General features: G+C 39.5%; 2 protein-coding genes and 1 long non-coding RNA gene across 5 annotated transcripts in view; 2 read left to right on the top strand and 1 right to left on the bottom strand.

Annotated features, from left to right (window-relative positions):
• The window catches only part of EIF3A (eukaryotic translation initiation factor 3 subunit A), a 32,798-nt gene extending 31,882 nt beyond the window's left edge, over positions 1 to 916 (top strand). For both annotated transcript variants that reach the window (XM_039356346.1, XM_039355516.1), the window contains one exon: positions 1 to 916. This exon is cut by the window's left edge and continues 298 nt beyond it. The gene's annotated coding sequence lies outside the window, so the exon portion shown is untranslated.
• Positions 917 to 7,960: 7,044 nt separating this feature from the next.
• Positions 7,961 to 9,590, bottom strand: NANOS1 (nanos C2HC-type zinc finger 1). The gene has a single exon (XM_039352175.1). The coding sequence runs from the start codon at positions 9,408 to 9,410 to the stop codon at positions 8,586 to 8,588; it is 825 nt and encodes a 274-aa protein (XP_039208109.1). The 5' UTR covers positions 9,411 to 9,590; the 3' UTR covers positions 7,961 to 8,585.
• An 18,939-nt stretch (positions 9,591 to 28,529) lies between these two features.
• On the top strand, positions 28,530 to 70,647 carry LOC120312734. 2 transcript variants are annotated; one of them, XR_005558064.1, is made up of 4 exons: positions 28,530 to 29,026; positions 29,192 to 29,388; positions 49,898 to 49,947; positions 50,242 to 50,652. It is a non-coding gene; the product is annotated as an uncharacterized LOC120312734 (long non-coding RNA). The 2 variants fall into 2 exon arrangements; XR_005557992.1 differs by lacking the exons at positions 49,898 to 49,947; positions 50,242 to 50,652 and adding an exon at positions 70,392 to 70,647.
• The last annotated feature ends 1,442 nt before the right edge of the window (positions 70,648 to 72,089 follow it).

Here is a 72,089-nt window from a genome sequence, read left to right as displayed (position 1 = left end):
AGTCTGGATTTGAATTCTTTAACAAAGTTTTCTAGAAATATGAAAGCATGAAACTCTTAACTTGTATGCAAACTGATCATGCACAGAACTTACAACTAATAGTTGGAAATTAAATACTGGTTATCTAAAATTTCAATTGTATGTCACAGATCACTTGGTGGTAAGAATAAAAAAATAAATTCTATAGGTATCTTTGAGTGGCATGTACATCTCAGTCAAAAATAAATCTGTTTTTTATGTTAAATAACCTTATACCTTAAAATGGATATGGCCTGCAAAGCATATGTTTAAAACAATATTTCTGGTTCCATAAACAAATGACTTTGTAACGCTGTACAGTCTAAAATTGGTATTTGATGGCAGAGGCTATTGCTGGTAGTATTACTAGATTCAGTATGTTTTAATTTGATTTATATAGAATAAATGTCATGGGTCTTTTAGCTAGGCTGGAAATTTTTCTTTTGTTTATTTTTGGTAGATTCTACTTGAATGCACAGTCTTATCAAGCCATTTGCAGTCTTTACTTTCACAATGAGTGCCACAGTAGTATTGAAAAAACAGGCTTTTAAAATTGAAAGTATTTGAGTAATCTTTTTGCTGAGCATTTTTGTTCCTTGCTGTGTATAGACACTGCTCTTTCTGGTATTGGTAATCTCTGCCTTTTGAAACATTTATATAGTGTCATTTCATATACATGATCTGTGGAGGAATCACTTAGTCCTCCTTTCCTTCTGAATTTCTTGTCTTCAGGGTAAGTGCTTTACCTTTAAACCAAGTGCTTTGTAGTAAGAGTGGGTTGACTTCAATTTGGGGCTGAAATAGCAATGTTAGTGATTGTTTTTAATTGAAGCCAACACAGAACTTGCTGCTATGTGTTAACTTCAATGATAAATAAACTTAAAAATCTAACCTGGTATTTTGTTGTGACTGTTTAATTGATGTTTCAGATTTTCATAATATTTCTTCTAACATATTTGAGGAAATAGCCTGATGTAGGAACTTACATATCTATTCTTTTTCCAGCAGTCTTTTACCCAGTGAATAAATATCTTTTTAAATAGTTGTCTGTTAGAAAGTGCAGATAAATTCAAATACAAACAAGAATTCAGTTAAAAATGAATGGAAATATATTTTGCATATTCTTAATTTCATTGGATATGGATTTCTTAGTTGTCCATAGTTTATCTCATCAAAGTATTATGTTTTGAGACAGGAATGCAACTTTGCATTGTTAAATATTTTATGTAGTTACGATAGGTATCAAGAAAGGGCTTTTTTTCTATTTCCAGTGTTCTCCTGCATTTGTGGGGGGAAAAAAGGGTGAAAGACTCAGTAATGAAAACTGTTCACTGAAAAATAAACATCAATCATTCAAAGTACATAATTAACAGCATTTGTCAGAAAAAAATCAAAGTATCTTAGATCTTGAACATAGATTGTAAACTAATAAAATAGGATACTTGCACAGCTTCTCCAGCATGATGAGTGGAGAATCCACCAATGGGTTTTGCTTGTCTTCTGCCCATATAGACTAAGTCAGCCAAATAGCCACGCCCCTCTCCCTGGGGCCATTCCCCAGTCTAGACTTAGTCTTTCGCCCGAGAGGACTCGCTTCTTGGCTCTAGAATCCAATTCATCAGATCCGGTCATATCAATTTAATTTCTTGACTTGGAGGTCCGGAGGGGTAGTAGGCAGCAGCAGTTCGCTCGCTGCCGCTTCTGCCGCATGGAGTGGCTCCAAAGGGCTTCCTGAAGCCACAGCTGATCGTCGGCCACTAACAAAGAGCCGATCGCCATTTTAATCTCCGTGTGGTCTTAGAACCGGAGGGGGAATCTTCCCCTCCCGGGTGATAGGATTTCAATTTAGCCATCGTTGAGCCTCTGGATTAATTCTCCTTCACTCCACAGCCATAGGGAGCAAATTTTAAAGCGTTAATTCATAGTCGCGTCTAGCGGCTGCCATTGTTGAAGCCGCGAATTTTAAAAAGGGAACCGGCTTGCCTGCTCTCTTTAAGAATCGCTCAGGGGGCATCACCTGTTTCCCCAGTTACAGCGCCGGTAAGGCGCAGCAGGCACAGCATATATTTTTAGCCCCAGGCCTCCCAATTAATCTGGAAAATAGCTTCTATTTAATCGGGGACAGGCACAAGCACCAGAAGGGAGAAGGGGAGTGTGTGGGCACCCCCCCACCTTTTCCTCGCTAGCAATTGGCAGGTCTTGCAAACAGAGCCTCATTCCCCCGTCGCTAGCAGACTAGCAGGTCTCACAGACTGAGTTACCGACAGGCTGGAATTTAAATAATAATAATAATAATAATGGAGGAGGATTTAAGCAATATCTGAGATTATCTGAACTGTCTGCCCATCAACTGAGTGCCGGTCGGATCACTAAATTGGTCTTGCCGCCACCAGCAACACGAAGGAGTGTTGGACATTAAGTGAGGCACAGAGGTGTGACTGTGATATTGAATGCATTCAACGCCTGGACTATTTTTCCAGTCACTACCAGATTGCTCAGTGACCTGAGCTGACCTCTCTTGGCTCCTTATCATGACATTACTCTCAGTCACCACACTGAGATATCTCCTGTGGCAATGGCAGACATCAACGTTGCTCAAGCAGCACAGGATTCCTCCATCAGTCCCCCTGGATGTAAGGTCAAGATCATCCAATCAGGAAGCAGCGGGAAGGATCAAGGCCAAGGTAATTTCTGGCAAAAAAGTCCTCCAAGGCTGCTGACAAAACGCCGCCACCAGGCTCTGGAAAAACAATTCTCTAGAGCCGAAAAGAGGCAAAACACAGCAGGAGGCAGTCTAGTTCCACCTGCTTACACAGAGGAGGAAATATTTGGCCCGCTGCAGCCTAGTCAGGAACCTCTGGAAACAGAGGCTGACGCAGACCAGGCAGAGAGATCCCCCCCCCTAAGCGAGGGGCCTGAGCCCTGGGGCACCCGACGCACACTCAGCAGCAGCAGGGCTTCGTCCCTCAGACAATCAGGGAACCCTATCATCAGAACATTTACAATCCCTGATATCTCAGGCCGTCGCTCAGGCCGTGGCCTCTTTGAGGCACCATAGGTCCAGAGCCGGGTCTGTGGCTTCACGATCCTATCTCTCCCAAGAGGAAGCTTCAGTATACAGGGATCAATTTCTGCATCTCGTTCCTCTAGAACAGTGGTTCTCAACCTTTCTAATGCCGTGACCCCATAATGCAGTTTCCCATGTTGTGGTGACCCCCAACCACTTATACATCACCGGATGCCAGGGGCGTGGCCAAAGAAAAGGGAAAAAAAATGGCGGACAGCCTTGTTTGGCGACCCCCGTGAAAAGGTCGTTCGACCCCAAATGGGGTCCCGACCCACAGGTTGAGAACCATTGCTCTAGAAGCAGGAAGTCCCCTGTGGAGGACTACGAGCAAACAGATCAGGGGCTGTCGGAGGACGATGATATATCTCCAGATCCTCCACCATTCGTAGGCCTCTTCAACCCGACTCTATTCAAATCCCTGCTCCATAAGGCCAGCAGCACCGCAAAGGTTAAGAGGCCAAGGCTCCCCCAAGAGGGACCCTCAACATGTCAGGACACAAACAGCAGGGTGTTTTCGCAGCCCACCTACACCCAACAATATATCCCCTGCCCCCCTCTCTTCTTTGATACAATTCAGAATAATTTGGGGGCACTGGGGTCTTTCCCTCCAATGGGGGGGGGGCTGACAGACAAGAAGCTGTTCAACATAGATCCAGCCTTATCAGAGGTAATAGAGGTCCCAGCAGTAGATGAGCCTCTAGCAGCTCTTTTTTCATCATCCACGATATCCGGGGATGCGGCGGAGGCCCTGAAGTCAGAGGACAAGAAGGCGGAACTCACCTTCTGCAGGACACACCAGTCTCCCAGATCTAACCATGTCCCCAAATTTGACTGCACTCTGTCAGTGCTTCGAACAAAACCAAGTATGAAGATAGATCAATTTTTTTGTCAAATTCTTTCTGCCTGTACTTTGCCTTAAGACAATTTAATTTATTTCATTTGTACAGCTCAGGGCTACAGATTCCCAATAATTTCTTTTACTAATGCTATAACAATTTTAAGGGGATAATGCCTATTAAACTTATATAGAATTTATTTTAAGAAGACTTGTAGAATCTGACAGTACGTTCCTAAACAATTTTTCATTTCCCATGTTCTAAATATTTACAAACTTTCTTAAAAGTGCTCCACATCTTTCAATATTTTATTATTGAAGGGCAAATATTCATAGCAAGCCTGTAACAGGAATACTATTGAGGAGCCTACAGGTGCCTTCATTGAAAATTTATTCTAAAAAGACTTAAAAAATTATATGTGAGGAGGCAAATAAGGCAGCAAAGATTTGAAACGTATTTAAAACAAAGGTTACATGGTCCATTTTCATTTTCCAAGGAAATACCCAAAGCCTTCTCCATCCTCGAAGTTTGATTGTATGCCATCTATAGGCCTCCATGAAAACAAAAACAGTGGAAAACAAACAGAATAATCCTTGTCTGTAAATAATGCAGCTGAACTCAAAGATGCTCATTCACTTAAAAGATCCCCAGTTTTATAAACATGCAACTGTATTCACACAACTTGCCAAGTCATTATTAAATGAGCCAGATTGGCTGGATTTACACGTGCTAACTCACAAATTATATTTAACCTTAGATTTTTCTGAGAGCCTATCCTCAATTTGCTTTATTTTAAAGAAGCATTATTTCAATAAACTTCCCAATTGGGTGCTTTCATGTATGGCTTATAATTCTCAGAATTCTCAACCATCCACACATGTAGAGGGCACCAAAGTGTAATTTTTTTAGTTGTTAATTTCCTGTTTTAAAGTAACTGAAGATAATGAGAATTGTAGGATATGTAGTTGGGGAAAGCTTGCCAAATTGTTCTAGAAGTTGCTACATAGGATAACAGAGCGTTTGTCTTCAGGACTGCTTTATCCTGTATGAGTGAACTCCCTACTCTGAAATGGTTAGCACGAGATTTCCAGAGGAAGAATGGTAGATTGAAAATGGCTCCGTGAAAAGCAGAGCCAACAACTGTGACTAAGAATGAAGAACTGGCAAGTAGACTGGCTCTTCTAACCTCTCCAAATAAAGGAGAGATCTAGAGCAGGGGTCTCCAACTCCCAGTCGGGCCGCGGCATCGGGCCGCGGCATGCCAGAAACCGGTCCGTGTAAACAAGCAAACCCCATCTGTGGTACGCAGACAGTACATGAAACCACGCCATCTCCGGTCCGCAGAAAAACCTCTCTCCACGGGACTGGTCCCTGGTGCCCAAAAGGTTGGGGACCTCTGGTCTAGAGATCATCCAAAAGTGCCCTAGACAATTGCTCCTTCATGAGGAGACCACAAGACATTGGTCTCTGGTGGGATTTGAGAACTGGGAGACAAGGAAATAGCCATCTTGCTCAAATTGTAGTCAGTACTTTTAAAAGGATACTAAATTTACATACTTTCATAATCACATTTGGAAATTGCTTATTAACTACTTTTCACCAATTGGAAACCTTTGAAAGTGAAAACTCTGAAAAAGAGTGATTATAACTACGAGCTTATAAATTTATTTATTTATTTAAAAAAAATCAATGTCCAGATTAACTTTAAATAAGATTTTGGAATTATAAAGAATCCTTCCTATGGGGAAATGCTTTTGTTTTGAATTGAATTTTTTTAAAAAATAAGATTTTAAAAATTGGACTCTAGACTGGCAGTGTTTCCAAAACTTGACAATTTTAAGGCATGGGGACTTCAACTCAGCAATGCTGGCTGTGGAATTCTGGGAGTTGAAGTCCCCATGCCTTAAAATTGTCAAGTTTGGGAAACACTGCTCTAGAGGAACGAAAGATTTCAATTAAAGGAGAAAAACACAAATGACAATATGATGCCAGATCGTCTTAACACTGGAAATATTGAATATTTTCAAAAAAATTGAATTAGAAATTGATATTAATAACATCTGCCTCTGTGGATAGTCTGTCAAAAAGATGTTATGAAAGTTTTACCTGACAAGACCGAAACAGTTGAAATGACAGACTAATAATGATATGGAAAAACATGCTTCAATTAATATACAAAAGAAACTTGCTGTTGTTTTAATAATTAAAGAGACATACAAACAATAAACCAAGAGAGTGACCTGGATAATTTTTCTATTTTGGATTGATAAAACAGATTTGTTGAAGTTTTGAAGAGTTTCATGAGAAGGGGCAAAGAGGAAATAAAATCAAGTTCTACGATATTGTTTGAATGGATGAAAGATTGACTGTAAAATGAATATAAACTTGGTTAATTTGATCAAGGTTAAATAGTAATTATACATAACAGATGTGATATGGAGATTATTTCTTGCCATTTAAGAGAATGTAAAAAGTTACTAAAATTGCTTATACTTGTGATGCAGGTTGGGAGTCACTTCTTTATGTATCTTTTTTTTTCTTTATTCTTTGCATTTTTTCTATTTTTTCCCCTTTGTACCTTTTATTCCTTTCTATTTTTCTTTTTTTTAATTTTTACTGTTATCTTTAACAAAATTACTTGAAAAAAATGAAATGGTTAGCACAGAAAACAGATGTGCCTTTGGTGCTCTTTAGTCACATTCTCTGTAGTTTGGAACGCATAGGGATTTCAGATAGCACTTTTTACACACTTGCTAAAAATATTTTTGGAGTGTAGCAATCACCTACTAGGTTCTCTGTGTGTGATTATATAGGTGTAAAGCAGTGTTTCTCAACCTTGACAATTTTAAGGCATGTGGACTTCCAACTCCCAGAATTCCACAGCCAGCATTGCTGGCTGTGGAATTCTGGGAGTTGAAGTCCACATGCCTTAAAATTGTCAAGGTTGAGAAACACTGGTGTAAAGAAAGCAATATATAATTTGTTTGAATAAATAACAAGTGCTGTTAGTTTTACAATGCTAGTTTCAATCTTACTAACAGCATGTATCTTGTTAAAAATGGCAGCTACTCATATTGTATGTGAAAAATATAATTGGCAGACATTAACTCTATACTTGCTGTGGGGAAAAAATCTTAGATCATGTTGAAACTAACACTGGCTTTCATGCTGGAAACCAATATCAAACAGTACTTACCGGTGGTATACTGAGTGGGAAAACAAAAATATAAAGTTTGGAGCAATAAATCATAACCAGCTTGTGGATTTATATCCATTTCTTAAGCTGAACATACATATTTCCTTTTTGCTATTTAGTTTTAAAGACACTGCATAGGAAGAGAAAACTCATTTGCCTTTGTTTTTGAATTATACAGAGATGTTTTTTTCCGTTCCCTTGTTTTTATGGTATACTTCGATTTTTGCATCAACTTAATTTGAAGTAAGCTGCCATTCTGATACTACTCTGCTTACATTGTAGGATGAAAACTGTATGTGGCATGCAGTCCATAAAAGTTTATTACCTTTTAATAAAAATTGTTAGAAAAGGCACTACCATCATCTGGCATTAAAAGGCATAACTTATTGGACTGATTTACAACTTCAAATTTACAAAACAAATCCACTTTACAGCCTCCATGCCAGCTACACAAATAGTAGTCTAATACATATTTTGGGAGGTGGGTGGGAATGATGGCACAGCAGGACAGGCAAAATCAGTCTTGGTTGGGGAAGCAAAAAAAATATATTGAGGTGATAGAGAAAATTCAGGGGAAAAAAACAGGTTTTTCTAAAGTGTCACAAAGATCAACCAGGTGGTCTCAACTGGACCAGCTGGAGGTAACTAGAATTTGGAGAAAGGAGGCAATGGTGAAATCTCAAAACAGGCAGGTGCTTGAAATGGAACTTAATAGCTGTGAGGAAAAAAAAGGTTAAGAGGTGAATTTGAAACTATAAGACTTCCATGCATAAAGTGCAGCCCCCCCCTTTTTTAGTAATCAAAATATTGCTTGAAGACAATGAAGACAGCAAAGGAAGCAAATGCCAATTCAACACATTTAATCTTTCCAACCTTGCTTTATAACCATTGCAGGACCAGCCAAACATCTCCTTAAAAATTATTTGATTCATACATATTACTTGTATTAGGCTGCCTCGTTTAAAGACAGTATTTTCTTTATTCAAAAGTGCTCCCTTTCCAGCCAAGAATATTAAACAAAGCTACAGCAAATGGAGCATATGCCTAAGAGATATCTTTAGTCCCATTTAAAAATCTGGTAAGTTTCACAATAAACAAATACAGTATCTCTAAACGGTATGTTATCATTCTTAAGAGTTAATTCAGAGGCCAGGCTCCCTGGCTACTACATATACAAACTAGAAACTATACTCAATTATTTGATACATAAATCAAGAACATCTCTCTGTACATTCTACGTCTTCATATTTAAATATATTAAGAAACATTTGATTACAGTGTTTAAAAAAAAAAAACCAAAAAGGAAATGCCTTTTTTTTAATATCCCTGTAGAGGGCACACGCGCGCAAGAGAACAGAAAAAAGAATGAATCGCAGTGGGTTTTGTTTTCCTTGATCCAATCAATGTCTTTTGATCCGCAGTCCTGTCTCCACAAACACTGACGCGGCCAAGGGTCGAGAAGCGCCCCCTAGCGGAGCTTCTTGCCCAGGATGTGCCGGGCGTTTTTAAGCGGTTGTTTGGGGGCGCTACCGTGCATTTTAGACAAGGGGCAATACTTGATCGTGTGCGCATTGTCCCCACTGGCTCCACAGAGAGGGCACGTATATCGCCTCAGCACCGGGCATAAGACTCTGCCGTCGGGTCCCTTAAGGATGTGCGTGGTGTAGAGGGCCACGGCTTCCTTATTATTCCGGCAGAAAACACAAACTTGCAATTCCGGCTTCAGCAGCCTGGAGGCGCTTTTCGGGGCAGCTTGTAGCCGGCCATCTACCAGCAGGCGGCCGCCCCAAGCGTGAGGCGAGCGATCTCTTTCCAGATGGTCAGGGGAGCAATTGAAGACCACCGACGCCGGGCTGGATCTGCCCGAGAAGGGGCTAAAATCGGCGAAACGCTCCTCCAGCAGGCTTTCGGTAGGGTTAAGGTGGTGATGGCCGCACAAGTCAAAATCGTGCAAATCCAGGGAGTTTTCGAAATAAGGGGCTCCCACTTCGTCGTCGTCGTCATCTTCTTCCTCCTCGTCCTCCTCTTCTTCCTCGCCTTCCTCGGTCGCCGGGACCTGCTGCACGGTCGCCGCCACAACCACGGAAGAGGATCCGGTCCGAAAGCCCTTTTCCTGGCTCACTGCCTTGGTGATCAGAGTGGCCAAGCCCAGGTAATCATTCCAAGAGTTAAACGCGTTCCCGTAGGCGCTGTGGCTCTTAGTCGCGTACCTGCCGCCTCCTGGCAAAAACTCCACCGGCTGATGGTGATGGTGATGGTGCTTCTCCAGCTTGCTCGGGTGGAAAGCCTCCATCAGAAAGCGACCCCAAACCGCTTGCGCGTCCCAAAAACAAAAAAGCCCGCTCGCTTTTCGCAGGCGAACGCGGCACAAGCCCCGCGAAGATCAGCGAGCGAGCGAGCGAGCGAGCCAGCCGCTCACCAAAACAACAGCTGAAAACTCCTCCTTCTCTTCTGCGAAGCTTTTAGCGCTTGCAGCTGCTGAAATAGAGGGGAGGGGAGCTGGCGGGACAGAGGAGGCGCAATCCTGATGCTGCGCTCTAATTGGCCAGCGGCCAAAGCTGTCCCACTTTCGCTGCCTATTATTGGCTGATGTGCTTTAGTGCCCCTTTCATCTCTTCCAACGGGGCGTAGATGTTAGTCTGCCTTCTGCTCGCTACTTTTAACTCGGAGCAGGTAGGTGACTCGCAGAGGTTGGACGCCGACCAATGGAGGCTCTCTTTCTTTTCCCGTAGTAAATGTTGGAATTAACCCTGGAGTCCGTTTTCGCGGTGAAAGCTCATTCAGTAATTTTCAGAACTAAGTCTTTTTTTTTTTTTTTTTCTGCGCGGGCAGACTCCAGGTGTAGCGAATTAAAACAACCCAACGTGATAAACCAAGTTGGCTTCAGTTGCGGGAGCTTCCGAAGTCTGCCCTAACGTTTCCAAAAGGAAGGGGAGAAAATATTGCCATGTTGGGCATGCATACAAAGATGCACAAGACCGAGATCTTTATGCAACGCAGAACCCCCGTTTCCTTGTGTATCTGGCAAACGGGCAGAAATGGAATCGCTCTGTGTTGTAAAGAAGACTTGCATGGTTTGAAGGAGCTCGTGACTTTGCACTTGGAAATACTGTTTACAGAACTTTATTTCTTATTATCGCACTGCCATCTTACCATATGCCAAGCCACAAGAACAGTGTTACACTTTCATTGACTTTGTCTTGCCTTCTAATCGGTCTCGTTCCTTTCCTTACACAACTATATATGTATTAGAGTTGTGAAAACCAGAAAGGTGCTGGCCATCTGGTCTGGAGAACCGGGTGAACTCAGAATTGATTGAACTGCCTCCATGTATCTTTTCTTCTCTGGCAGCACCTCACTGTCTTTGAAGGTACAAGCCAGATGGCCACATCAAAGTGTTTTCCTCCAGTTTGTGAACTGGCAGGACAACATGGCAGTATGATTACGGATGCCTTGCCCATAATGCACTTATTGATGAACAAATGGGCAACCTACCGCTGGCAGAACTGGGTTTTCTTCCTGATTCAAGCGAGTTCTGTGCAGGATTCGTTGTCTGGTGATTTCTCAAAAGCATGTTAAATGTTTTGGAAAGCCAGCTGTGAATTCTTCCAAAATAGTCCTAAATGCCAGGTATAAAAGGGCTTGCATGAGACTTGAGAAACATGATAAAATATCCCACTCAGGCATAATACAGGGAAGATATTTCTGTGGAAGCCACTGAGGTTTGGTCTACCTGTCACACAGAGTAGTTCCATAGGTAGTAAACTACAGAAGCCTAAAATGACTAATATAATCAGGCAGATCCCATCAGCCACACCAGTAAAATGTGCTATCGCAACCATGACAAACCTTGCATCGGGAGCAGAGAGAAAACACTATTGTAGACAGCTGAAGATACTGAGCTGACTCAGCTGTGGCCTGAGCTGAGAAGAAGACATGAGAACACATGACAATAATTATGGGTGTTTGTGCTGTGCTTAGGGGGTGTGGTTAACCCACAACTAGGTTCACTTATTATACTAAGCCAGGACTTCAAACTGCTGATCAGGCTCCACCCAAACAGATGACTGGTCAGCATGTTAGTCAGGCTTGTCATTTTCAGTATTTTAAATCTCAGGGACTATTGTGTTCATGCATAAATTCATTGGAGTATGAAAATGACTGTCCCAAGACATTTGTCTTTTGTTTGGTTTTCCCTTTGTATGGTGTGCAGATTCAGGGATTGTGGTTTATAAGCCATGATTTATTGCAAGGGTAACTGACAATTTTTGGTCTCCAGAGACCTGGCTTGTAATGTGTCGCTAGGGGACATTGCCTTTTGATACTAGGGTAAAAGGGAGATGCATTGTTAAGAATCTGTTTTACCTCATTTTTTTTTATTTAAATGCTAGTGGTTCAGTTGTGGTTGTAAGTCAAGGACTAGCCGTATTGCACTATTTTTAAATTTCTTTAATCACAATATTCTAATTATAGCCTGGTGGGGTTATATATCTAGGTTCAAGTACAGGTAATCCTTGACTTCATGACCACAATTGATCCCAAAATTTATGCTGCTAAATGAAATATTTCTTAAGTGAATTTTGCCCCATTTTACGACTTTTCTTGCCACAGTTGTTAAGTGAATCATTGCAGTTGTTGGACTATTGACATGGTTGTTAATGGAATCTTGCTACCCCATTGAGTTTGCTTGTCAGAAGGTGATCATGTGACCCTGGGACGCTGCAACCATCATAAATGTGAGTCAGTTGCCAAGCTTCTGAATTTTGATCGCATGACCATGGAGATGCTGCAGTGGTTGTTAAGTGCGAAAAACTGTCATAAGTTACTTTTTTCAGTGTCGTCGTAACTTTGAAGTTGGTCATGCTGATTGGATATTCCAGAGAACGCCCAAGAAAGAGTTGTTATCATCTTCTCTATAGTAGAAATGTAGACAGAAGAGAAACTTATATATATAATGTGAGTTTTCCCTACTGTAGTACTGTTGTACTACAGATCGTATTCTTGTACTATCTGTATCACACTAAGCCAAAATAAGCGACATTATGATTCTGTTTACAGAACACATTGAGGCAGAAAATTGCCAACCTCATTTCATCTACAATGTTGGATGAATCTATATTAGTTCAATGTGCTCTGCAAACTCAGAAAGCTGAAGTAAATTAAATTTAAAGCTACTAAAGGTATGTTGCAGAAAACTATATGAGCCCTAGATGGCATCTAAAAGAGATGGAAAATCACTCTTGGTTGACACAGTGGTTGTTTTTTTCAGCTCATTTTACAGATTTTTACAGCCCATTGTTTTTTCTTTCTTTCTTTGTATAAAAGAAAAAGAAAAAATAAATGAAAAAGGAAAAATCCATGCCTAAAAAGAAAAATAGGAAAGGGAAAGTAGAACGAGGTATGCAACTTATAACAAAACTCACCATTTTTAAACACTGCATTGAACAATAGAGATGACACAGTCTACAGTTCCATTTGGCCAATAGACCACTAGTTCAGAAGTTGAAACTGAACACATCAGTCCAAGAGTATAGATTTCATTTAGTACAGTCACAATAGAATAACCTTTTGCTTTGCGCAGTGCTTGATAAAGCCACAGTTCTTTATATATTTATCAATGCCCAATTTGGGGTACATACAGCATAACTGCATTTTAAACTTGATTATTTTGTTCCAAACTATATTAATAAATATAGTTTGTTGATAATCTTTCTTGGGCATTCTGTGGAACATCCAGTCAGCATGAAAAACTTTTGCGGAATTAGCCTCAACTTAGGTTCATAAGAAAGGTACTAAATATGTGGTAACCCTACCAAATGTCATGTAATGAACGAATCCAAATCAGTGTGTCCTTTCTAGTATAAAGTATGTGCTTTAAAGGAATTGCTTACAAGTTGTCTACACTCAGATGGGGGCAGGGAAATCACTGAACAGAGAGCCCTTGAAGTTTGAAATATTGGAAGTGTGGTCACTGTAATGGCTGGGAAATACCTGCAAAAATTAAAGGTAATCACTATAGTTGACTTTTTAACCTTATTGGCATGTTATTTTAAAACCTCTAATAGCTGATTAGTGTCAAAAATCCAAATGTAAAATTACAAGTTTAAATATAAATAAAATCTCACCATTGTTGAAGAAGCGTTTTTTTTAAAAAAATATCAAACTACTTTATACATCCCAAACAAGGCAAAGGGTTTATTTTAATGTGGGATTTAGCTGAATTCATCCAGGGGGTTCTTATTAGCAAAGGTATATAGCAATAGCATTTAGTCTTATATACCACCCCATAGTGTTTTACAGCAAGGGTGCCCAAGCCCCGGTCCATGGAGGGGCACTGGTTTGCGGCATACCAGAAACTGCCACACACAAACAAGTGAAACCCCATCCACAAGATGCAGGCAACGCATGAAACCACACCCTTCCAATCCGCGGACAAACCTCTCTCCATGGAACCAGTCCCTGGTGCCCAAAAGATTGAGGGCCGCTACTTTAAAATGTCAGCATATTGTCCCCAACAATCAGGATCCTCATTTTACCAACCTCGGAAGGATGAAAAGTTGAGTCAACCTTGAACCCCCTCAGCATCGAACTCCAGGCTGTTTGCAGAGTTTGCCTGCAATACTTCATTTTAACCACTCTGCCACCAGGGCTTCTACATGGTGGTTACAGGAGTGAGGAGACAAGCACAAGTCCAGATCCACAAATCTTCATAGTGTAATATTGGACAGTTCCCACTTGTTTCACAGCTCAGCAAAAAACTTCCCGTCCTGTAATCAAAGAACATCTATTTTGAAACCATTGGTGGGAGCAGGAATAACAATGCTCCAGAAAGGACAGGGGAATACAGATATTTGGAATATCCCATCAGGAGGACTTTCCCATCCAGTAGCTACTATTAGTAAGAGCTTTGCTAGGCTGTGGCTCTCAGTAGATAATATGAAGGCGAGGAAAAATGCCATATGCTGTTCGTTTAAGCCGTGCTATAAGTCAAGGTGTTTTTTTCCTTCCATTAATCCCATCCCTTTGCCTATCCATCCATGAAAGTCATACTTGCTTTTTTTCCTATGAAGGCAGTGAGGAAAGTATTTGCATCTTTATTTGCAGATCAGGCTAAGATTAATTCTAGCCCTGGGACAGCCAGTCTTGTAATATTTTTTTCAGAGTCACTCCCAGCATGGCACTCAAAGGACAACTTTAGCTGTCAACCCAGAAATAGTTGCCTGATAAACAAGTTGTTTCAGCCAGCTATACAGTAAATCTGGTTCAAAGTGTATATTCCTAATATCTTAGAGGCATGTTCTACAATTTCTTTCAATGTCCTCTGCACTAAGGCATCATTCAGATCTGTATGCATTGTGATCAGATTTTTCAAGATATGCTTTCTGTATTTTTATGAATTCTTTTAGAATTCCTCATTTGTCATGGCCATATACAACGTTGAAAAAGTAACAATAGGACTGAAAAAAATAATCTCTTAACAAATCAAGAACATGGTATGATAGGAGGTGCATTATCTGGAGATTTGACATCAGAAACTCAGAAAAACATCATTGCTGCATTTTATCAACTGTTCTCACTATATAAAAGTGTCTTCTAAATCAATTGGCCAGCTCATCTTGGACAGGCAAATGGACTCCATTTCCATTTTTCAGTTGTGCGTGTGTTTTACTGTTGCCAGGACAACCTTGATTTCTAGCTGTGATACAAGTGGCCTTTATAATTAAATACAGATTACCTTGCATTATTGGCCTTAATCAGCTGGAATATCAAACTATGTCAAAAAAGGAAGCCTACCTAGGCCAGAGGAAATAAAGGCAAAAAGACTTTTGCAGTGAAATTAGGAACAGAATAGTAATTCAGCTTTTCTTCAACTAAGGTTGGAAATGCTAGAAGTTTTATTCCAACACATCTGGAGGGAAAGGCTGTGCTAACTCTTACTACCTGAGAAGTGTCAGTTCAATGGATATCATGTGCACTCTTAATTGATGGGTGGGTTCAATTAACAAGCTACTTTTTTAGTACTGGCCTCTCTCTCATCAGTTACAGGCAATCCTCAACTTACGACCACAGTTGAGCCCAAAATTTCTGTTGCTAAGCGAGACAGCTATTAAGTGAGTTTTGCCCCATTTCATGAGCTTTCAAGCCACAGTTGTTAAGTGAATCATAACCGTTGTTAAGTTAGCAATATGGTTGTTAAATGAATCTGGCTTCCCCATTTGACTTTGCTTCTCAGAAGATCACAAAAGGTGAATCGCAGTGACCTCAGGACACTGCAACCATCCTAAATATGAACCAGTTTCCAAGCATTTGAATTTTGATTATGTGACCATGGGGATTCTGTAATGGTTGTCAGTATGAAAAACGGACATAAGTCTCTGTTTTCAGTGCTGTTGTAACTTTGAATGGTCACTAAATAAACTGTTGTAAATCGAGGTCTACCTGTATGGCATTAAAGTGTAGATCAGTATTTTCCTCAGTACTGGCTGGGGAATTCTGGGAATTGAAGTCCACACATCTTAAAGTTGCCAATTTTGAAAAACACTGCTGTGGATAGTTTAGTTCTGGTTTAGTTCTGGATGTAAATTTTACTTTCTGGCTTAGCACATACTGTAGATTCCCAGCCAATTTTTGCTTTCTAGTTGAGTGTGATGGGTGAATGCAGTTGATCAGTTGTCCAATTTTGAGACAGAAGGACTCCACAAGAACAATTGTAAACTGGAATAAGATAATGAAGCATAACTTTCTTATCGCTTACTGTATTCATCTACATATTTTTTTTCTGCCACTATGGAGAACTTTTAATTTGTGATAGGTTACCTTTCTACAAAACTTAACAGTATCTCCTTCTTTGTCTTCTAAGATATAATCCTGATGAGAAAAGGCTTGATTTTGATGGAGTGAAAGTCAAGGTTCTCTTTTCTGAGACTAGGAATCTGCCTTTCCCATTATATATAACAAATTAACTTGGTGTGTGCATGTGTGTGTGTGTCTAAATTTATGTTTCCAAATTTAGAGAGGTAGAGATGTTTCTTTTTTCAGTATTCCCAAGGTTAAAGGTGATAATCCCTTGCAAATTGCACTTTTGTCAATGTAAACAGAAGCTGCTCCAAGTGCTTTCTATTCTTTTGTGAACATGGGATGAATCACAACTGCATTTTTTCTCACTGTTCCCCATTTACACAGGTATTGAATTACAGTCCTTTTGGCGAAGCGAATGAACTTAGGCAGAAGTTGGAAAAGAAAGACCTGCCAGTGGCTTCTTGTCAATAAATAGAGAGCAGGGCAAAGAATACAAAGCAGCATACAGCCATCACTGTGATGGGTGATACGTTTTTGAAATATAGATAAGGGAGTGCCGATGTCCAAAGGCAATATGGTTCGAAGTAGTTAAATTATTGTTTTGCTGCAATCTTTTGGGGGGTTCTTGCACTTTAAGAGGTAGTGAATGAGACTGGAGCAAAATACTCACAAGGCAGCAGTTTTGGCAGCTGGATTGGAGGACCTGTCTGGAGATGGAGGTCTTCCAACAAAATAAAATGAAGGAAAGGAGGGAAAGTGAACAGTGAGTGATGATCCTCAGTAACTTTTGGCTCCATTGAGAATGCTCAGTCGGTCCACTTAAAGGAGAAAGTGGAGAATCCTAAATCTCGTCCTGTTACTTGTTAAATAACTTGTTAATATGATTGTGGCAATGTGGAATGACGTGATTTGAGCTCCTATGGGATCCAAAGGCTTCTTTCAACAATATTGCTGCACCCTCTCTACAGGCACTGGGACTTTCCACTTACTCTGACTTTCATACTCAGGAAAGAGAAAGCATTTGCTAAAAACAAAAGTAAAATTGAGACTGCCCTTCCCATTGTAAGAGTCAGACGGAAGGAGAGAAAGACACATTATGACTGGAGTCTAAGCATTTGCTTTTCCGTGGCTTCATTTTTCTCTGCCCTGGAGCAGGGGTAGGCAACCTTGGCTCTTTTATGACTCGTGGACTTCAACTCCCAGAATTCCTGAGCCATGCTGGCTCAGGAATTCTGGGAGTTGAAGTCCACGAGTCATAAAAGAGCCAAGATTGACTACCCCTGCTTTAAGTCTTGTCCTTTCGTCTGTTGGCTCACAAGGTCCCTTTGGGGTATTTTATGGAGTCTGTGCTGTGTGATTTTAGAAATTCTTATCTCACTTCCCCAGACTTCTTCCAGCATATCTTACCTTTGATCTTGCACATCAGTTTTGGATATGTAAAGATCAACAGTGTTCTTGATCTAGTTGGCAAATTTAATCTAATTAGATTTTGTATTAATCTGGAAATGTCTTCTAAATCGTGGGGAGATAGTATGAATCATAGAGAAATATAAGGAGAAAAAGATAAGAACATAATAAGAGCTAATATTAGGTAACACCACACTCCTTTCTAGTTTAAAATCTTACTTTCAGTCCTGGCAAATTGAATGCCTTTGAAAGACCCACAAGCAAATCCGGAGGGGACTTTTGTTGTTCCTTAGAAACTTTTGTAACAGTGTCTCTTACCCTGGAGTCAGAATTAATCTTCTATCTTTGGTACTTTTATCCTTCATGAAATCTATGTACCGTATATTCTGGCGTATAAGATGACTTTTGAGAGCGTTGAAACAGCGTCTGAACTCGGGGGTCGTCTTATACGCCGAGTCTTCTTATACGCCAGAAATAAGGTCGTTTCTGGCGTATAAGATGACTTTCTAGGCATGCGACTCGGCGTCGATTGTCTTATATGCTGGAAATAACGTAGTTTCCGGCGTATAAGACGACTTTCTAGGCATGCGACTCGGTTTTGATGGTCTTGTGACTTGGTGTTGATCGTCTTGCGACCTGGCGTCGAACTAGGGGGTCGTCTTATACGCCAGGTTGCCCTATATGCCGGAATATATGGTAGATACTTTTTAAAACTATAGTATCTGCAGTACTATAACATGGCTGCAATCAAATTTCATTTTTTATACATCTGCGCTCTAAAAACAATTACTGAGGACAGATACATTCATTTGAATAAGTACAAAAACATATATGTTGGTTTTTAAAACATATAAAAATGAAAGTAACTGCTTCTTGATAACTTAATCTAAATATTCTGATTGTTTATGCTGTACAAATGAGAAAATGAATGCAAATACATTCAATATGTACAGATATTTTCCTTAAGGAAAAAAAAAAAACATTCAAAACAGCTGTGCAAACCTTTTAGGGTTTGTGCTACTTGATATCTAAGTTAAGTCAGCCCAATAATATATTTTGGGTGCAGTTAAAACATGATAAGTAGGCCACAACAATTCCAGTCTTGCTCTTTCTTGCTTGACTCTTGTTCTCGGGCAAAACAAAGTTAGGTTGCAGAAACATAACCAACTTCACCTTTAACAACTCTTCTAAGTCATAATGCATTAGTGCTAGTGAGATGCCCCACATACCTTTTCTACAGCAAATAATTAGAAGCAAGAAACTCCTTTTTCGGGGGGAGATGTTCAAAAAAAGTCAAGATGATGGTTGCTGTAGTGTGATCACTACATGCGTGCACATTCAAAGAGGTGTTGCTTTGAGTACACTGCCACAGGCTCCATGTTGAGTGTTGACTTAGTGGATACCACTGAACTCAATCCTGATCCATCACAGTTCTACAGGTACAGACATCATATAGATACTGTAAGTTGAAGACTTAAAGCAGGTCAGTTCCAAATATTTGCTGAATCTCTTTTAGATTGGGATATTTTGCTTTAGTTACAACTGAATTTCTGAAACATTTGATGACTAAGACTGTGTATATTCATATAACATATTAAGTTCTGGTCAGGTGTAGTAAGATGCTCCAAACTTCACTGTGAATTAAAGTGTATTAATCTGCCATAGTTTATTTGTTTGTCCAGTCGTGTCAGACTCTAAGAGGTGGTGCTCATCTCCATTTCTTAGCTGAGGGAGACAGCATTGTCCAAAGACACTTTCATGGTCATGTGGCCAGCATGACTCTATGCTGAGGTGCACAGAACGCTGTTACTAGGAGCATGAGGGGGCTGGCCAGCAGAATGGGATGGATGCCATCGGGGTCTGGACTTAGGGGGATGTAGGCACAATGGCTGAGAACCCCAGCTACGCCAGAGGCAGTGCTTGCCCCAAAGGGACTTGGATACCCATCCCCATGCTGGGTGGGGAAGTGCCCGGACACAGGGGGCAGGTCACTCTCACAGCTGTCATGACCCATCAGAGCCTGAATCTCCTGAGGAAAATGAGCTGGAACTGGAGCTTATGGAGGTTGAGAGAGAGGTGTCTGTGGCTTCAGAGGAATGTGGGGAAGAGCATGCTGAGGCAGGCCAGGCCTTTCAGGATTGGGACAGGATGAACATGAGAGACAGAGCTCAGGCAATGAGCAAGGGCCACCCCCTCCTGGTCCTAGAGCATGGACAGTGGAGAGAAGGAGGGAACAACGCAGGCAGGCTCAACTACTCGGGAGGAGAGCGCCCCACCCCTCTCCACAAGGCACACCTGGAGACTGAAACCTACGGAGACGCTGTGGGGGGGCATTTGTCAGGAACAAACACTGAAGTCTTGGAGGTTTGTGTGCCGTTGCTGATCTTGGAAACAATTCTCTGATCTCTTGTTCTGTATTATGATTTCTGCTTGGAAACCCTGAAACTTTGACTATTGGACTGGCTGAAAAACTTGATTTGGTGTTCAAAGACCTCGGATTGAATTTTGGCTTCTCTTCTGAAACTGCTCAGGCAAGCTTATATTTCTACAGACTCGTTAGATTTTGGATGTATGTTTCTTTCCTTGTTATCTAAGACGTGACCTTGAGTAAATTATTCTTCTAATCTAACTGTGTGTGAGTCGAAACCTGAAGGAGGATGGCTTATTCCACACACACACTTTCCTTGCCTGAAGAGTTAAAAACTTGTGAAACTACTTGCAGCCAGAGGCTGCTGAAGGTGTGTGTGTCTTACTTTGTTCTACGGCTTGCCAGAAACGTGGGAGCATTTGGGGAAAATTTGGAGCAAATAAAGGGCGGTTTGAACTGCCAGTTGACTATTTTGCCTCTGTGCCGTGCCCTGGGTCATCACACAACGATTGAACTGTCGATGCGTAGCCCCGGGAGGAATCTGGGGCCGCAAGTGCATTCGAAGGGTTGATGATCAATATGTCCTGCAATTCACATTAATTATTGCAGTTAACTACAGTCTTCATTGACGCACGAGCTAAGTGAACCACCAGTAAGAGTTGTCACTGTCGGAAGCCATGGTGGGTCGTGCCCGCTCATACCAAGGAGGAGGCCGTGCCCCCACAAATGAAAAGACAGACTTGGGCACAGCTGGGTTTCAACGGGTTCAGAAATGGGCACTCGGTTCAGCCCGGGAACCCTCCGCTTGGGAGGCCCCAGGGCCACCAGGAGGAATGTGGTGAGTTGAGGTGGAGCTTGAACCCAGGCTGCCAGCTTTACAGCTGACAAGCTCAGCATCTTTAACTGCTGAGCCATTGCGCCCTTTTCAAGGCCCTTAGAGTAATTCTAAATCCGTGGACATAAGACTTGAGATGGCATTCAAATAGGAATCAAGTGAAGGTTATCTGCTGCTCCCTTGTTCTGCTGCTGTGCTCCATAGAGCAGATTCATATTGGAATTGGTTTTTCAATAAGGTAACCAGAAGAGAGGGGAAGAGAGAATTGGAAGGATGTTTCTGTCAAGCCCCCAAAGGCTTGCCATACGAACAGGGACGGGGGAGCACGGATAACGACCTACCAGCCTGAGAAGCAGCTGAGCAGTACCCCGCCACGCCCCACGGCTGCACCAACCGAATTTCAACTGTGTGGACGTCTCCACAAGCTACACAACAGACGCCAGCAAAACCCAAGGGACGCCCGTTGCCGACAGGGCCGGAGGTCCACGAATGCCAACTGCAGTCTGCGGAAGGGAGAGCGGCGGCCGGGCCATCTGGGGGCGGGAGGACTGCACTCCGGCGGCCAGACCCAGCAAAGGGGAGTGGGGGGCTGTCCCTTAGCAACCAGGACGTTAGGCAGGGCAAGTTTGGCGGCGGGCAACTGACGCGCGGATCGGGCGCACGGACAATGGGGAGTGGGGGCGGAGTTCCGTCGGGGAAAGGGAAAGCACAGGGAAAGGGTGGAGCATTTATTCATTTTGAACGGATGGTGGTTTGGAACCGGGGGCGGACCCACAGGGTGGAGCACGCCGATATATGGCGGTGGGAGGAAACTAACCCCAGTGCTGACTTTGTCTCACTTGCATAATAAAGTGCTTGTTGGGTGTCAGTGTGTGCCGGTCTTCTTTGCCTTCGCGCTACGGACGACAGCGGATATCCTGACATAAAGTCAGCACTCATCTAACGTTTCTCCAGCCTCCAGCTCCCACGTGCGGTGGAAGGCTAAGGTATGGCGGAGGGAACGCAGGGCCCCGCCCTGGCCGAGGGAGAGGTGGCGACCGACGGGGCTGCGGACGCGGTCCCAGCGTCGGAGGCGGCGGCAGCCCAGCCGGTGGTGCGGCCGAAACTGCTACTGCCTGCAATCCCGGGACTCGACGTGGGGGAGGCAGGGGCCGCTAAGCCACAGGAGGAGTGGTGGCAAAGCCCGGCGGTGACGGGATTGCAAACCGAACAACTACTAACACCTAAGCCGAAGCCCAGTCATTCGGGGTGGAGGGAGAGACGCGCCACCAAGGAGGACGATGAAGACTGGAGCTACTCTACGGCCCCGGGCCAAGAGACCATGGATATATTGCGCCATCGGTTTGGCGAAGCAGGTTATAGGGGTGCCGCCGATATTTGGCAATCGGAAGGGGATGCTGCGGGCCGCACCCCCTCATCTAGGTTCCGCCTGAGTAGTCCGCGGCTGCGGTTGCCTAATCCCACGGGTGGGTTGGGAACCCTGGGTCTCCCTTCGAGCAGGCCGCCGGGTCAGGCGCACTCAGCTCAGCCGGGTGGCCCCAAGGATGTGGTAAGAGGTCCAGCGAGGCCAGGGGGTGTGGAGCAGCAGGGCTTCGCGGCCGGGTATCCGAACCTCGTGCCAGGCCAACCCCAGGGGCCGTGGGGGCCAGGCTATCCATGGGGGGTTCCTCCTATTCCGGTCACCTTTGATGGGAACCCCGACCACCTGGCAATGTTCTTGGGCCAGGCCATAAGCCACCTGGACCAGTTTGCACAGCTATATGTCTCCCAATGGGCTATGGTCGGCGCCATTACCGCCGCCTTACGTGGAGAGGCGGCTGCATGGGCAGCCGACCTGTACAGTGACCATGCCCGAGAGTTGGGGAATGCGGGGCTGTTCTTGGACGCTCTGCATGGGAGATTTGAGGATCCTACCCGGGCGCAGAGGGCCGAGGCAGACCTGCTGGCGCTCCACCAGGGGAACCGCCCAGCCGTCGAATACGTGCGGGAGTTCCGGAAGTTAGCCGGCCGGTTGCAGTCTTCATGGCCGGAGCGGATGTTGGTACATCAATTCAGAGCAGGCCTAGAGTATGACCTATGGCAAGCCTGCGTGTACCGGGGTGTGCCCAACAGATTGAGAGACTGGTTTAGGGTGGTGGTCGAACTCGAGGCAGGCCTTAAGGCTGTATATCGAGGGATCGGGGACGTCCCGCGACCGCGGCGTCCCGGAGAGAGGCCTCGCGAGGGAAGCCAGGACCAACAGCGGATAACGCCAAAACCACCCGGGGCGTCAAAAGAAGCCGGCTTCCGATGTTTCCGCTGCGACCAACCGGGCCATCGAGCAGCCGACTGCCCAGCACCCAGCCCCCGTAAGGCCGCAACAATTGGTAGAGCCACGCCCGTAAAGAAAGCTACGGAGAGTTCGAGGGCGACTATTCAAGAGCCAACCCCAGGGGCGAACAAGGGGTCTCCGGTCATGGCGGAGTCTACGGCCATGGCACGATACCAGCTGGGAGACGAGGAGGACGGCCCTGACGACGAATTGGCCGATCCAATGGTGAGTGACCCTATTAATCCATTCATCCTCCCTATAGTCCTCACGAGTCCGGTAACAGGGGTACAGAAGGCATGTCAGGCCTTGATCGATACGGGGTGCACGCGATGTCTGATGAGTAGGAAGGTAGCGGTGGATAATGGGTTCCGGATACATCCATTGCCGCAACCAATACAGTTCGAACAAGTGGATGGGTCCCTGTTGGGAGGAGTCCCCGCAACCCACGTGACGGAACGGGTACGCATGGACCTAGGAGATCATTGGGAGGTGTTGCGGTTCATTGTGGTGCCCATTTTGGCTGAGACTGTCATATTAGGGTTGTCCTGGCTGGACAAATGGACCCCAACCATTTGGTGGGAAGGAGGGTACCGTAAGGTGCGTCTGGGGAGGGGCCCAATGCCAGAGACTGGCAGTAATGGAGGCCAGTTTCCTGAGGCCCCGGAGGTAACGGCGCGACTCCAGGAGGAGGGGGGGGAAGTGACGTACCCTGAGGAATACAGGGATTTAGCAATGGTCTTCAGCGAGGAGGAGTGTAATCACCTGCCCCCTCACCGGTCAACGGATTGCGCCATAGAGCTATTGCCGGGGGTTAAACTCCCGAAACCCCGGATGTACGCTATGACATCACCAGAGGTGCAGGAACTCCGTAGATACATTGACCAGAATTTGGCGCGGGGATTCATCCAGCCTGCTAGGTCCCGAATAGCGGCTCCCGTACTTTTCAAGGAAAAGAAGGATGGGTCGTTGCGCTTATGTGTCGACTTCCGAGGGTTAAACGCAGTATGTGTCGAGCATGTATACCCCCTCCCCCTAATGAAGGACTTGTTAGCGCATTTGGGAACGGGACGCATATTTACCAAATTGGACCTACGGGAGGCTTACTATAGAGTACGAATTAAGGCTGGCGACGAGTGGAAAACAGCATTTAAGTGTCCGTTGGGTAGCTTCCAGTTTCGCGTCATGCCGTTCGGGTTACGGGGGGCCCCGGCGGTGTTCATGCAGTTGATCAATCAGGTATTGCATGAACACCTATACCGCGGGGTACTCGTGTACCTAGATGATATTCTAATATATACCGCAACAAGGGAGGAGCATGTCAGTCTGGTGAGGCAGGTGCTGCGGAAGTTACTGGAGGCACAGCTTTATGTGAAGTTGTCTAAGTGCGAGTTCCATCGGGAGCGACTAGATTACCTGGGCTACCGTATATCGGGGAGCGGGGTGGAAATGGATCTGAGCAAGGTGCAAGCAGTACAGGAATGGCAAGCGCCCCAGACGAGACGCCAGCTGCAAAGTTTTCTCGGCTTCGCGAATTTTTACCGCCAGTTCATTCCGTCATTTGCCACCGTGGTGCATCCCCTCACGGAACTGCTGCGGACAAGACACCTGGCGGCGAGACCTCGCCCGAGCCAACGAATAGAGTGGACTATGAGTTGCCAAAAGGCATTTGAGACACTGAAAACGTTATTTGCCAAAGAGCCCGTATTGCGCCACCCGGACCAGAGTGCCCCATTCGTGGTACAGGTGGACGCAAGCGATGTGGCAGTGGGGGCGGTGCTGTTGCAGAAGAACAGTGGAGGAGCGTTGCAGCCATGTGCCTATACCTCGCGGAAATTCACGATGGCCGAGCGTAGCTGGACCGTCTGGGAGAAGGAGGCCTTCGCGATCCGCTGGGCTCTGGCAACATGGAGGCATTTGTTAGAAGGGGCCAAGCAGCCGTTTGAGGTGTGGACAGACCATAAGAATTTGGAGGCGCTACAGACCCCGAGGCGCTTAGCCCCCAAACATGTCCGGTGGGCCCAATATTTCAACCGGTTTCGGTTCACACTGAGGTATGTGCCGGGAGGGAAAAACTTTCTGGCCGACGCATTGTCGCGGATGCCGCAGTACCATAGCAAATGGGAGGAGGTCATACAGGCACTAATGCCGCCTCCGCGGCATGAGACCACTAAGACTGTAAGTCACAGGTCTCAGGTAAGTGACCTAGAGGCCATTAGGACTGCCCTGCTGACGGATACGTGGGCGAATGAGCATTCAGGGTGGTTGACTACTCGGGACGGTGTGGCATGGAAAGGCGATAAGATATATGTGCCCGAGAGCCTACGCCTAGCCGTGCTCCGACAATGCCATGACGTGAAACAAGCGGGCCATTTTGGGTTTTTAAAGACCCTACATCTGTTACGACGACAATTCTGGTGGCCCAAACTGAAGGTAGATGTGGAACGGTATGTCAGAGGGTGCCACGTATGCGCCAGTGCCAAACCCCAGGTAGGGAAGCCCATAGGGTTATTACAACCAGTGGCTGATCCATCCCGGCCGTGGGAAGAGATCGCCATGGATTTTATTGTAGAACTGCCTGACAACCGGGGCTACAGCGTGATATGGACCGTGATAGATCTCTTCTCCAAACAGGCGCATTTTATCCCATGCAAGGGCCTGCCATCAGCGCGGCGGTTGTCACGGTTGTTTATTCAACACATTTACCGGCTCCATGGCATACCCAGGAGAATTGTATCGGATAGAGGGGTGCAATTTACCGCGAAGTTCTGGAGGGAGTTCGTACACTAGGGTCCTCGCAGGCGTTGAGTTCAGCGTATCACCCGAGCACCAACGGGGCGGCAGAAAGGGCAAATGCCATGGTGGAAAGATACCTCCGGAGTTATGTGTCATTTCAGCAGACGGACTGGGTGGACCTCTTGCCGTTTGCTGAAGTGGCATATAATAACACCGTCCACAACAGTACGGGGTATACCCCGTTTAAGATAGTGTATGGGATGGAGTTTAACCCCATTCCCGACCTGTCACCAGAGGTAGCTAGCGGCCAGACCCCTCAAACATGGTACTCCCAGATCACAGGGTTGTGGGACCGGGTGAAGGCAGCACGGAGGAAGGCCGAGGCCGCTGCCAAACTCCAAGCCGACAAAAGACGAGCAGAGCACAAACCGTTCCAGGTGGGAGACTGGGTATATTTAGCCACCAAGTATTTACGCTTGCAAGTGTCATGCAAAAAACTGGGCCCGAAATATGTGGGCCCCTTCCAGATCCTCAAAGTGGTCAACCCGGTGACGGTTCAATTACGGCTACCCGCCTCTCTAGGCAAGGTTCATCCCGTGTTCCATAGTAGCCTGCTCAAACCTGCACATAAAAGTCCCTACGCTGACGGGGCACCAGGGCCGATCTCGGGGTCTCATTATGAGGTGCAGGAAGTCTTAGACTCACGTAGGCGTTATGGTAAGACCCAATACCTCCTTCGGTGGAAAGGATACCCGTTGTCGGACGCAACCTGGGTGGGAGAGGAGGATATAAACGCACCTAACCTAATCCGAACGTTTCACCGTAAGTGCCCGGGGAAGCCAGGGCGGGACAGATGCAACGTGGTGTATTCAACCCCTTCCCTTTCCTTTCCAGGGGGACACGTGGTAGAGGGGGCCGCATGTCAAGCCCCCAAAGGCTTGCCATACGAACAGGGACGGGGGAGCATGGATAACGACCTACCAGCTCGAGAAGCAGCTGAGCAGTACCCCGCCACGCCCCACGGCTGCACCAACCGAATTTCAACTGTGCGGACATCTCCATAAGCTACACAACAGACGCCAGCAAAACCCAAGGGACGCCCGTTGCCGACAGGGCCGGAGGTCCACGAATGCCAACTGCGGTCTGCGGAAGGGAGAGCGGCGGCCGGGCCATCTGGGGGCGGGAGGACTGCACTCCGGCGGCCAGACCCAGCAAAGGGGAGTGGGGGGCTGTCCCTTAGCAACCAGGACATTAGGCAGGGCAAGTTTGGCGGCGGGCAACTGACGCGCGGATCGGGCGCACGGACAATGGGGAGTGGGGGCGGAGTTCCGTCGGGGAAAGGGAAAGCACAGGGAAAGGGTGGAGCATTTATTCATTTTGAACGGATGGTGGTTTGGAACCGGGGGCGGACCCACAGGGTGGAGCACGCCGATATATGGTGGTGGGAGGAAACTAACCCCAGTGCTGACTTTGTCTCACTTGCATAATAAAGTGCTTGTTGGGTGTCAGTGTGTGCCGGTCTTCTTTGCCTTCGCGCTACGGACGACAGCGGATATCCTGACAGTTTCTGTGGGGAAGTAGAAGGAGCAGGTCTGGCTTGCAGGTATTATATAGAAGAGAGGAAAGGTGGGGGAGACACCTGCTGTCCAGACATTGTGGATGTGAGGAAAATAGTGTGGTTACACTTAGGGTGCCATGGGAGGTAATGATATGTTCCTTGCAAATTTCATTTTGTTTCAGAGTTGAATTCAGTTAAAGTTGATCGCTTTCTAAACACAGTTCATCTCTTGGGCCATTGCTTCCCCATCAATGAATTGCACAGTGGGAAGACTCGGGGCACCCTCTGTCCTTGAGAATGGAGAGGTAGCCACTTTTAGCTTGCAATTCTCATTATGTTTTCTTGTTAGTGTATCCCATGTCATCTTATAGGTCTCTGCTAAGGAGGTATGTGCCGAATTATCATTTGATCCACTTGTTGCCTAATTCAGATAATATCCTTTATGGAAGTCTATCCCCACTGAATATAGCTCATTGAACATATGCCCCACCCACTTCAGAAGGTAGTGTATCTTTCACTTCAAAGAGCTTAGCAAGACAGCCCTCACTTTGTTCCAAGGATTATCCTATTAATTCTGCTGAATAAGCATCTGGACCCCTGCCCTCAAAAGTCCTGCTCTTAAATATACCACTATAGCAATGCATGTCATAAGGAACTTCTCCTACTGCTATGCACCTTTAGCAGTCATCTGCTTTTTTTTGATATTATAGTGTTGCATGACCACTCTTAAAACTTTTATTCCAATAGGACCATTGTTTATCATCATGTCCATTTGGAATATAATGTTTTATAATTTTAAAGTTGGATTGAAAATGAAAAATGTTCTTATTGTCATACTAGTTTTCATATGAATTTTATATAATATTAAAGAGGCTGCTTGTAAGTAAAAGTAATGTTATATTAGGAATTCAGAAATACAATAATTTTAAGTGTATTATTGCTAGCATTTATTCTATAGTGCATAGGGCTTTTTTTTAAAAAAAAAAAATGAAAGACACCGCACAGGTTTTGAAAGGGTAATAGAATTTCATCTTATCAGTTGGCGCTGCAATGCTATAAAATGATTGCAACCCAAAAGTTAATGCTTGTCATGAAAATACTTTCTTTTTTAAAAAAATAAGACAACAGAAGATATTATAACTCAGATAGCTTTGAGGTTGAATGAAAGAGGCATAGATATTCATACATTCTGTGTAGATGAAAACCAAGCAGCCTTTTAAAAATTGAAATTCCAAAGGTGCCTTTTATTTAAGAGAAGCTACCGTGAATTTATTTTGCAAATATAGCAGAAGAGTAGCAACGTGACTTTTTTTTAATAAGGATGCCAGCCTTAAATTTTCCTTTTACAAGAGAAAATAGAAGTCCATTTGGCCTGCAGTAGACTTTGCTTGAAGATTTGTGCTTTGTTTTTGTTGTTATATTTCTCTATTCTTGTGAAGGCTTTCAGCCTGTCTAAATCATGAAATTTCTCATTACCCATTTCCCCCTCATTTTTACTTTAGGTCAAGAAATGATGATGGGTTGACCATAGATGATAACCAGATATAAGAAGAATATTCCAGCACTAAAGCTGAAGTTTTCCAACATTGTCTCTAATGTTACAAAACCTGTGTAATCCCAATGCTTTGTAGACCTTAAAGCAAGAGGGTGAAAATGAAAGTAAGGAAGAAGTCACATTTGCTGTTCTTCTTATTCCTTAATTAAAGAATCCTCCTGTCATGAATTTGAAAGAATAAATTTTCATGATGCAAGGGATGAGTGGAACGAACACCAGCAAGACAGTAGAAAAGTTCTTACTATCTTGGAACTTGTAGTCAACAGATACTATTTTGTTTATAAGCAGAGATGGACATGGAAATCATTGTGGGGAAAGGAAGCACCAGAAGAAGACTAAACAGGTGATAAAAAGTTTAAGAATGCATCATATTTGATGAAAAGATTGCTAGGAGTCTGGAGCCAGCATATAGAATATATTAACTTTTAATTGGTTTGTTTTGATTGTTATATACTATATATACATATTATGTATTTTCCTTTGTTCTTTTGTTCCTTATTGTTTGTAGAAGAGAATACACCTCTGCTGTACTGACTTCGGTCTGCTTCCTTGAGTCTCCAGGTCAAATGAACTCCAATAACAGATCTAGGCTATGTGCGAGAAGTCTGGAAATCTGTTCAGTCTGGATTTGATCCTAACAACAGCATTTGAGACCGTGTTCACCAACAGCATTTGAGGATACCTAGCATCCTTGGAATTACTTGGGTCAGTTAATCCCTTCTTAGTGTTCTCATACCTTACTAGGCCTCACCACTTTGATTTAGTTAAGCGTATTGTGGGACCATGGCTTTAGTGCAGAAAAGCTGATTAAAGAGAAAGAAGCAAATCTACAAGATTCAGGACAAGTTCTTGTGTTAGAAATGTCTTCTTGTCATATTGTTCTTTTCTTTCTGTCTCACATACTTGATCTCTGCACTCTTAATTATTGCTACTAAATATCAGAATGTTACTAAATGAAGTAAAGTATATAAGCCTAAGCATATAATAAATAAATAGGAATGCTAGCAAATGAAATTATTTGTAGCCCAAAATATCTTGTGATTGATTACAATTCATAAAGATATTTTCTTTGAAAGGGATTCCTTGTGACTTGGTTTGATAGGCGTATTGTAATCCAACTGTGTAGGAAAGGCCAGGGGCTATACAGTGGTAAGCAATGACATTTTGCTCAGAGTTTGAGATTGTTTTTAGGACTATATCGGATATTGCAATTCTAGATCTCAAAGATTAACAGAAATGAGCATCCTTGCAATTTTCTCCAATCAAAATTTGTATCCTTTAGCTTTGTCGGCCTAGACAGCTCTATGAACATTTAGGCTTATTTTCAGGTCTGTTGAGACAATTGTACATATTCTCTAAGGGTCATATAACAATTAAAGCCATATAGTATTTGTAAGAAACTAGAAAGGCAAAAGATATCAATAATCCTGAAGACTTAGAATTATGTTTGAAAGAACAACATTGTCCTGAACCTTGTTTATAATTCTTAATTGATGGGATGAAGGTACAGGATATAGGATTGCAAGGCTGCCTTTTAATTAGAGATCCTGGCTTGCATAGAATATTATGGCAATACTTGAGGTAAAATTGGGCTTCAGTTGTACTAATAATATATTGCCCCCAATATATGTCAAAATTGATTGTGCCTTTACTATGAACAAGGTATACTGAAATATAACATGGATATGACAAAGGTTCTTAACCTAATCTATTCTTTATCAAATTAAAATGATATGTGAATGCTTGGGTTGATTAAAATTTCAATGTGTAATAAGAGTCAAACTATCTTGCCTTGTCTGGTCATGATCAGGCCACGTGAAAGATTGAAACTTGGAAAGTAAGAGGAATACACCCCTTTGAGCCAGCTCCATTTGAGTTGGGGATTGAGGTCATCATTTTATAGTGGTTCTTTTCGTTTCTCTGGGGCTGGTTCCAATCAATGTTGGTTGGTGGGGAAAGATTACTCCCTAGCCCCCTTCTTTCTGTAGTTCTATTCTCTTTTCCAGGGCTTTTTTTGTCATAGAACGCCCAGAACGGAGTTCTGGCACCTTTTTTGGATGGAACTTTGTAGGATAGGCAAGGCGGGTTGTATAATGAGTGTGAGTTCCGGCACCTTTTTTTTTTTTTACAAAAACACTGCTCTTTTCTATCCTTTTCAACATCTACATGAAACTGCTGGGTGAGGTTATCCACTGGTTTTGGGATTTGGTGTCATCATGCTGATAATATAAAAACATGGCTTTTAAATCCAGTCTGGCCAAGTGAGGTTTGTCAGGGTTCTGTGCCTAGAGACTGTGCACATTTGAATGGGGTGGAACTGTCTTTAACTCATCCTATTAAGACTAAGCTGTGTGTGTTTGGGCTACACAGATCTGAGATTATTCCAGCTTAGGCCTTGGATAGGTTCTACTTCCCTGTTCAAGAATGGCATGCAATTTGGGGATCTCCTTGGACTCATAGTTTCTTCTTTATGAACAACTGGCAGGTGTGGTGAGGAAGGTTTTTGCCCAGCTTCATCTGGTGCACCAGTTGCACCTTTTTCCTAGGCTGAGGGGACTTTCAGTCAGTCACTCATGCCCTAGTCAATTAATTGTTTGATTCTATATGGGGCTACCCTTGAAGACCACCTGAAATCTTCATTAGGTCCAGAATGCGGCTGTGGGGACAGTGATGGGCCTGCCTCAGTATGCCCTGTAATGGCTCTGCTTTGCAAGCTGCACTGGTTGCCAGTTTTCCTCCAGACCTGCTAGTCACTACATGTAAAGCCCTATGGCATAGGGCCTGATTACTTGCGTATCTGCCTTGTTGATGCAATCTGGTAGGATTGGTGTGCTTCAGGTATCATTGATTATATAGTGCTTTCTGTCAGGACCCCAGAAATATGTCTTCTCTGTTGCAATATCTGCACCATTGATTTATGTCCCCCCTGAATGTTTTGATTGTTCTTTGTTTTTAACTGCTTTTAACAATTGTAAAATGCTAAGCCATTGGGAGTCAGGCAGCATATACATTTAATTCATTACTATTATGATTAATAATAATAAAAGAAAAATAGTATCCATGTGTGCGAAACATAGAGAAAGGGGAAGGATAAAATGGATCTGAATATAAAGGGCAAAAATGTTTGTCAGGAAGAATGAATTTGAGAACTATAGGGTGTCATCATAGGCATGCAGGAATTTGTAGATTACTGATATTATTTGTTATGCTGCAGTGAACCATACTAACACAAAAACCAGGGATGAAGTTTGAGAATAATTATACTAAACCCTGAATGAATTGAGAGTGCAAGTAAATACCTGCTTAGAAAATGGTCAGCATATTTCAGATATGTTGTCTAAACATGAATAACTCATGTATAAAGTAGATACCTTGAATTATATAGATTTTTGTAGGACTAGGGAATTGAAGATTGGTTTCTGAATATGATAGGAATAGTATATGATGGAAGTTAAGGTGAGAAAATAAATGGAATTAAGCAGGGTTTAAGATAAGGAAGTACAGCATTGCCTTGGGTGTTCAGCATAAATAATATTTGTATAACATTAGAAGTCTGTTGATGGGAACATGAGTATTTTGTATGGAAATGATTCTTCTGAATAACCTAAAATTTTAAAGTAATGTAGTCCTATCATGATAATAATTTCATCAGTTCTCAGATCTATTAATTTGTATTTGCTTTACTGCATTAAAGTTCTAGTTCATCTTGTTTATTTTCCATATTCTGACCCTTAAGATAAAAATTTGAAAGTCATAAATACATATAGATAAATATACAATTTCAATTTATCTTGCTCAAATACATTTATCCCAGTCTTTGTTGGGTGCTATCCATTGTGTGCCAACAGTACGTGATCCAAACAACTCAGACCATGTTCCCAGAAATAAAATCTTACCATCAACAGAAATGATGTGTCATTCATTTGCAGTATTTCTCTTTCACTTTTTCCTCTTTCATAGATAAGTAAGAAGAGAATGCTTCTGGTGTTCCTAGGTCAGGGGTAGGCAACCTTGGCTCTTTTAGGACTCTTTTATAACTCGTGGACTTCAATTCCTGGCTCAGGAATTCTGGGAGTTGGTCCACGAGTCATAAAAGAGCCAAGGTTGCCTACCCCTGTCTTAGATTGTTCAGGTTCTTTCCACGAACTTCAAAGCTCAAGGTGAAACAGTTGCAGCAGCAACTGGTGATATTACCTGTCCCCAGGTGACCAGAAAGAGATAGCTATCAGTAGTCATGATGAATCTTGATACTTTCTCTGTCATATTCCTGGACTCTAGCTAGTTCTGGGAGTTTTTATTTTTTATGAACCAGTACATTTGGCCAACAAGTTTTTATTCCTTCTTCCTCCCTTGTTGGATTAGCGAGATACACCAGACTACTTTTCCCTCTCTTTGAATTTATTCCCTGAAAAAAAATGTCTGCCTTATATTCTTTCTACAACCTGTACTATACAGCCTCCTCTTACTGAAAATTTTTATTTTTTTAAAACATACAATCATTTATAAAAATACAATAAAATTTTAAAATAGAGAACCCCCCCCCCCTTACCCTCCCTCCCACCCCCACCCCCCCTCCCTTCACTTCCCAGAGCAGAATACAGGGTTAAGAAAAAAAAAGAAAAAGAAAATTATAATAATTAAAAAAAAGAAAAAAAAAGAGAAAGAAAAAAAATATCATAATTAACCTTTAACTCCATAACTTATAAAACAATTCTCTATAATATTTGATATTCATTCATAAAATAAATAAAACTTTTTAATTCCATATTTTTTCTGAATATAATCTATCCACCTTCCCCATACAGTAATATATCTTTCTTGTGTATGATCCTTTAAATAAGCAGAAATTTTTGCCATTTCTGCAAAACTAGATACTTTAAATATCCATTCTTCTAAAGTAGGCAAAGAATCTTTCTTCCAATATAGACCTACTAGTAACCTTGCTGCAGTTAATAAATTCAACATCAAAGTAGTTTCTTTTTCATATACAGCCTCCTCTTACATGGCAGGCAGCAATCACTCAATCACATAATAATGGGAAATCAGCAACTTCAGGGCCCTCTTTACAATCAACAGTTACCCTTTGTACGTCATAGATCTGACAGTCCCTTACTCAGAATATATAGCCTTTTTCTATTTAGTCTCCTCTCTATTGTTGAACTCCACTGACATATTCCTGTTACCTTCCCTGTTCACTATTAATTATCTTTGAAATAAATCATACGGATGAAACTCTTGACCTTACTGACTAGCACCTCTAATTATGAGGATGTGCTGTAAGATTGTAACTATGAATATTAGAGCATACAAAGGATAATATAAAATCAAACTTCATGGTACAATATATTTCTGTTTGTATATGGCAGGGATATTTCATGTCTTTTTAAATTGAAGAATCTGAAAATTACAAATTATTTCCACATATCCACTCGTGTTTTTATCTCCTTTAATCATAAAGTAGAACAGTGGTTCTCAACCTTTCTAATGCCGCGACCCCATAATACAGCTCCCCATGTTGTGGTGACCCCCAACCACTTATACATCATCGGGTACCAGGGGCATGGCCAAAGAAAAGGGGAAAAAAATGGCGGACAGCCTTGTTTGGCGACCCCCATGAAATGGTCGTTCAACCCCAAATGGGGTCCCGACCCACCGGTTGAGAACCACTGAAGTAGAACCAGAATCAGTTAAGACAGTATTGCCTTTACCATGTTAACTGGACCCAATAGGAGCTGAAGCCCCATCATTCAGAAATATTATGGTCTCTGATTGTGCTGAAGAGCCTCATAAACATACAATGTTCTATTAGAAATATACCTTCTTCTGTATTTCAGCAGATAAGACCCCAAATATATAAGTATGAATTTTCAGATTCAAATTCTCTCAGTGTTATGTTATCCATAAGCATGCTATCCATAATATAGAACTGTAATGTATAGTGACATATAGTGGAGAAGAGATGAAGAAAAGGCAAGATAGTGAGTGAGGTGTCACAATAGAAGCTCCTGTTCTATCTGTATGTGGTGTTGCCACATGAACAAAAACAACTGATCTTGCATTGAAATGCTGCATCTTGCCTTTTTTACCTGTCTCCCACTTCACAGGCATCACTGATAATCGAGTTTCTACAACAGACTATAGGTAGTGAAGTTAGTTTATTGAGACACAATAAAGTCAATGAAAATTTACTAATAAGGTACAATGTTTTGCTCATTAACTTTAATGAATGCCTGGACCATTATTATAGAGGGTTTTGTATTATTATAGACCTAGATTGTATTTTTAATCCCCATTTTCTTTTAATATTTAGACTATTTAGATTTTTGATTTTTATGCAATATTTATTTTTATTTCTGTATTTTATATTTTTTTGTATTTTAATTTTTTTGCATCACATCTTTCTTACTCTGATCTTTGACCATAATAAATGGATGGATTGACTGATGCAGCAATCATAAAGTCAGCCTAGGCCTGGAGAACAAATATCCATGATTCAGGAAACTTCACAGAATCATCTTGAGTCAGCTATTATCTTTCATTCTTACCTCACATTAGCTGTGAAATTAAAGGGAAGTATAGAAAAAAAAAATTGTATATCAGCTCAAGTTCCTTAGAAGACATGTAGTATGTTAACAGAATAAATAAATATTCTTTCCATGGATTATAGCATGTTGACTGAATTGGGAAAGCAGGCCTAGATAGACATACTATTGGACTGAAAAAAACCTTAGGGATTTCTGTTGAATCTGTAGAATTTAATTATAATTTATTGTGGAAGGCCCTGTCCTGTCTTTGAAATGCATAAAACTATTACAATACAATGATATTTACAATGTAGTTACACTAAAACCATTTAATGCTATATAAGTATGTATGTACAGAAACACACACACACACACACAAACACAAACCAAACAAATCAGAGAAAAAAAGCTTTTAACATATTAACAAACCAGAGCCTTAAGAACTTTATAAAAGGCAGTTTATAAATTTTAAACAACTTTTTTTTAATTAGAGGAATTATACAGACATACCTGTAACCTGCTTTCATCCCTGATTTTGTAAACATTTTAGCAGATAGACAAATCATATATGACAATTTCTGGATTCTCTGCAAAAATAGCAATAGCACCTAGACTTATATACTGTTTCCTAAGTGGTTTACAGAATCAGCCTATTGCCCCCAACAATCTCGGTCCTCATTTTACTGATCTTGGAAGGATGGAAGGCTGAGTCAACCTTGAGCCCCATCAAGATCAAACTCCAAGCTGTGGACAAAATTTGCCTACAATATTGCATTCTAACCACTGCACCATCATATAAAATTGTTTTGGTATAATGATTCAAAGCTTTGAGCAAATGTCTTTAAAATATGACTGTGTCACCCACATACAAGATAATTTATATTGCCTTTCTATTCTGAACTTCTAGATATTTGGGATATTTCCCACAATCCCTGCAAGTAAGGGTATCTGCCATGTTGATTATTATGTAGACTGGAGTACAACATATGTGCAAGACCCCAAGTTGGGACATTACTTTGAAGAATGAAACATTATCACAATAGCATATTTAAAAGATCTATAAAAGACATTTGAGAGAAAGCTATTATTGTTCTTAAGGTGATGGCTGAAAATAGAAAAGCAAACCTCACCAATACATTCCATGATTTCTGAAGCTTTTATCCATATAAAATTCAAACTCCAAAATGAAGTGCATTTCAAATTCTACAGGGACATTTGTCAAATAGGTTAAGTTTAAAAAGAAGAAGAAGAAAAAAGAAATTGAACTGACCCACATTTAGAGTAAAAGAAAAATTGTCCTGAGGTTAAGTTGAATGAAATAGAATTGAGTAGCTTGGCTGCTGAAACAGGTGCATGGCAGATTTCTCAAAGAAAATGTAATTTAGGTCACCATTTACCATAATAAAATGAAAATCTATACATACTGAGGATGGATACTTTTCTTAAAGCTTTCACCCAAAAGCAAAGTAGACAGAATCCCTTTAGCTTGCTTCTCCTACAAAGTCATAAAGCTTGCTAGGTCAGCTTTTTCAAATCATTCCTGAATAGCTAAAAAATAATAGGTCAGTTCCAATACACAGAGCTAGCTGAAGCTGTAAAAATGCTGCCTTGCTGCTTACTATGCATTGAGTGCTTACCTTGTAATAGCTAGTCATTATATTTGCTGGAAATGTTTTTTTACTCTATTCTTTAAATGAAATGGCTTCTAACTAGTTACTGGATCAGCAGTAATAGACTGAAGACTCAGTTGTATACGGGAAAGAAATTTGTTTATTTATTCCCTCAAACTTCTAGGCTGCTTAGGTCCAAAATGACTAGACACATTTAGAAGATTAAAAATGCAGTAAAAATATCTGTAAAAAGAACACATATTATGTAAGAGTGCATCAGTTGTCCAAGGGAACAAATAACACACATGCACATCACCCAAATGAAATACAAGGAAAAAGTGTGTGCATGGGGGCAGTGGCAAATAATATTCATACTCACTGTAAACTTATAGCAGGGGTCTTCAAACTTGGCCCTTTTATGACTTATGGACTTCAACTCCCAGAATTCCTCAGCCAGGCACGCTGGCTGAGGAATTCTGGGTGTTGAAGTCCATAAGTCATAAAAGGACCAAGCTTGAAGACCCCTGACTATAGAGTAAAAGCATAGTACTTAATCATTACAAACTGCCTTTCTGGTCTAGAAAAAGCATCTAAATCAAGCTTTAAAGCTGTTCTTTTTGTCTATTCCATACTACCCTGCTGTATTTTAAAGTTTGAAGCAGTAATTCAGCTGAAGTTTTCTTTCCCTTTACAGTACAAATTTGCTACTGTCAATTTTAGAACACACATAGTAAGTCTAAAGATTTACTTGTTTATTTACAGGATTTCCACACTGCTCCAAACACACACAATTCTGAATAGTGTATAAATTCCCTACAATTATATATGTGTATGTGTATATGTATATGTATATGTGTATATATGTATGTGTATGTGTGTGTGTGTGTGTGTAGGTCTTTGGTTATTCGGGTTTTCTCCCGCGTAAAATTGGAAGTGTCTTTCGGCTTTGCGCTTCTAGGAGTGCTCCTAGAAGCACGAAGCCGAAAGCACCAGCCTGAAGATGACGAATGGGACTTCGTCGAAACATCGCCAAGACACTTCCAATTTTATGCGGGAGAAAACCTGAATAACCAAAGACCTACATACAAACACCCGCGAAAACCTCAGAAAACAAATACACACACACACACACACACACACACACACACACACACATTTTTGCATTTAGTATCTATTTTTCTCTCTCAACAGTCTAAAGAGGTCTCCTAAAAGGATAAAAAGAGTTGCAAACATCTGCTAGGCTACAGCAAATACTCTGTACTGTCCAGCCATAACACAGGGTTCCTTTGCTTTGGAAACAGTTGCATAGAAAGCTCCTCTTTGACTCTTAAGTCTAATCCTCAGACTGTGACATATTTCAAGCTGCTTATGAAAACGGGGAAAAAAAGTCAGGCAAAGAAAATCCACACTGATTCTTTGTTCTCTAGGAAAGCAGAGTGAGCGAAGGGGAGAAAAAGCTACTGAATGAGAAACTATGTAAGAAGGATGCCCAAATATTATATCCCTTGTAAGAGCAGCTGCCAAATGTATCTCTGTGTGTATCTAAGAGGAAGGCCCACAAATTGCTTGGGTTAATTTCAGTATATGCAAAAGCGGGACATGAGTTTGCATTATTATTCTGGGTCATTCACTGAAGTAATTCTTTTGGGTAAGCCTGTTTCCCCCCCCTCAGTAAATCATTGTCCCCAGAGAACCTTCCAGATGTAGATTATTTTTTCCTTCTTTTCCCAGTTACAGTATAACCCTTTAAGCCAGGAGTCCCCAACCTTGGCAATTTTAAAACCTGTAGACTTTAACTCCCAGAATTCCCCAGCCAACTATGCTGGCTGGGGATTTCTGGGAGTTGAAGTCCACAGGTCTTAAAGTTTCCAAGGTTGGGGACCCCTGCTTTAAGCAACTGCTGCTCTACAAGGTCCTCTGTCCCCCCTCTCCTAGATCTAATAAAATCACAAGATACACTTCATTTATGAAAAAAATGACTTCATTACTTGCAATCAGAAGAATAATTCAGAATAGATTTCTGTTGCTTGCATTAGACCATAATTGTACAGACCTACTAGATAGAGTTACGGAGATACTTTAATATATGAGTATAATGTTATCCAAAAGTAGCTACTGAACCCAGTGGAAATGAATCCCCTTCAGTCCTGAGAAGCTTGTCTAGAAAATACAGCTTCTTTCTTTCCCAACAGCCAGGAAAGGTCTTTAATTAGAGGAGGTGTAGCTTAGAAGTACAGACATATTTGCTATACTCCTCTCTTTTCTCACTGCCTTAGATGCCTTACAATAGGGGTCCCCAACCCCTGGTCCGTGGACCAGTACCCACCACGGCATGCCAGCAACCGGTCCACAGAAACAAGCAAAGCCTCATCCGCGGGATGCAGGCAGCACACAAAACCATGGTAAAAACTCTCCCCATGGAACCGGTCCCTGGTGCCCAAAAAGTTGGGGACCTCTGCCTTATAAAGATCTGGTGAAAGTTTTATTTTCTCCTGTTCTTGGCTCAGCTGGATTCCCCTTTTCTTATTAGCTCCATTGAAAATCCAGATAGGTTACTTTTTATCTCTGTGGCTCTACCATTTCCACACATCCCACCGGAGATCCCTTTTCCTCTTGGCCTGGATCCCCTTCTCCAGTTATCTCACACTGGCTGCTCATTAATGTCTTGGCTTCAATTATCCCTATGAAGGGGGATTTCCCTTTATAAGGAGGCATTTCCTCAAATCCAAGTAGAATGCATAGAATTGGGCAGGAAGAAAAGCTTTTTGCATTCTTCTTTCACCTCCTGCTTACCAAAGGAAAACTAAAATAAGATCTTTAGCACAGTTCTGGTTTCACTTAGCAGCCACTTCACCTACAATTGTTGGTTCCAAATGTCGCTAAAAAAAAGGACTACCGGTATTTCCATGCCATTTATGGCTAGCATTACCATATATTTGATGGACGAGTACGTAAGACTATTGGAAAGGAAGTAATATGAGAAGAGGGGAAAGAAAGATTAACTGTTTAATTTATGACAAAAATTACAGTGAAAAACTGAAAACAAAATACAGTTAGTGTCTACATTTGTATGAAATTACTTTTCCCATCATCGGGAAGACTGGTTTTTCAATGCAAACTTTAGTCCACAAAATCTTCAGAGTGTAACTGATTCAGGTCTTGTAAATTTCAAGGGGAGCTGGAGAGGCCTGATCAGTTAATTAAGAACACAGAATTGAACTTGTTAATTTGTTGTTAGCACTTTTTAGGAAAGCACTGATTGCAGAGAAAAGCTGCTCAGGAAGAGATACTACTAAAGCTGGACATCATTTGATTTTAAGGCTATGCCCACGAACAGAGGACATGAGGACAAAGAAGAGGACATATTCTCACTTTGCCACACATTTTGTTTGGAAATCCTGTTCATGGCAAATCTCCAAGAGTTTGCAGCAGCTTCACCAATTTTCCCAAGTTACAGCAACCACTGACACATTAATATAGAAGCTGCCAATATGGTACCTATCTGTCTAGCTCATGGGTCTTCAAACTTGGCCCTTTTATGACTTGTAGACTTCAACTCTCAGAATTCCTTAGCCAGCGTGCCATCTCCACTGATGGCCAGAATGCTGTGTGGAAATGAAGAGATAAATGGCAGTAAAGTAGAACACCAAAATCTGCAAACTGGAACATTATGGTAGATTAATACTAACTGAATTACCCATTTGCTTTTTGAGACAGATGGACCATTTTCACCATTCAGCCTGCATGCAATCTCCTATATATCTTATAAAACATTAGTATAAAAAACAATGAAAGCTGCATTATAGTATCTCTCACTATTTCAAAAAAGGAAAAAAAGTGGAACCAGGAAACTACAGACCTATCAGCCTAACCTCAATACCTGAGAAAATCTTGGAAAGCAATGAATCAGCAAACACCTAGAGGCAAACAAAGTCATTACCAAAAGCCAACATGGGTTTATCAAAAACAGATCATGCCAGACAAATCTTATTGCATTCTTTGACCAGGTGACAAAATGAGTGGACCAGAAGAATGCTGTGGATATAATTTACTTGGATTTCAGTAAGGCATCACCACCAGATGGATTCGTAGCTGGCTGACCCGCCGTACTCAGCGTGTGGTCCTCAATGGAACTGCATCTACATGGAGAGAAGTGTGTAGTGGGATGCTCCAGGGCTCTGTTCTTGGCCCAGTGCTCTTCAACATCTTCATCAACAATTTGGATGAGGGGATAGATGGGGAACTCATCAAATTTGCAGACGACACCAAGCTGGCAGGAATAGCCAACACTCCAGAAGATAGGCTTAAGATACAGGAGGCTCTTGACAGACTTGAACATTGGGCGCTATCTAATAAAATGAAATTCAATGGTGAAAAAAGTAAGGTTCTACATTTAGGCAAGAAAGACTAAATGCACAAGTATAGTAGGGCAAGAATGCAAAACCTGAAGTTTGTAGACCACATATAATGCAAAGAATCATGGGTGCATCCCCAGAGCCATTCCAAGAGTTACTATGAAATTATAATTGGATTTAACTAATTAAATTTAAGTGTTCTAGCCTGAACACTTTTTGACTTGATTCTCCTTGCCTTTGAAGATGACGCCCTAGCATAGCCAAGAAGGTCAAAATCTAGCTCTTGATTCCTGAAAATTTACACATCACAGGTCTATGGTAGAAAACAGAGATATTTTCCAGCATTTTCATCTTTCACAGATAGTTTTCATTGGAGATTCTTAACTGAGCTTAGAAATAAAGTCTTTTTGCCTACCAAGTTTGGGCTTTAAAATTGAGCGATGGTCCCTTCACACCCACAGACTTTAGAAATTCACAAAAACAAGTTGCTAGAACTAAAAGATCTAGCAACTTTAATGAAACTGATCTGAATGCAAACTATTTAGAACTAAATGTACTTTTGTGTTGGGGATGAATATTGAACAAAGTAGCTCTTTTCATTCATTTCAAAAGTTGAGTGGAACTTTTCTTCCTACTCCCAGTCACATAATTGAAATATCACAAGTTTTGGGTTATAAGCTTTTTTAAACACAGAGAAAAAGTATTAATATTCTTAATGAAAAATTGTAATTCTGTGCATTCACACATATACCAATGCTATAGCAACAATATCAGTGATTCTTATTAGAAGTTACAAAAGAATAGATTGATGTTAAGTATCTGAAGCCTTTTCTAGTACTAAAATTTGGAAGAGATGAAGAAATTTTGCTGTCTGTAGTAAAGGATAAAAATTTTCTCAACTATTTTCTGTATAAAGAAGACCTTTATAAAGACTTCTTTGTAAGGATCTGATATGTAGAAGAATACCTTTTTCATAATAAAAAGGACAACTAGAGAAACACAATAAAACAATCAACTTCTTTGGAAGAATAAAATTCACAAAGAAAGAAGAAAACATGCTTCCCCTTCTGGATATTCTCATCAACAGAGGAAATGCCGGTAAACTAGAATCCTATTGGAAAGTGACCCACAATAATCAAGTGTTTCACTAACAAAGTAGCAATCTAACGTTCCACAACAGAAGCTGTGTCAGGACATTATTCAGATGAGCACAAACACACTGCAGCAACCTGGAATGCTAGAAAGAGGAAACAGACCGTTTATAAAACAAAATGGATACCCATGCAACTTTGTCCACACACTGCAGCACAACCAGTACAACTCATGAAAAGGATAAAACTCCCTTGCAAAAAAGAAAAATTGAAACATCCAATAGGCTGCTACAATTTGCCAGTATCACTGTAGAACTCAAGCCAACAAAAGCCCTCCAAAACATCTTAAGCAAACCCAAAGACCGAGTAACCCAAGAACTAAAAAACAGTCATGTACAACATTTAATGCAAAAACTGGAACAGCCACCATCTAGGGCAGGGAATAAGAAGGGCAGAGCGCCATTCACAAAAACCAACTAGCAATCGGGACATTACAAAAACTCCTTAATATCACCACACATGACAGAATCAACCACCGTTTCAGCCAGGTTATCAGCATCTTAGACCAAGCCAAATGCAAAAATGCTATAGAATTCTTGGAAGCTTGGCATTCAGACAAATGAGCCACTAATAGAAACAGAGATAAACCATATTTACACATCATCCAAAGAGACAACAAACCTGTAGAAATGAAACAAAAGGATTGCAACACTTCCTCTACAACATCTCATAATGAGATAAACAGGGATCCGCACCAGACAAATAGGCAGAAAACAATATCTAATTAAGGAACTACCATAGAGGATACAATACCTCGACCAAAATTGGTAGGTTAAGCTATTGCATATAAATTGGCAGTAAACCCCACATTCACACTGAAGATTTTACCCATTTGGTAATGAAATATCTGCAGGCAAGTAAACGAGCTCAGAGAAGACCAAGAACACATAAAAAAGTGAGCCAGATTGGTAGCCAGCAGGATGCAACAGCCTTCACCAGCTTTTAGAGCAACAGGTTATCTTATGATGACTATGATGGGTCTAGCTATGACTCTTTAATTACTATTTACAGTCCCAAAGCATCAACTGGATTAGGCCACTACCTCATACTGCCTAAGGATAGGGCTAGACATAGTTAGGATTATTTAGATAAGATAAGATAAAATAACCTTTATTGTCATTTTTTTTTACTGTGGGCACAACGGCACACATCCAAAATGAAATTTAGTTGCCCGCTCTCAAAGTGAAACACATACATGACGCACACCTAAACATACTATGAACAACATATGCATAGACCCACATCCCTACATATACGTAGCAAATAAATATTACATACTGTCCATCTTGAATATATAACAGAAGGAGGAAGCTTGAGTGTTCACAAGGTTAATGCTGTATGGAATGAAACTGTGGCTGAATCTGGATGTTCTGCTATGGATACCACGAAGCCTCCTCCCAGAAGCTAACAAGGAAAACAGGTCATGAAGAGGATGTATAGTGTCCCAGATAATCTTATGGACCCTGCTCAAGCAACACTTCTGTGCTATGTCCTGGATGGGAGGGAGAGAACTGCTAATGATCTTTTCGGCCATTTTCACCACTCTCTGCACCGCCTTCCTGTCTGAAGCAGTGATGCTTCCAAACCAGACTGTGATGCTGTATGACAGGATGCTTTTGATCGTCCCCCTGTAGAAATTGGTCAGGACAGGGGAAGGAAGATGTGCTTTTCTTATGCGACGCAGAAAATGCAGGTTCTGCTGTGCCCGCTTCACCAGTTTGTCACTGTTGAGCGACTAAGTCAGTCTACTCGTTAGCTGCACACCCAGGAATTTGACGCTGGTAACCATCTCCAGAGGTGAATCATTAATGCACAGAGAAGTGTGGCTGTGCCTGCCTTTTCTTAAATCAACAATGATGTCTTTGGTTTTTCCAGTGTTTAAAACTAGGCTGTTTTCCTTACACCAGTTCACCAATCCCTCAATCTCCGTGAAGTAAGGTTCCACCTTGTTATCCCGAATAAGGCCCACTACTGTTGTGTTATCTGCAAACTTCACAATATGGTTGGTGGCAAACCTGGCACAACAGTCATGAGTCAACAGGGTGAACAGCAGTGGACTTAAGACGCAGCCCTGAGGAGAACCTGTGCTCAAGAAAATGGTATTAGAGGTATTTAGTTAACGAAACTTAGGTTTAGTGAAGGTGGAAATCATTTCTTCTAAAAAGGTCCTGTATTTTACAGGAGAGAGGGAAGAGGCAGAGAAAGGACAAGATAATTTTCACCCTGCAAAAATAGTTCTCGGAGCTTGAGTGCTTGCTTGCAGCATTTCATTACCCAGTACATAACATCATCTATATTGTATTGAAAAATAGTATTTGTGCAGGTATTAAGACATACAACTTTTTCCAAGAAAGCAAAGATGATAATTCTAGATCAAGGAAAAGGTAGTAAATTTGTAACACAACATATTTGACTTTTAAACTATACAAACTTTAAACTTGTAAAGAAGAAAATGACTATAAAGTCACTGAGGTGTGGGAATCACAGTTAACCACCTGGAAGGCTAGGAAAATTAACTGCAGGAGAACCAATGGCTGACAAATTAATAAGCAGAGTGTTGAAGCTGCTAATTAAATAACCATGTGGTTCTTCTCACTCCATTGGTTTCCATAGGAATATGTAGTATATAAAATATATCTTTAAGCTTTGAAGGTGCGGTATGCATTTGTGCAGCACTAGAGTAGAAAAGTCTATTGAGATTCACAATCATCCAAGTCATGGTTGTCCTAAAAGGTGCTTTTCAAAAGGCAACTGGAGTTTCTTGGTTTTTAATGTAATAAGGCCATCTCCTAACATAATTCCATTTTGGTGAGCAGCCAACTTGCCTTGGGTAACCAAGACCCAGGTAGGCCCAAAGGGGTATGTGTTCGTTTCTGAAATATGCCCAGTTGGGTTTCAAGTCTAGCACCAGTTACAAAGGTAACTGGGGGGTAGGGGGTAGGATGGCAGTTATTAGCCAGGAAGTTCTACTTGCAGTTTGCTGCAGAAACCAGATATGAGAACCCTGTGGCTGAAATTGGGTTTGTTCGGTTTGTTGCTCGTGTACTTGTTACTGTTGTTTCTGAGGGGTCCTTGGTGCTCTCTGAGCTTGTTTGTTTTCTTTCAGATATTTCATTACCCAAACTAGGTAACATCAACAGTGCTGGTGAGGAGTGATGATGATACATAGTTTGGGTAATGAAATGTCTGCAAGAAAACAAACAAGCTCAGAGAGTACCAAGGATCCCTCCTGACAACCCTGAGCTATAAATGCTCTCCTTTATTAGTACTGTTGTCTCTATTGTGCATCCCCCCTGAACTACTCAATCTATGATGGAGTTGGTAGTGGAGTCTCTTAGACACTCGCACTCTCAGAAACTCTCCAACTTTGCTTTCCAAAAGATTTATTTATTTACTGTATGAGTTTTGTCTTTTGCTGCTTTCTTTTGATACCAGCTGGGTAAGGCACAATGCTTTGTCTTTAGAAAACATCCATTGGAACTCCAATGGCTGCCTAATTAAGAGTCTAAATTGTGTAAAATATAACATAAACTGTTTCAGAAAATAGCAGAATGGGAATTTGGAAGCAGCAGTTTCTTGCATTGTATCACACAGCTTTCCTCCCTCCCACGGAGGAATTTGAATTTCTAACAGTTAATACCAACCAATTTGACTCAGGCTTTCATGCCTCAGTTTGTAAATCTACAGTATTAAGTAGTCACATGCTTCCATTTGAGTGCCAAGCCAATTTTTCAAGCATTGTGATTACTCACTGGGAAGTGCAATGTTGACTTAAAATAGGGGGTTGGAGATGGAATAGCTTAGTTGTCATAGTCAGTTTATTCAGACTGGATATTCACATTGGGGTGACAAAAAATACACAAGCATCTAAAACTTAGTAGTAAGATTATGTATTTAGAAACCTTTACATTATTGGTTTTTGTGAGTTGTGACTTTATCTGAATCAGACCAAATATTCTGTTTAATTAAGTCAATGTTTAATATTTAATCATGCATAATTTGATTAGACTTGTGGTTTTTTTTTACAAACCTGTAATTTGTTCACACATACTGTATATAAAAGTGTTTGGATAGATCTGAAAAATAGTTCCTATCTTTATGTTAAAAAAAGAGAAGTAACAATCCTATGCAAGAATCATATATTTCAAAATATGTTTCACATGGATAAAAGGCACTGAGAGGCTTCCAAGAAGATATGACTAGATATCACATATTCAGAATTACAGGGGTGCAGGGAAGCATTCTTTGGGCTGTGGTAGAGTTCTTGTCAAAAATAAAGTACTAATAAAACTATGGTAATAATGTTGCACCAATAATTTTGTAAAATATTTACACCACTAATACAATGTACCACACTGTAGTTTTACCTAGATGGCTTGTAACTGAGCATAGACTCACTTAATCTAATTATGTAAATAATATGCCATGGCCTCCATTATCTGGCAGAAGAAGTTATGCTTCCAGTTCACATTTCTGAGGAAAAAATCATTCTGAAAGGTGATGTGGGAGAGAGATCCTACTTTCTGTGACCATGAAAAGTAATTCTTGATTATTTTCCCAATAGCTTTTTTTTGGTATGTGATCTTGACTATCACATTTCCCCACTGTGCATTTTGTTTTTCAAATTGAAAAGATTTGAAAAGATTCCTCAGCCAATCCTCATTAGGCATGTTCTCAAGCCCCTGTATCATCTCTGTGGCCCTCCTTTGACTCTAATTTATTAATATTCTGTTGGAAATGTGATGGCTGTAATCATATACACTATTCCAGGTGTAGTTTTTACTAGTACTAAATAGAATGATTTAAAGTATCTTTGATTCAGTGCTTCGTCTGATATAGCCCAGAACTGATTAATCTTTTTTACATTATCTGTCTCACTCTGCTGAGTCATGTTCAGTTTGTTGTCAATAACCTTGCCCAAGTACTTCACAGACGTAACGTTTCCATGCCACGATTCTGCCTTTGGTATGGTCCTACATTGGTTTTTTTTTTTACATTTCTCTCTGTTGAAGGATATTCCTTTAATCTTCCAACCTGTCCAGATTACACTTCAATCTCATTGTATAATCTTGTCAGTTGGCCAAATCTCCCAGTTCATGTTATTTGCAGATTTGATAAACAATCTGTCAAATCCCATAATCCAAATCATTAATAAAAATGTTAGATAATACTAGTCCCAAGACTATGAAGCTCGAGTACAAGCTGATGGGCACCTCAAAAGGACAGAAATAGAATTTTTAAGAAGAAAAGGCAACATGCAATTTAGTGAATGGATCTAATGGAAGGATGGTTTACAAGGCTCAAAATAGCTGTGATGTCAATGAATGAAATCTATATAAGGTAGACTTAGCTATATTTCTTTCTTTTTTTGCCCTTAAATCTTAAGCATTTTCAACATTCACTTTCCTTATACACACTTTTCATTATTTCTGTTAGAAAATTAAGCTATCTTTAAATCATTTTTCATATATGACATAGTTTTTCCTTACTGCAGTTCTAGTTTCTACTTTTTTTTAAACTTATTTCCTTTGGTTCCATCTCCCATCCCACCCTTTCCCCCAAGATTCATATTAGCAAAAATAAAGTCTATCCCATATTCAGAATATCTTATTACCATGATATCCTTCACTAATGCTTTCAATCTTTCAACATAAGCTGCCAATCATGGTTTTAGATTTACATACATTCCAGAACTCTTATTTAAATCAGGCAACAGCTGACAGTAATTTCTCTTGTGAACCATTTAAGATGAGAACTATCAAAGTAATTAATAATCAGGATGTTCCAATGTGGTTTTAAAAAGCTATGTTACTTCAACAAAGGTTTTTTTTTTTTAAAAAAATAAATAAATCTATGAATCACAACAATGCCAATGAGACAGGAGTTTTCAAACTTTGTGATGCTATGTACTACTAACATTTCAAATAGAATTGATGTCTTTCATCATTTTGATGACAAGCAGAGATCTTCCCTAAATAATACAGTTTCAACAGAAATCTTTAAAAACTGCAGAAGAATGCCAGGAAAAAAACCCTATTGCATATAAAGAATATCCTTTATATATAAAGAATTCCCTTTGATGGCATTTTTTTTTGATATTAACTGATTGCTTTACTCAGAGTGCTGAAATCCTAAGGAGAAATAGCTTGCAATTCTACTTATGTCTGGCTGGAGAAAATACGAGTGCTTAGAGGGATTCTTCCCTCTTTTATAAGTCTTCATTTTTAATACTGTTGATATGGTAGTGTTACCTAATGCAAAGGTTTTACTAGTTAAGAAACAGAAGCTGCATCCTAAATTCACTGGCCGCCTTTGTGGTTAGGAACAGGTGTCGTGATAGTTTTGTATCCTGAGGCTTATTGAATTAAATTGGCATATCTCCATAAAATATTTGTAATAAATTTTCATCCATTAAACTCAGTTATGTACAGCAAGTTCTATTAAAAATGAATAAATGGAAGTTTAATTTTTCATGAGATGCTTCAGTCTCAGTATTTTCAATCCAATTAGAGCTAAGATGTTAACATTTCCCCCTGCTTTGCCAGGAAAAAAAAAACAGTTTGCCAAGACTAGAACATCATTGTGTTAGGGCCCTGGGTCTCCCTCAAATTCTACTTGAGAACAGTGTGAATGAAATCATGGATAAGAACCTGCCATTAAATGCAAACAGAAAACTATGAAGTCTTAAAAATTATGAAGCAAGTAAAAATATAATTCCAGAGAGTGATGGAAGTACGTAGTTCTTTTTTGTTGATTTACAAAAGAGACTAAGTATGAAAGTATGAAAGAAATTGTAACAAGGATCAACAACTATTGGAATGGAAAGATTGTTCTGGAAAAAAAAATGAAGATACATTTGATTTTTTTTTTTTACCATGATTAAAATGGGGCTTGTTATTCTGTTGGTTGTCTTTGGATTTACAGATATTTTGATTGGAAAAATGTGACATACTGGATTTGCTTATTTGGTGTTTAAACTTTTTGCTTTATAGCAATTTCTTCTATCCTAATTGTTTGGTATTTAAACGCTTAGTATCTAATTGTGTGTGTGGGGGGGGCTTGTGTGTTTTTTTTCAAAATGGTTCTGTTGAGTTAAGTTTCTTTATATTAGTGAATAATTTAGAGCTGAGATGTAGAATGTTTATTTGAATGGGACGGGTTGCTATTTGGGACAGTTATTTCTGGAATGGTTGGCATTTGGAATGGGTTGTGTCGCATATTTAAGATTTATGCTTAATATGTTTATACTAAAATATTGGGATCTTTTTATGCATCTTAAATGGGATTGTGCTTAGAGCTAAGATGAGGAAAGTTGAATTTTTATATTTTAGAGCAGGGGTCTTCAAACTTGACCCTTTTATGACTTGTGGACTTCAACTCCCAGAATTCATCAGCCAGCCATGCTGTGTTATAGTTTTATATTTGTTAACTAAGAGGGATGAAATTTTTTACACTTGTGATAAAGGTAGAAAATTGCTTTCTTACAAGGTGGATTCTTTGTATTTTTCTTCCTTTCCTTTCCTTTCCTTTCCTTTCCTTTCCTTTCCTTTCCTTTCCTTTCCTTCCCTTTCCAGATTATTTGGCATGCCAGTTGATGTCTGCATTCTACCAAGCAGGAGGAAAGGTAATGTTACTGACAAATATTTACGATATTAAACAGCAAGATCACCATACTCATTGCTGAAAGCCCTGCAAGGCTCCTGTACATTTCATAGAACAATCCTGCAGATATTTCTCAGAAACAGAATTACAGCAACATTTTGCCAACTTTGCCTTATCTTAACTAAACTTGAGGGCTACGTGATGCTTTTAACTCATTTGAAAATGGTATGGTTGTTGTGGAAAGCTAGTTTAAAGCATGGGTGGGGTGCAACAGGAATCCTTAATAAAGATTTCCTTCTGCTCTTTATGGCCCCAGAATCATGATGGACTGTTCTCATTTGGAACGCATTAGCACAAAGAATGCGACAATGAAAACCCCAGAGAGCTGCAAGATGACAAATCGTAAGCTCTGCTGTTAAATGCACCTGTTCTGGACTTCCGGTTTTGCACAGTAGCGACCGGTCACAGGCTTGCGGATTCTCCGCACCCCCGCAGCTAATTTCGCCCTGCCTGGGGACCCTTAATGGGTCTAAGTCGCCCCGGAGAGGCGATGAAGAAAGTAGGGTGCTCCAGCAATTCTGGAATGGCGGTAGCCATTCCGTTCGACTTGGGGAAGACCTTCTAACCCAAAAGGAGAAAGGCTGGCCGTATTGCATTGACCAGCCCAAGCTACTAACAACTGAAGTCCAAAAGCACTAACCAGCACAACTGTGAACAGCGTGCTTGAAATTAGATGAGGAATTCGATCTTCTCTTTTCTAAAAGATCCCCAAGAAGCAAAATATCCCTGAAATGGCCTACCCTTATACTAACGGAAGTGGTGAATTAATCTTTTTATGAAGGATCAAAATATATGAAATTGAAAAACAAATAGTTGCTGACACCTAGTGGTGGATGAAGACTATGACAGCTATGACTTTAATATAAGATTTGGCAAAACCTGGGAAAAACTAATTTGTGTTTGTGACCTTCAAAATTTTAACAACAAAGAACAGCTGTGACAAAAATTTTAGAAAAAAATATTTTTTGAACTATTTGGATTACAAATATTTAATTGGGACTCTAAAGCTATTTGCAGAGGAAAAAAAGGAAGAGAAAAATTCAAATTCCTGGCCATCATGGATCAGAGACATGTAGAAAGAACATATCAAGAAAACATAAATATTTCACAGGAGGAGATATATAGTATACTGCAATTAATTCAAACAACAATGATTTTAAACCACAAAGAAATCCAAAATAACTTTGAAAATATAAATCAATCTATTTCTAAGTTAACTCTACAACAAAATATTCCCAGAAAACAACAAAGAGAAGGAGCGGATAAAACAGATAAATGTTTGAGAATAGAGACTTAAAGATGGAACTTAACAAAACAAGGAAACACGATTTAATCCTAGTGGAAAAAAATTCGCAAGAATTGGAAAAAACAACTTATTCCTTAAGACTACAAGATAAATCTGAGGATAAGAAAACAGATTGGATAAAATGGACTGTAGAGATGTCAGGAACATTGGAGAAAAAGGAAATGATAAGAGAAGCGGAGAGAAAGAAAAAGATTTTCAACAAACGTGGAAAGGCAGAAGCCCCGTACAAAGACATTTCACCTGATTTACTTTTTATATCTACAGCAACATTTACAAACATACGGAAAAAAATTTTCATTCAGCAAAATACATTGATTAAGAAAGATACTGGGCAAAGAAAAAAGACTAAAGTGGAAACCAAGAAAATAGATGATGGGACTTACCAGAGAGAATACTTAAAAAAGAAACATTTGTTTGAATATGGTTAAAGAAATAGAAAAGTTTTGGAATATATATGTCATTCTAAGAGGAATGAATTCCCTAAATAATATAATATGCTTTCCCCCCCTTTTTTGTTCTCTTTCTTAATATGAGTAATATAAAAAAATTGAAATGACTTAGATAAATGTTTTAGATACTTAAATGTGATTGAATTTAAGAAAAGTTAAGAAAATTATAATGGATAAAATGTTTTGAATAAGAGTTAACGGACTAGATGACTAGATGTATTAAATTGAATGTTTAAAGATTAAACATATTTTTAATTACGGTTAAAAAGAATAAGAAATTAAGGAAATAAATATATATTAGCTTAGGAGGGATATATATTTTAAGTAGTATGTTATTTTTTATGTTTTTTTTACTCTTGCTGTCCTTTCTTTCTTTTTTATTGTTTTATCTATTCCTTAAATGTAAAACTGTGAGATGTTTCATATGGAAAAATAGAGTTAAATTTTTAAATGTAATTAATTTTTGAGAAAATCTTAACCAGTAAGAATACCTAGAATTTAGTGGGAGAAACAAATTAAAATAAGGACTGTAACAGGATCTATGATAAGGCAACCAGAATGATTGGGTAGAAAAGAAATATTATATTGATGCGATTATTATTTTTAGGAATATTGGGAAAAATTATATATTTAATTGTTATCTATCCAAACAATAAAAATTGTATTAACTCAATGTTTGCAAAAGAGGATATTTTGGGAAAAGAGGAAATCAACTAAAACCATTATGTGGATTATGGATTATAGAAATCAATTGTTAATGATTGCTTTACAAATGTAACCCAGGCAACACACTGTTCACCAATTATTAAGTGGTTTATGTTTTTTAAAAAATCAATAAAATATATTAGAAAAAAAATGCACCTCTTCCAAACTTTTTAGAAGTTAAGAACTAGGATATACATGTGAAATATAAATACATAAATAAATAAAAATAATATTACTATAGGGAATGGAAAGTAGAGATAACATCGTTCAGTAATATTACCCAGCAGTAGTTATGAACCGCAGCAAGGCTATGGTCTGAAATGTTCCAGCAGTAGTTATGAACCGCAGCAAGGCTATGGTCTGAAATGTTCCAGAAATAATGCTAATTAAAATAAATTCATTCATCTGAATACTGCTTTTTTTGGCCTGGAAGAGATACAGATTACAGCCCTCTTTTTCAATGGATAAAGCAGAGACCTAAATCTGATGATTGCAATTTTTGCAAAGGAATCATTCTGCCCTTCTGCCCTGCTGCTTTCAGTTAAATTCACCAGGACTGGATTTCTCAGCACACTCAGTCTTGAAGTAGGCCCTGACAATGAAAACAGAACAGTACAGCAGTCTGACAAGTCAGCAATGTGTGTTTGGATTGACTCTGTTCTGTTTGCATGAACAGGTCTGTCTTCTTTTGCTTCTTCTCCTTTGTGTGTTATCAGCCTGTAACCTCTAGATTGGTTTGACAGGCATCATGAATGCCTCATTTGCCAGATATGCAACCTATCCATTTTGCATTCTAGTCTTTTCCTGATCTGTCTTGATTCATTTCTACCTTTTCAAAGTCTAGATCTGGCCTTGGTTTATGCAGTTGCTCCCTATGTGGATTCTATAGGGCTACATTTGAATGAATCTTACAAAGTTTTATATAAATTATTCACCACAATACATGGTTGGGTTGATTGTGTGTCAGCAACCACATAGATTGATTTCCCAACATGGACATTCAGGTTTTCCAACAGTGCAACCATCTTCCCTGTAATTGAGTCCATCCACCTTGCTATTGATTATCCTTTTTCCTTCTACTTTTCCAGCTTTGTAGACTTCTTCAGAGAGATAGGTCTTTATATAATGTATCCAAAGTATGGTCATTTGAGCCTGGTCATTTATGCCTTAAGTGATTCTGGGATGATTTGTGTATCCATTTCTATTTTTCCTTGGCTCTCCATGATCTTTTTAGCAGTCTTCTCCAACACAACATTCAAAAACATCAATATTCTTGCTATCCTGCTTCTTCAAAGTCTAATTTTTGTTCCATAGATTTTCACATGGAAAGCCATTAGCTTGCAATTCTGATCTTTGTAGGTGAAGACATATCATGATATCTGAATATTTCTACTCTCTAGTGCTAGTGTGCAGTGCATTTTTAAATTGCTAGCACCTTGTTAATTTTTATATACAATCCTAAATTCAGAAGCTATCCATCACTTCAATATCCCTATTGTCAATTCCAGACATAGTTGAAAAAAAAAAAGACAGTCTAAATCAGGCATTTCAAACTCACGACATCACGTGATGTCGTGCGATGTATCGTGACTTTGTCCCCATTGCCAGCAATGGGGTGGGCACGGTTTCAGTATGATGCATCCAGCCTGTGAGCTGGCAGTTTGACATGCCTGTTCTAAATAAACCAAAGCAATGCAAAACCCCAACCTTTTTTCTGTAAGCAACACAGTTCAAGACAACAGAACAATAAAAGTAATTGGGAAATTAGAATTTGCAGCTTAAAGTCATAACGTTGAATTAACAATATTAATAAAAACCCAAACCATGGTTTTTTGATTGATTTCTATTTGCCTTATAATTTAATAGTTCATAAATATTATAGAACTCTCTTATCAATTAGTTCCCAGAAGACGTACACCACTTTTATTATCCAAGCTTCTTGCTGAATGTTGACTTTGTCCTTACTGGGCTAAATCAAACAGTTCATAAGATTTACCTATAATGTCCCTAATCTAGCATCATTTTGGGAAGTTATTTAAAAAATGAAAATATTCAGTGTTGCTTAGTATCTGAGTAAGGTAAGCCTGGCAACTTTACTCATAAGGAGAATCAAACATTTTGCTTAGAACATTTCAAGCAGGCAGCTATCTTCGATAAATCAGGCACTTATGGTCACTAAAGGGCATAGAATTATTCTCCAAGGTTTCATTTGTGCAATTAGGGATATCCATGGTATGTGTGTATCAATAAAGTAATATGATAGCTATGATTTAATACTTAAAGCCTTTCTCATACATCAGTCACATAAAAAGAGGGCTTCATCATTAAGACATAACTATTGTTTTGACATTTTTGATCCCCTTAATGCCCTTGGTGGAATCCAAAAGTAAATGAAGAATACTTCAAATAACGTTTTAAAATGAAAAAATAATCAGTGCTTATGTTCTTTACTGAAATTCCACAGATGTTATGTTAGCTTGCCAATAATTTAGAAATTTTTGAGTGAAGATGCCTAAATCTTGATAACCTTTAAAAATATTGCTTGAAAGTGCCTGGTACCTGAAAGTATGTTGAGCTAAGTCAATTTGTGTGAGATGGCAGCCATATACAGTTAACCAATAAGTAAACAAATAAAATGAGATTATGGGATATCTTCAGTCTGGACCTGAGGGTAAAAACTGAATCTTTCTTCTTATGGTTATTCCATTTGTTTCTACTGCCTTTTTCTTTTCTCTTATTCTTTTTTATTTTTCTTCTACTGATTTGAGTATATCTAAGAGAACCATAATGAAAACCTGTTAGTCAGTTGAGGTGCTAATACATGAGACCCAATCCAGTACACCACAGTGGAGAAAGTGCTGGACTATGAGTGAGGAAAGCCAGATTTTGAAGTACAGTAGCATCAGTTATGGGTCAATTACTGTTGTGGGGGGGGGGGGAAATAGAAAAAGGTTGCGTTATATACTTCATGTCGAACTCTTATAGAAAAAAAGGCGGGATGTAAAACTGATAAATAAAATATAACTCTTGCTGAAAGATTTTTTTTTCCATGCCCTTTTGTACCCATTTTTGTTTGTCATGGTTTTAGCGATCTTAGTAGCTTTCATCTCTGCTTCCAAACAAACCAATGGCAAACCATCTGAAGTTGCAAATTAGACTCATTAACATAACCAGCAATTAAACCACAGCTCACTCTGCTGTCCTGAGATAAGAACTCTCTGTTAATGGTCCGGTTGACTTATGCCAGCGATGAGTTGGTGAACAGCTTGGCTTGGTGACACTATGCCTCTTGTGTGCAGCTGATGACAAGGGTGTTTTTACAGATTCTCCCCACCACCACTCCAACCCCTGCGAGCTCAGTGTATTAACACTGCTAATTATCGGGGTGGGGGGGGGGGAAACCAGCGAAAATGATTTTCCAAAGGCAGGAACTTCATCAGCTTTAAACAGCTGTGATGTGCAAGTGAGCTTCTGTCCTTTAAAACAATGGTCCTGTTGGAGCATAGCTGCCCATCTGTTGAAACTGCCTTGTTTCACTCAGATATTCAAATGAAGATTACCTTTGCATTCATTTATTTTTGTGACATGTAATGGATATGGGAAGCAGTAGAATAGAGACAGAATAATATACTGATGCTTAGATTAGTCTGACTTTGCTTTTCAATGAAGAAGATGCAGAATAGACAGACTTCATCCATCCTCCTATCATTACAAAAATTATCGGAGACAAACTGGGATAGAATAGTTTTAGAAAAAAGATTGGGGAACTGTTTGCCCAGCTCATGTGTAGATACAGCTTTACATTTGGTGAAAGCTATTTGACATAATAGCTAAAGAAAATGCAAAGTTAAAATAGAAATAAACAGAAAGAGAAGATTTGGAAAAAGAAAAAACTCACAGAAGAAAAAAAAGAAAAGAGAGAAGAAGGAAAAAAAAATACAAAGAATGACTTCTGAATTTCTTTGGTATAGACGTTCCTCTTTATTTACTTAATGATGTATATCAAAACCAACATATAGGATAAGATATGCCAGTGTTAGAATCCACCTATCATTCAATTTTGGGCTCTGGCCAGAAGTAATCCCTCTACTAAGTCTAATAGAGCATATGTTAAATCTGTTTTTTAATATAGCTTTATTAGACTTAGCAGAAGGATTATTATTTAACACATGGCTAAGTGGGTTAACTATTTAAGCCTGTGAAGACCTGGCTCTTCCCCCCAAGCATTGGGTTATGCTGGGGATTCAGCTGGGCAGCTGTTGGATCTGGCACCTGGGGGGACCTTTTGTTTTTATCTTTGTTGTTATGGATTGTGTGTGCTGTCTAGAATCATTGTATGAGATAGGCAGCCATATAAGTCCTGCAAATAAAGAAATAGTTAACAAAAAAATGAATTCCTAAATTATGCCCATTGACTGGGTTTATCCATGTTAATATGTGATAAACAACTATACTGGATGGCTTTGTAGGATACGGTAAATCATGAATTGTAACTGACTACATTTTACCTTAAGTTATGTGAACCCTGTTGTTATGAAGCAACTCTTTGGGTGCCAACACACTGGCAATCAAATTTGAAATTTAAAACAATTGTTCTTACCTATCAAAGCACTAATATTTAGATCAGTGATGTTTGAAATAGACGAGGGAATTAAGAATCCAGTTTAATAAAACAATGCATTTGTTTGTTTGACAGAGTGGCTGAGGGCCTTGGCTTTCCTCCTTGGGACTTCTGTCCGAGAGAAAATGTTGATTTCGAAACCATAAAATGGTAGAATTCAATCAATATATCAGCGTAAATAAAACTAGTGTTAATATTGTTGGTGTTTGTAATTTTCCAGTACAGGTAGTCCTCAAATTACAACAGTGACCGTTCAAAGTTGCAATGGTACTGAAAAAAGTTACTTATAACACTTACGACCATTGCAGCATCCCCATGGTCACATGATCAACATTGAGGTGCATGGCAACTGACTCACATTTATGGTGCTCGCAGTGCCCCAGGGTCATATGATCACCTTTTGCCAGCTTCTGACAAGCAAAATCAATGGGGAAGCCACATTCACTTAACAACCATGTTACTAACTTAACAACTGCAATAATTCACTTAACAAGGGTGGAAAAAAGAGTTGTAAAACAGGGCAAAACTCTCTTAGCAACTGTCTCATTTAGCAACAGAAATCTGGGGCTCAGTTGTGGTTGTAAGTCGAGGACTGCCTGTATAGGATTCAATATGGCAGCAGAATTTATTCATCACTAGTCATTGTTTAGATTCACGGAGTATACTAGACCATGATTTACTTAACCACAGTTTTTTCAATAAGGCACATTTAGCTGGATTGAAAAGCCCAATTCAAACATAAGGCACTATTTGCTTGATCTTCTATACCTTTCCTTTAAGAGGCTTGCTTCTTCAGAAAATGGGAAAACTGGGGATTATCAAAAAGAAGCTGTATGTTTGCTGGACAGCTTTATGCATTCTTCTGGGAGCTATTATAAGGAACTATGCAGGATTGGGCAACTGCAAAAAAGAGGCTGCCACAGCTCATTGATCCACATCCAGCTTCAAGTAGCTTGTGATTTTTAGCAGGGTTCTGTGCTTGTTAACCACCATTAAGTGGTACTGCATGAGTGAAAGGATTAATACCATCTCCAGGTTATTAGATTTTCTGGTAATTCTTTGCATAAGCCCACGTATTTCCAGTAAAGCATTATGGGCAGGGAGAAACAACAGAAAATTGCACTGGCAGAGTCACAATAGAGAATGAGCTCAGGATGGCTAATGAAGCATTCAGGAGTATAGTTGCAGAAACAGCAAGCAAAATGCAGAATGATATATGTTTGCACCTAGAATCAGGAGGAACAGGCGTCCATCTGCTTCAGCATTTCTAGAGCTCCTATAAATAACTGATTCTAGCAATGACAAATGAGCAATCTATTTGAATCTGGTTGTGTTGCTTATACATAACTGTTATTGACACATATATATTTGGCAGCATATTTAATGCAGTTAAATAAGAAATTATCTCAGAGATGCAAATGTAATAAGTAAGCAAGAACCTCAGAGAAGCATTTTATAAGTGACTTGCCTAATGTTTAAAAAGAGGTAATAGAGCTCTTCATCCATGGGAGCTCCACAACTTGTCTAGCATCGTTTTATCTGTTTCAGTTCAAGGCAGCTCAAATATGAGCAATCCTTCCCAACTGGACTTGAAAGGTGCAAGGAACGGACAGGCTCATGTTTAATATATAGTGTGTAGTAAAGTCAACTTGAAAAGACCACAATGACAATTTTAAAAGGTTTCAGCTAGAATGTGGACATAAGTATTTTGCTTTGGAGTCTCTGACTTTGTATCCTGGCTTAATCTGAGGCGCAGATTCTTGACTTCTTAGACCAGAATATTGCTCCTTTTGTATACTATGTTTTGCTTTTCAGACGTCTTAGAAAGCTTCCAGACAGATGTAGAGAAGCATTGCATAGATCCAAGCATACCCATGAGGTTGCAAGCACTGGAGAAGCATGCATAGAAACCCTTTAGAAGCCATAACAACGTACCTAACACATTTGTTCCACTCCACATTTCCCATAGCAGGGGAAAAAAAAAAAACATGAGTACCAAGTTATGCTTGAGATTCCTATACTAAATTCCAATTAAAAAGAATATTTGTAGCTCAAATATTTGAAAAGAGGGGTCCTTGTTGCTCTCTGAGCTTGGTTATTTTCTTGTATTTTCTTGTAGATGTTTCATTACCCATAGTGCTAGTACCAGTGCTAGTGACTAGCAATGTCTTAAACTAAATTCATCTGATCTGCAACAACATCTGAAGCAGGTCAGATATCAACCTAAATGCCTTTGAAGTTTCATTAATTCAGAGATTTGTAGGAAAATTTGATTCACATTTCATTGCATCTCCCTATACAATCTCCTCTTAAATTAATAACCATATCAGGTTTCCATATTTTCAGAGTCCTAGACTACACAGAGCTGGGCAAACACAAATACAAGAATATAATAGTATATTACAGTTGAGTAAACCTATTAATATTTACATTTTATTTGTTTATCTGAACTTTTATATAGTTCCCAAGGTAATTTATAATGAAACATTAAAAAAACCATTGAGACCAAGAGCAGAATCAAACTACAGTACAGCTAAGAAGCAAAAAAAAAAAAAAAAAAAAAATCAGAATGAAAAGTGAATCAGAAAAGTCATAAGAGCCTGTTTTAAACATTCTACTTTCTGTCCATGGATGGACTTGAGCTGACAGTAGGACAAGGCAAATTGCCTAAGAATAACAGACACAATATACCTCCAGGATTTTTTTTAAAATATCACTATACAATTAAAATTCATTAGAAGTTCATGCACACCCAATAATATTAACTACTTTGCCTGTTTTGGTTTTTCCAAAATGGAATAAGATTCCTTTAGAGGAAGATAATCATAGTAAGCCAACTAAGATGGCTAGAATGTAACAGTCATTAGACAATGCTATCATAGGAAAAAACCACTTCATTGCTTTAACCATGTGGCAGAGTTGCTTCACATATAAAAATCAGCCAGGCAGCATAGGAGAATGGGAGCAGCAGATTCCAGTCCTGTTGTCAGCAAGGAGATGAACTGCCTTCAAAGCAGAAATGAAAATGTGGGAAGAGATGGATTTTTTTTAAAAAAAGAAGGATTAACTTTGCATAGCTTCATTGCTTTCCCCTTTGTCCTTTAGCAAAAGAGAAACTGATGTGAATGTGAAGACAGTAAGCTGTGTGTCTGAGGATTTTGAAGCAAATTTTTCATAGTAAAAATGTAGCCTTGAATGAGCTGCAGTTTTTCATGGTATAAATGTAATCATAATGAGCTGTCTGGAAGCTTGGTCATTATCCCCTTCATTCATTAAGGAGATATTACTGGGCCAGAAATCAAACATTGGAACTTTTTGTAACATGGCTTAGAGTGCACATCAGAATATAAATGTATTCTGTTTAGCAGCTTCTGATGAAATTGTATGTTTCAATGAATCCTTACATAAAAAGACAGATGTACAAAGTTGATTTTTTGGCAAATATGAATAGATGGCTATTATATGTCAGGTACAAAGATTTGGGCACCTTTTTAAGCAAGAGTGAGAAAGACCATTCCAAAAACGAATATAGAGACTCTTAGCAGTCTGAGGAAACCTTTGTAAGCTATTTTGTTTGTCTAGAAAGGAGTTACAAAATACAGTCTGAGGCAGTATCCAGGTTTTGAACCTGCTATACTATATTCATTATTTTCTTTTTTTAATCTATAAACAACATAAGTACCTATTTAAAATGCAAAAAGAATGTACCATACTTTCTGGTGTATAAGACAACTTTCGCAAGTGGTAAAATTGGCGCCGAAGTCGGGGGTCATCTTATATGCCAAGTCGTCTTATACACTGGAAATTACGGTAGCTTCCGGTGTATAAGACAACTTTCTAGGCATGCAACCTGGCGCCAAAGACGGGGGTCATCTTATACGCTGGGTCGCCTTATACGCCGGAATATACGGTATTTATTTTGTACTAGATAGAAGTTGTGTCAGCTTTTGTTCCCTTGCAGATTCATAAAAACATACAATTTTACTGGAGATGCTGAAACACAGTTGCATACAGCTGTGCCAGTTTGCACTGCCTTATTTGCCAGTTGCCTTCCTATTTTCCTCATTTTTGTTTTGGAAAAACTCTGAAGTAAACAACATTTTGAGCAATGAAATTGAGGGGGGGGGGGAAACCATGACATCCTGTATGCCTCCTAGCTAGTAACCACATCAATGTTCAAGTGAGTATGGATTTGGTACTGCCCCAGCATTATGGTTAAAAAAGTGTCCACAAATATTTTCAAGATGTCTGAATCAAATTGGTAACTAAAGGAAAACATACCCATGTGCTTAGAAGGAAATACAAAGGCATTTTCTAAATGGCACAAACTTATGATTATTAAAATATAGAGGCTGTATCCAGGAGGCAACTTTTTTCAGGGGAAATATCAACTGTCTTGGACACGACTGTCTTGGACAGATGAGATGTGCATTGCTGTAATCAGTTTGAGAGGGCAGGGCTAGTTTATAAAATGGACTCCTCTGTTTGAATAGCTGTTCAGCCTAAATCCATTTAAATATAAAGAAAAATAAGAAAGGAGAATCAAAGGAAGTTGTGCATCAATGATCAGGTTTAGGACTGTGTAAGTAATTTGGATATAGTCTCAAGGGCTGTATTTAGAGGACAGCAGTTCTTTCTAAGTGATATGAATAATGGAATATTCTTCTTTCGTCCTCACCACCTCCCCTTCACCAGAGCTCAATACTCAGGAATAGATGTCAAGAGCCCAAGATACTTTCAGAAGTGTTCATAGTAAACATCAAGCTACATTTTTGTTAGTTGAACTGAGTGATGTGTGTGCTTGCTCTGGTCAGGACATAGAGATTGACTGGGAGTGGGCTAAGAATAAACTAAATTGAAAATTGCACTAATTTTACAATGGGAACATCTTTAGTACCTTCCTCCGAATTTATTCCATTTGCCTGAATTGTTCTTACAGTGTAATACCCAGAACTAGATACAATTCAAAGGATGGGTTTTGATTGACACATAGTAATATGGAGCTATTATTTCCAATGATTTGACCATGATGCTTCTGTAGATGGAGCCTAAAATTGCATTTTCTTTTGGTTTTTCAATCATATTACATTGCTAAATCAAACTCAGTAAGATTACTTTGGGGTTTTAAGGCAAAGAAATACTTTGAAACATGACTGGCTTTAGGATAAGGTTGAGTAGTCATTAGCTAGGGTGTCAAAACGTAAGGGGCACTAATTCTGCTTCTCCTTCCAAATCATTCTAAAAATGCAAATCTTGATGGACATGGTGCCATCATTAAATGTAGCCTAGAGCAATGGTCCCCAGCCCCCGGTCAGTGGACCAGTACCAGGCATGCAGCAACCAGTCTACACAGACAAGTAAAGCCCCATCTGTGGGATGCAGGCAGCATACAAAAGCACATACCCTCTGGTCCACGGAAAAAACCTCTCTCCACAGAACCGATCCTTGGTGCCCAAAAGGTTGGGGACCTCTAGCCTGGGGGATCTATCTACTCTTGAGCTGGCCCTGCTTTGGAGAATGGAGGGATGTGAGAGTAGTATCCCTCTGCAACTCAGTTTTGTCTTTTTCTGGGATCATGCGATCCTTGCAGAGGACAGTTGCACAGTGCTAGGAAAAAAATCATTTACTTAACGGAATTGCTGACCCTGCTGCAGTGATGCAGTGGTTAGAATGAAGTATTGCAGGCTAACTCTGCATTTCCATTGTCAGGAATTTGATCCTGATCAGTTCAAGATCGATTCAGCCTTCCATTCTTCCAAGGTCGATAAAACGAGAACCGAGATTGTTGGGGGCAATATGCTGACTGTGTAAACTGCTTAGAGAGGGCTGTAAAGCACTTTCAAGTATAGGTATATACGTCTAAGTCTATCTATCTCTATCTTTATTATCTATCTATCTATTTATCTATCTATCTATCTATCTATCTATCTATCTATCTATCTATCTATCTATCTATCTATTTATCTTCCTACCTACCTACCTACCTACCTACCTACCTACCTACCTACCTACCTACCTATCTCTTTTATTATTTTAATGTTTTTAATATTGTAGGCCACCAAGAATCACTTTGAAATGAGAAGGGCAGCAAATAAATTTAATAAAATAAAATAAAATGTCATAATCAAATCATTCTGGGTGCTACATAACAAAGTTAAGAACAATGCGTACAAATTAATATGAATATTAAAAACTTTTAGATTATAAAAGCACAATTAGATTGTATTAGATTTGATTCCCCCAATATTTCTGCCATGTCTACTTCTTCCTTCCAATTGGTTAGTATGAAGTTGAGAATGGCAGTTTTTCTTTGCCTCACTTTATTTTTCCAGGGCAAAGTTTGTTAGTAAGGTGATTCATAAACTTTTCCTGAAGGACCAAGCACAGAAGAATTTGTCTTTTAACAGATACTGGAGTAAATTAAGATATTCCATCTCTATTGCTGCATGTTTTTGTGAAAATTCTGCAATTTGCTTTGAGAAAATACAGTACCTACATTTTTTCCTTGGCTAAGCAGCCAATAGTAGACTCTGTACCTGTATCACTTTTATTTGTTACTTATTTTAATAAGTATTAAAGTATTAAAGATGTTCTTTAAGACGTCACCAAGTTAATCCACTTGGATTTTTGAATGAGGAAAGTACTTGAAACACATAATGGGACTCTTACTATTATTTTCATTCCTTTGGAACAAATTGTATTTTTCAGTTCTATACTCCAGGCATGGGAATCATTCTAAGAGATCTCCATTATATGCATTATATCATATTTGCCATCCTATATTTGGAGTTCACATTCATCTTGTTTATTACCTACTGGCTGAGCATTAGTGTATAGAAAATAAACACCAAGAACTTTATGATCCAGTGGTTTTTCTGATTTAAGAAACCCCATTACATTCATAGGTCACCGAGGGACATTATATAGAGAGTCCAGAAATGTAGCTATGAAGTCATATATTGATAATTCTTGGAATTTGTTCAAATTTCTAATCTAAGCCCTTGGCAGACTGAATGCTTTTTGAATTTTTAAGACTTATTGGCATGTACTTGTTTTAGTTACTTGCAGTAGTGAGTCACAAACTATGACACATCTTTTTCTTCCTGCAGGGTGCAGTTGCATCTTTTCTGCCCTACAAGGCTCTGTTTCTTGTTCCATAGTATTTGTTTTTCTGAAAACTCAATACCTGTTTCTTTTGGGAAGGCCTAAAAACCAGTGGCTTTTAATGCTGTAGAATATCTTCTACATCTCTTGTTTTTGTTTCTCTCTCTCTCACATACTAGTCTTGTTTCTTTCTTTCTTTTCCTTCTTGAGAGTTGCCTTCTCTATCTATTTCTGTGGTAGTATGTTCTTTGCTGCAAATGTGTGCAAAATTGTTTTTAGGCAGAAATATGGAATTGCTGCAAGCCATGTAGGTCACAACTGTAGATTAATAATGCCTTCTCATCTTCACTTTTGTTTCTTATGGGAGTGCTACCAATAGAAAAGCTTGTATTTCCTCTTGTTCCTTTCCTTGATTGTTAGGGTACACAGTGATCTTTATCAAACTGTGTAACTTCTCAGCCGTCTATTTTATTTGTACTCTGCAAAAGATAATCTTCACTACTCTGAGTATGTATTAGAAGTGGGAATCTATTCCAATTCCTTATGTAAAAGAACCTTCAAAACGCTATCAGAAAGAATAATTGCATAGCAATCTTCAAAAGATTTTTGTATCAGTTAGCAATATCAGGTGCTGGAGTAGCATCTCTAAATATTTATGGAACTAAGTGTCATGGTTCTGACAGAGACAAATAAAGCAGAACTCCGAGGCTTAGAAATTCCTCAAAGAACATGTTTATTAGTTACAAAGTATCAGCACGATCAAAAGTGAAACCAAGTCTGAATTTCCAACTAAATATACCCAGTTACAAAGTATAATATCCCACCCATAAAACTATGCCATCAACTATATCCCCCAATATATTCATTTGGCGGCCTTTCTTATACAACGCCCAGTCCTTGATTGCGGGAGCAGTAGATGACCTTGGTTCCCATGAAACAAAAGATTATTTTAACTAGTGAAGCACCTGGACAACCCCTCTCCCTCCGTTCTATGTGGCAACCTAGAATGAGGAGAAAAATGGCTGCAGCCAGGTTCATTGTAGAGTTGACACTAAGTCTCTAACTTATTTCTGCACACATAAATTTGTCTGGGGTATATTTTTATTATGCTCACTTAATATCTCCCTTAGGGTAAATTGAAATGAAGTTGATTTTTCTTCTTTCTTGTAAATTTGGATGTTCTTGAATGTAAAAATGTGGATGAGCTGCCCTTATTTTCACCTGCTTGGTGTAATATTAAAGAAGGAAGATACATGAATAAGATCTTTTTCAGCAAGGTTCACACAAACATAAAGTTTGGTCCCGAGGAAACTCTTCTTCTGAAGCTATTACTTCACATTTGAGTGGAGATACCTTCATCAGCACCACTTTTCTAGAGTAGATTCACTTAAATCTTATATGCTCAAATAGTGCATGGCATTATAATGCACATACGGTACAAACTTGAGAGGAAGGAAACCATCACCACCACCACCGGTCATGAATAAAAGTGAAATTCTCTTTCTGTACCTTTTGTGATGCTGGTAATTCTCTCTGAGTTAGAGACAAAGGGGCGGGGATAGATTGCTGGATTAAATGTAAAGAAGCATTTAGAATATGTTGAATTTAACCTTTCAATTTACAGTAACTATTTATGCTGAGGACATCTACGGCAAATTTATTATATTATGAGTTATTTCAAATAGGACAAGGGTCTCCTTCAGATATTCTGAGCCTAATATCTTTCAGGTATTTTCATACTCCAGTATCTAACCAGTATTCTGATTAACTGGCCTGCAAGAACCAGCCTAGTTCTCTGTTTCCAGACATAGTTTCAGTGGTGGGATTCAGCCGGTTTGCACCAGTTCAGCAGAATCGGTAGCTAATTTTTTGTTGCCCAGGCCCAGAACGGACTTCCAGAAGTGACATCCACACAGAGAACTGGTTGTTCAAATATTTGAATCCCACCACTGCATAGTTTGGCTTATTGGGTTTCTTTTCACAGTCAGTGGTCTTGGTCTGCTTCCTTTCATATCATCCTGCTGTCTTCCTAAGAGTTGGTGAAAAGGTGTTTTTTTTCAGATTCTAGTGTTGTAATGACAGAAGCAGGATGGGCTACTACAAGCAAAACAATCTGATTGGTGCTCAGATTCACAGTATTGAATTCCTTTAGCTGCTCTCTTGTTGCTTGCTGCTCATTTCCTGTTCTGGTAATTTTGTCTTTCAGGCTAGATTATCATCAAACCTTGTATTTATTATTTTAATTATTGTAATCTAGTCTCAGTAATAACATTTCAATGGATTCCAATCCACATTTGCCCATATTTATATTTATCTGTTCATTTGCGCATATTTGCACACATTGGATCCCCTCTCCCTCTTTTAACTATGGCACTCCATTAATAAATTGTCTGTTGAGCAGATTACAGCCTCTTTGTCAATAAATTACTGGAATATTGGAATAAATCATTTTAATGTACAGCTTTCCACAGAAGCATGGCTCAGTTTGTGAGCATTTTTGTCCTTTGTGCTGTTTCTTTCAACCGGCAGTCTGTCACAGCCAGGTGCAAAACATTAATGGAATTGCTAGGAAAAGGTCCCCCCCCCTCCTTTTATCCACACTCAGGCAGTGAATTAAAGGTAATCTATTTCAAGCATCAATAAATCTTGGTCAAAGTGAGCTGCCAGCAGTTACTAGTACACAATGTGAATGCCTGCCATTCATAAGTTATTTAATGTGTAATCTTCTTTTTATAAGTTATTTAATGTGTAATCTTCTTTTTATACATTGCCTTTGAATAAAATAATGGTTTTGTTGCCAGGCTTAACTGATTATTTTGCTTTGAATGTTATGCTTTATTCAGCTGAATAATACTTCTGGAGGGATGTCCAAATTAGAGTTCACCTTGAAGACCATTTGGAGATTTAGTATGCATAATGATTAAATTCACACATCATGCCAAGCCAGATTGTAGTTTGATTTTGGTTTATGGTTTTGTGTTATTATGATAATAAATAAGCATATGTGAACATAGTCATTTGCCATTTATTTAGTGAATCATACTTTGGTATAAATGGGTGAAACCAGAAAATGTGTTTTGTCTTTCTTTGTTTCATTCAACCTTTTCCAACTTGGTGCCTTTCATAGGCATTGGAAAGCAATTTCTATTATCCCCAGCCAGAGAGTTTCTTCTTGAATTCCAATGTAATTTCTGAAGGGGGTTTTGGTCACATTTTTGGTAAAAAAAATCACTCTTATAGTGCATAGAGAAAAATTCTCAGTTGCATTAGGAAATTTTTTATTCCTGAATATTTTCCAAAGCTGGCTTTAAGCCTCTTTTAAAGGTAATGAGGTTTTTTTTTAAGGGGGGGGGGGCAGATAAAATATATAAGTAAAGGGGAAAAAATGGAGCCATTTCAACATTATATGGCAGATTCCTTTGTTTATCTAAGTAAGCCCACTGAGAAAACATGAGGAGATCTGTGCTTATGGTTATGCCTGAAGTAGCTTTGGCTATTTGGAAAGACATTGGAAAGACATACTATTTAGAGATCTCCTTTCATATACAGTATATCAAATGTTACTTAGAATCACTAGTGAATGTCTAAAAGGCACAGTTCATCTACTGGTAAAACATGAATGCATATGACAAATTATTTCATATTTTCAACCTTCTGATTAAATCCCTAAACTGGTGGAAACATTTATTAAAAATTATAACTATATTTCAAAGTCACCAAAAAAATTAGAAATCAAAATATTTTGCTTTTAACTTAAACCACTATATGTATGCATGCTTGCATGCACACGCACACAAACACACATATGTAAGGGGGAAAAAAACTAAAATGCAAATATATATGTTAAATAATGTCCATTTTCTAATACATTAATATTTTGGAAAATATCCTAAATAAGCAATTCCATGGAATTGATCCATACTGCATAAAAATCTTGTTCTTTGCCATTTCTTCTTTTTTTAAAAAAACAAATTTTATTAGTTTTTTTAACTCTTACAACAAAATGCTCGGGACACACCATGGTGCTGGGGTGGTCAAATATCCAACAATAAATCCATATAAAATAACCCAAGTAAATACATTAAATATTCCCTCTCTATTTCCCTCAGATAATATAATATATTTAAAACAATCCATTTCTACGTTAAATTCTATAAATCCTAATCCTGTTTTTAAACTTTATTAATTTACAATTACCATAATCCACTTTAACCTTAAATAAACATATTATCACTTCAGATATCCCTTCCAGATATATTCTAGTTCTTAAGCTCCTAAATCCTTAATTTTATCACAAATCTCTCTTATTTCTTCTTCCACTACTCAATATTTATCCTAATTGAAATAAAATATAACTCTACCCTATACATATACCATCCATCAATCAGTCTATCTCTATAACAAAACAAAATAATACCAAACCTTAAACCATTTCAGTCCATTAGGCAAAATTCAAATCTCGTCCAAATAGTTATCATATCTAGAAACACCCATATTATTACACAAAGCATCATCTTACTAAATTAACGTACTCAATTAATTATTAAATCAATTCAAATCACTATAAAACCTCTTCCATTTTCATTCATTCCATTTCAAAATAGTTTTCATACAAATAAACCTATTATTCCAAAAATTACATCCTTAATCTATTTAACATATATCTTCTAGTAATTACCAATTTTTCTCTCGCTTCTAACTCTAAGTCTTAAATCTTAAATCAATCCATATTTCTACAGTGCCTTTTAATCCATTACATATAGTTTTAAATTTCTCTTTTCAGTCTTATTCTGGCTTTCTTTTTGTGCCAGACTGGTTTCTATAACTAAGCTTCTATCTCCGCAAGTAAATCTCCCTTTGTGGCTTGTAATATCATTTGAGTCAATAGAAAACACCCCGTCCTCTGTAATGGGCATGTGGCTCTTTTGTCATTAAACCCTCGTTGCTTCAAAAGTTCCAGTCTCAATCTTTGGTTCTTCTGATCCTCGAGAATATGGATGGAGTGCTTATAAGGTAAAATAGATTCCTCTTTAGTCTTCTCTTTAGTCTTCTTCTGGTATATTTTGATTTATAGCATAGTCAGATGAGGTCTGGAGATCAGTTTGGAGAATTTGGAGTAAGGCTTCTGGCTCTTATTTCTGTAATAATCTCTTTCATTTTAGTGCATACTTCTTCAGTAGCTTCATAAATTTTTTCCACTATAAATTTACAGTTTAGTTGTAAATAAGGTTTCTCCATTTTAGTAATAATTGAAGAGAGTCCCTTTTATCGTTTAGTGGAGGCTATATATAAACAATATTACCCCAACAATTTCCCACAGCTGGATCAGCTTATCTTTTCTCTTTAAGAATAGTTTAAAGGTCAAGCCCACCTCATCTCCAAAGAAAAACAGATAATTGCAATATTAACTTTTTACCACAAGATATCCTCAGTAGGTTACAAAATCTTTCCCAGACACGATTTTTTTCCTTTTCTCTGTCTTTTAAAGGAAAAGGTGGAAAAAAAATATTCTTCCAGTTTAAAGTGATAGTAAAGCTCTAAAAAAAAATTTTTTTGTACCCCAAAGTAAATGAAAGTAAAATATAGTCATTGAAATTACTTGTTGTGTCTTTTTATTCAGGCGCCTTTCTCCCCATGCATACAAACGCCGCTCTTTCAAGGCAGGGAATTAATTCCAACAGAGCTTTTATAGAGATGTGTTCATGCTATGTAGAAACCATTTTACAAGAAGGGCCAGTGTCAACTAAAAGTCACAGATGTTGTAAGATAGCACCCGTGCAGAAAGGTGTGGTAAGACAACCGTTTGTGTGAACTTCTCCTTTTTACTTATGTAGCTGCAAGATATAAACTTCTCTGTTTTAGTGTGTCAAAGGTAGAGAAGAGCCACCCTATGGCTAAGGCGTGGGTGGTTAATGCTATAAGAATTACTCCCTGAGAATAGCTCAGGGTTCAGAATCTGTCATGTTAATGCTCTGAACCATTGTGTACAAATAAAAAACCTGTTTTCTCCAGTCCTTCGTGGTCTTGTCTTCTGATGTAAGTATTGTGGTTTTCCACTACAATATGAGATATGGATATGGGACAAGAAGTCAAGGAGAGGAGGGAAATACATATGCCAACATGACATTGTCAAGCATATATTGCCATTTTGAAGTTGCTGAAATTATTACTATAGACCCACAGAGTACAACAGTAATGTGAATACCATGTTATTTCAACAGGAATCTTAAGGAGAAGGTTCAACGCTGTTAACATAGGATGTTCTTGCTTTGACAACAGATGAAAATGCAGCTGTTTCTCTATAACTCAGCCATGGGAACCCAAGGACATTGGGCCCAGAACTGATAGCGTTTTGACAGGCTGGAGATATGGGGAGGAAGCCTGCGCTTCAAGCCAATTGGGGAATGTGATTTATGACTGTTTATTGGAGGTGGGAATTGTACTTTGTTATTTTGTATCCAGGGGAGGAAAATTTAGTTTTGGGGTTCAACTATGTAGTGCCAATACTTTGTTTCCTGAATAAAAGATTCTTTAAGGTAAACAATGCCTCAAAGTTCTTTTGAAGGGTTTCATCTGTCGGAACCATGACACCATCGTTTTCACACATGAAGTTAATACAAAATTATGAAACAAATCACCAATCATCACAACAAATGGATACTACCATTTTTAGTATATGTGTGTGTGTATATATGTGTGTGTAAGTTCATACATACATTTGGTGCCTTTGATTCCTGGTGACTTGGGCAATTGAAAAATACATGATAGATTTTTGATATTTTGCAAAGTGTATGATAGTCTGTGTTTTACTCATTGTTACAGCATTGTAATAAATTTACTTTGTGAAATCAGCCTGAGTAAGATTCACAGTGTACATGTTTGTTCTAATGCAGACATGTCAAACACAAGGCCCGGGGGCTGGATGCAGTTTCATGTGGCCCGCGAAGCCATCCTGGAAACAGTGAGGGAACGGTCCCCGCTGCCTTGGCCCTGGCCCAGGCCGGCTGGGAGCCAATGTACAATTTTGTGGTGGCCATCTTGACATTTGCTCCAGTGGACCATGCCTTGGCACTTGTCCCGGTCCCACCCCATTCTGCCAGAGACCCTCAGATCTGTCCCACTCCTGCCCAGGCCCCCATAGGTACCCTTGATGCGAAGAATGTAGAGCTGGCCATGCCCACCCAGTAGGCCACACCCACTCCATCCACACCCACACAGTAGGCCGCACCCACTCCATCCACACCTACCCAGTAGGCCGCACCCACCCTGGCCACATCCACCTGCCCCCCCCAAGGGCAACCGCAATGCTGATGAGGCCCTCAATGAAATTGAGTTTGACACCCCTGTTCTAATGTATCTGCAAGCCTGTAAAGAAGAAGTTTCCTTCACTTTATGCTAGGATTCCTCAAAAATCTTGAATGAAGTAAATTTGCATAAAGTGAGATATTGAACCCATGGGGGAAAAAAAGGGTTGTGTGGAGTCTGTAGTCAAATTTGATAACTCAAATGACAAATATGCTTTTTTTTTTTTTTGCTCATAAGAGATTCACCCAGGTTAAAAGTTTGACCTAGAGCTAAGGATCCTTCACTAGCTTTGGTGTGATTCCAATTTTCTTTCTAACTTAGAGAGATGCTTTTCAAAAAGTATTGGATAAAGAAATTGGACAAGAAGTCTTTTAGACTTTATAGTAACAGTTGTAGCTAATTCAAGTACATAAGTACTATAAGTGGGAGACACAACACATAGCATACCAACATACCACAAAGTAAATCATGAGGGCAAAAAGGGATGCTGGCAGAAAAATGTTCAAGCATTTTTTGGGGGGAAAATATAATTGATACATCAAATTGAACAATTTAACATAAATTGAATTTGCCTAAAGCAAGGGAAATCTATATAACAGGCAAACTTTTATTTG

The sequence above is a fragment of the Crotalus tigris genome, unplaced genomic scaffold, assembly GCF_016545835.1.
Source record: "Crotalus tigris isolate CLP2741 ecotype Arizona unplaced genomic scaffold, ASM1654583v1 scf7180000017536.10889498, whole genome shotgun sequence".
Lineage (NCBI taxonomy): Eukaryota > Metazoa > Chordata > Lepidosauria > Squamata > Viperidae > Crotalus > Crotalus tigris.
Note: the sequence above shows the minus strand (reverse complement) of the source record. Positions and strands in the feature narration are given on the sequence as shown.

Bases quoted from the DNA above. Each gene is read 5' to 3' on its own strand.
- NANOS1 (XM_039352175.1), bottom strand. From the start codon at position 9,410: ATGGAGGCTTTCCACCCGAGCAAGCTGGAGAAGCACCATCACCATCAC.